We start from the raw sequence: 72089 nt of genomic DNA on the forward strand, positions 1-72089 counted from the left end.
GGGATGCTTGGCAGTGTACGTTTGACCGATGGATCGGTGCATGCGATAGCAGGTGCAGGAGATTTTAGACTGTCATTACCGAGTGGTGCATCTTACTTGTTACGACATGTGCGCTATGTACCAGATTTGACAGTGAGTTTGATCTCGATTGGTCAGCTAAGAGATTGTGGATGTCAAATTTCGCTACGAGAGCGAGATTTTGTGATGCATTTGGGTTCGCTAGTGATTGCGAGAGGTGCCAGGAGTGGTACACGTTACCCATTGCATGTGGATCACACGAGAGACGGTGTTGTCTCTGTGATCACGCAGCCAGGTAGAGAGCGAGAGAGCAGGCGAGTCTCTTTTGCTTGTGGGTTGCAGGATGCTTTGCATGGAGTGCAGAGCAGTGACCTTGTTGTGCAGGTTGCGTCTACGGATGCACAGGTAGAGCGGGACAGCTCTAGTGAGTCACAGCAGGATGAGTCATCAGAGGTGATGACAGAGATGACTCACATGGATGTTGAGATGTCGACTATTGTGGAGTCATTTCTTGATATGCTTATGCCAGAGCTTGATGCAGATTCAGGACATATGGATACACTTGGTACACATGTGATATGTGGTGGGCACGAGGAGTCACTCCAGAGCTCGGAGTCAGAGTGCCATGGTCTCTATGATAGGGGACAGGATTGCCATGTGTTGAGTTCTGAGTTGGAGGTGGCAGAGGTTGCCAGGGTTGCATCAACGTTCGGTGTCCTTATGTACGAGATGCTGATCTCGAGGCCCGACATAGCAGCTGCAGCGGGAGCATTTGCAGCAGGGTTGATCAGTCGTTCGATGACTGATCTCGGCATAGAGCATAGGGGAGGTTTGCAAGTATTGCGTACATACTTGCAGTACGTGTGCGGTACGTCTGGTGGTGTATGGACTTACATGGGAGCAGGACAGCCGGATGCACACGATCACAGCCAGCCAGTGGGCATCGGTTGAGAGCGGTTTTCTCTCACCTTTTTTAGTCTTTAGACTAGGTTCCCTTGCTTAAAGGCACAGTCGCCTTTAAGTGGGAGGTTGTTGGGGTATAGGCGTCTGTGCCTTGCCCGGCCGCCCAGAGTCTGGGCGCCCACTGACTTGTATACCTTATACATAGCATAAGTGTATAGGGGGCTGCTCACTCTTTGGAGTCTCCCCACCCACATCGTGTGTGTGTCTCCTTCTCTCTCTCTCTCACTCTCCGTCTGAGGTGCTCCCCGATCCCCTTCAAAGAGAACATGATGCTTTTATTCTCTTTGACCCTGGTTCTACTCACAATTTTATATCTATAGAGTTGGCCACCAAGCTAGGTATACAATCCTACGAGATGGGAGATGTCCTACCCACCCGCAGACAGTGCCTTCAAGGGGCAAGAAGCTTCAGTCACTCCCTTAATCGGAAAATTGAGGCTTCATGTCCAAGGCTATGTGGACAAAGATGACTTCTTTATCTCTCCTCTCAAGCATGAGGATGTAATCCTAGGGGCACCATGGTTTGACCGCCTGGCTGCCGATGTTAAATTTCTTGAAAGGAGAATCTCCTTTAAGTTCAGGGAAAAAGACATGTATATAGATGCTAAGGAAATGGGTAACACTATTCCCATTGTACATACACGAACTTTCAACAAGTCAATAAAGAGCTCTATTTCCGTGTACATGATTTTTGTTAAAGATTCTCAAATGAACCTAATGCTTTAGCAAAAGAAAATAAAAGCAACCAAAAGGAATTAGAGTTATCCAATTTTCTCAAGGGGTTTCAAGATGTTTTTATTGACGACATCCCTTGTGAGCTACCTGCTAAACGAGGTAATAATGACCATGCAATTGAACTTCTTCCAGGAAGTTCACCGCCTAACAAACCTCCTTATAGAGTTTCTCAAGCTCAACAAGAGGAGATTATGAGGCAAGTGCATGAGTTAGTTGAGAAGGGCATGGTTAGGCCTAGCTCATCTCCATTTTGCTCACCGGTGCTATTAGTTCAAAAGAAAGACGGCACATATCGTATGTGTGTCGACTATAGAGCACTAAATAGGATCACTATCAAGAATAGGTTTCCCGTTCCACGGGTAGAAAACCTATTTGATAAGCTACAAGGATCGACCTACTTCAGTAGGATTGACCTAAAAAGTGGCTATCATCAGATAAGGATAGTTGATCAAGATATTGTAAAGACCCCATTTCGAACCACATTTGGTCTTTACGAAAACATTATCATGTCTTTTGGCTTGACCAATGCACCAGCCACATTCAACCGCTTGATGGAGAAGCTGTTCCGGCCTCATCGACCCTTCACTGGAGTGTTCTTTGATGATATTATCATCTACTCTAATTCATTAGACGAACACAAGAAACACCTCCAGGTAATATTTCAAGTTTTGAGAGAGAATAAACTTTATGTTAATCGAAAGAAAAGTGAATTTTTCTTGCAAGAGATTTAGTATTTAGGTCACATTATCTCTCAAGATGGCATCCAAATGGATCCATCAAAGTTAGAGGTAATAAAAGGATGGCCTAAACCAAGGAATCTTCATGAACTAAGAAGCTTTATAGGTATGTGTGCATACTATAGACGCTTCATAGAAAAGTTCTCATAAATTGCGGGACCGTTACATGACCTAACAAAGAAAAGCGTTAGGTACACATGGTCTGCTAAGGAGAACAATGCTTTCGAAAAGCTTATCTCTCAACTTGTGCATACACTACCGGATCTCTCAAAACCATTTGAGGTCCAATGTGATGCTTGTGGTGATTGCCTTGGAGCTGTTTTACTCCAAGAAAGGCACGCCATAGGCTATGAGAGTCGAAGGCTCGACCCTGTTGAGCAAGCTCTAGGCATATATGAAAAGGAACTCCTTGCAGTTCTACATGCCTTAGACTCATGGAAGCACTATTTATTGGGGACTCCTTTCATTCTGTGAACGGATCACCAAAGTCTTAAGTACTTCATGACGCAGACCAAGCTCTCCGACAAACAAATGAGGTGGGAAAAGTTTCTTTCGCAATTTCATTTTCATATTGCTCACATTGTTGGCAAGCATAATCAAGCAGCTGATGCACTCTCAAGACGGCCGAGAGTGAATGCGGTTTCCATAGCAACTCACAATGATCTATCTTCAATGATAGATGAGTATGCTATTGATCCTGATTTTAGAGATGTGATTTCAGCCCTTGCATTAGGGAAGAAAGAAGAACCATTTACTTTACAAGATGGTTATCTTCTCTATGGCAATAGACTATGCATTACTAACTCACTACGTGAGAAAGTAATGTATGAATCTCATGCTCCACCGTATGCGGGGCATAGAGGGGTTCAGTCTACCTTAAAGGGAATTGAAACATATTTCTATTGGCCTACCATGAAATTGAACATACAAGAGTATGTTTCTAAATGTGTGGTATGCCAAAAGACAAAATTTGATAGAGGGAAGCAACTTGGATTGCTTCAACCGTTGCCAATCCCTAATTCACCATGGGAGAGCATATCCATGGATTTTATCTTTGGATTTCCTAAGTCTATCCATGGGAATATGGGAATATGGACGATAGTAGACATGTTCAGTAAACAAGCTCATTTTATACCTGTCAAAAAGACTATCAAAGCCCATCAAATGGCAACCATCTTCATTTCACAAATTTTCAAGTACCATGGCTTGCCAATGTCTATAGTGTCAGATAGAGATCCTAGAATGACCAGTAATTTCTGGAAGGGTCTCTTTGAGAATTTAGGAACAAGGCAAAACTTCCTTCGGCATATCATCCACAAATGGATGGCCAAAGTGAAATAGCTAACCTAACAATCCTCGATCTACTAAAAGCCTATGTAATGGAAGTAGATCAAAGATCCCAATGGGAGAAGTACTTACCCTTAGTGGAGTATGCTTACAATAACACTGTACATACTTCCACGGGAAAAGCACCTTTCGAGGTAATTGAAGGAAGACCAAAAAGTCCCTTGCTACTTAAGGTACATGGGAAGATCTTCGCTGCAGATGAGTATAGCTGAGACCTACAAGAATCTTTTCAAAAGATTAAGGATGCTATCTCTATCTCACAGCAAAGGCAAAAGGCTGCTGCTGACAAGCACAGAAGAGCCCAAGCCTTTAAAGAAAATGAATGGGTCTTGTTAAAGTTTCCCAAGGCTCGATTAAGGCACACGACGGGCAAGAATCCTACGGGCCACCAAAAGTACTATGCTAAACTAGCAAAAAGGTACTATGGTCTCTTCCATATTCTTAGGCCAATCAATGAGATGGCCTATCAACTCAAGTTGCCCAATCATTGGCTCATACACAATCCTTTCCATGTGAGCCTATTAAATCCTTACAAAGGAGAGCCACCACAAGAACCAACTATTGAAGACCCACCGGAGATCGAGGACCAAGAGGAGGTGCTGCAGTCCGAGTCCATTCTCCGACATGAAGACAAGGTATTAAGAGGCGGTAAGAATATCTGACGATATCTTATTAAGTTTAAGAATTATCCTTTTGAAGATGCTAGATGGATGCAACTCATACAATTAAAGGATAACCTAAACCTTGTCAATGCTTACAATGCAAGAGTAAGCAAATGTAAAAAATGTTAAAAATGAACAAAGTTTTTTTTGTCTTATAAGACTCTCTTTTTCTTTATTGTGCACGAAAATGAAGTAGTATGCATGCTTAGATCAAGTTTGCGGAGACGACGTCTCCCAAACACCAAGTAGAGCTTGTCACTCTACTATGGAAGACTGATAGGACTAATGTGCAGACATGCTTGCGGCAGCCTCAGGCTCTCAAGCGCCAAATGGACTAGTCATCCATTGTGGAATGATGTCGTAGGGTAACATAGGGATCCTCTACCCGCTAAGAAAAGGACTCATGAATATGCTTTATCTTCTCTACACCATAGTCGAGGACGACTATGATTTCAAGAGAGAGGTAATGTCATAATAATCAATATCTAATTCTCCTAAATGATTTTCTCATATTAAACTGATCATTTAATGTGGGGAAGTGCCAGGGGAGAAAAGGCTAGAATATTGGTTAGGCTAACAAACCGGCCACAATAGGGATCCAAAGGAGGGAAAATAGGGATTCAAAGGGGGGGCCATCTACAAAAGAGCCATGTGCAACAATGGGCTAAAAAGACCCTAAGGTTCAGCCCATTAAGACTTCCAAAATGCTAAGGTTCCAAAATTCAAAGGTTGTGTCCAAAGGTCAACCCTAGGGGAAATTGGATGCTTTGTGTGTAACTAAAAAGTCTTTGCATATCCCTACATGGGAGGGGGTGAGCCCTTCTTTTAGGGGATGAGAGAGAAAGTCACACACACACACACACACACACACACATGCTCCCTTTACACAAAGGGAATTAGGGACACATGTCAGCTCCCTAGCCCAGATGCCCACAACGTGTACCCAATTCCTATTGGATGGCCTTGGAGGTGGACCAATGAGAATTAGGCTAGAGTAAATCTAGTTTAATTAATTTAAAAACACTTAATAAAAGAACCAATGAGAATTAAGTCTCCTAGAAGACTATTGGACAGTCTCCCAAGGGGTCCAATGAGCATTCAGGAGCCCAATGGCTTGCCTGATTCCTATTGGCTAGGAGGCAAAGGGGTCCAATGAGAGTTTAGTTTAATTATTAAATTACCTAAAGCTCTCACAAAAGGGGAAAGGGGGACACATGTCAGAAGGCTATCACTTATGCTGCTTAATAGCCATTGGCTTGACTTGGGGAGGTCCAATGGGGAGCCTGCAAGAGCAATTAGCAAGAGGGCTCGCCCAAGAGAGAGAGGGGGCTGATTTTTGCAAGGCATTATCACACACACACACACACACACACACACACACACACACACACACACACACAATCTCATGTGTGAAGAAAGATAAGACTATCTCTTCCCAAGCTTTAATGGAGAGCTCATCACCTACTCCAAGCTTGTGAGATAGAAGCCTACATCGACACACTCTTGGCTTGTGGATGCAAATCCAACCAAGAGCCAAGCTTCAATGCATGCTCATCTCCTCTACCAAGCTAATTACTAAGCTAAAGCTATGCTAATATGAGTGATTATGTGAGGAGATGTACATCTTTCTCGTAAGATACTCCTTCTTCCTCTCAATCTACTCTCATACCCTGCTAGCTCTCACCATGTTCGAAGATGTGTGAGGTCTTGGGTCTGAGAACGGGGATAATTAAAGTTGTGTTTACTAAGTGTTTTTCTTAGTGCATGAAGCTTTCATCTTCATTGCACTAGCTAGTCTTGAAGGAACACAAAGAATTGTATTGTACATTGTCTCTCTTGATGGGAGAAACCATAATACAAAGCCTTTTGGAGGGGGACAACAGTTGAGGACCGGATTTGCAAGAGCTCTTTCTCTCTTCCTCTCTCATGGGAGCTCAAGAGGTAACCATAATGCTCAAGCACTTGGCTATGGAGGAAACGCCAAGGCTAGATCAGCCCTTCCCCATTTAGAAAGTTGACTCTAGTCCTTTTTACTATGTTTGGCTACACCACATGTCCAAAGTAACACCAACTTGCTTTATGTGAAGTTAGCAAGTGCGCGTGAGTGTGTGTGGCGTGTACACTTTCCACGATAATTCCTAGACGCGGGGTGGGGAGTTTTTAAAGTATAGTAAGCTTAGACAGGTGTATGAGCATGGACGTACTAGTTGCATTTTGAGTGTTCACTTCTCATTGGCCAAATGGTATGCATTCCATTTTAAGACTAGTTGTAAGTTTGCATGAATATATATGCAAGGGATCATTTAATTTTTACTCTCTTGCTCCGGATTCTTTTGCTTGAAAAATACTTCTTTCACTCTTATCTACCTCTTATCCCGCAGTTCATTCTCCTCGCTCGGGTGTTTGAAGCTTGGGAAGGAGGGTTATACCATAGAATCTTAAAGAACATCATCTTCTTAGTTCAAGGAAATCTCCAATTAAAGGAACTTTAAAAGAACTTTTAGACACTGTGAAGCACTTCAAAGTAATTTATGTACCCTTTTACCCATATAGAGCTAATACCTCTTGCTTCATTTGCAAAGTATCGTTGACAACAAAAATCATGGAGAATGTACCTTTCTAAAGTCAACTATCTTAGCCTCGAGCTTCACCATAGCTCATGGTCATCATGCACTTTCTTCAATTGTTTCAACTCAACTGCCAGCTCTGCAATGATTGAAGCACAAACCACATATATTGTGCCCTTGTTGCGCAACCACAAGTAGCGATTCTCTTGGAACAATGTTCTCAAGGAAGCCAACTTCTCCTTTGCATCTTGCACCTTCCACGAGACATCCTCTGCATTGGCAGGTAGAGGGGCTTGGTTATTGAATCCATGAGCTTGGCCTTTGATACTATAACGGTTGGAGTCAAAGGTACTGTAAATGTTTGCAAGCACGTTATTTTTGGGTACACCATAATCTTCTCCCAACTTATTGATGAGGTTTCGCTCTAGACCTCCCTATTGAGCCTTGAAATTGTTAAATACATTTCCACCCACCCCTACTCAAGCAATTGGATGTTTATACGGGTATTGTATATACGCCCATCATTCTAGGGATGTCCATCTTTCCATTGCACACGAAGTACAAGACTCTCTATTGTGTGCCTTAAGCTTCCTTCGTCTTCTCCAAACTGTGTGTGTTTTCCTGCAACCCTAATTCCAACAGGATGTGTTCCTAATGAAGTTAAAAATGAAACTAAAGAGGAGTTAAAATTCTCTAGTTCTCTAAATGAGTTTCAAGATGTATTTGTGGATGACATTCCGAGTAGCTAGCTCCAAAAGGGGACAAGATGATCATAGATCATTCCATAGACAAGATGATGCATTGGCAAGTAGAGGGGATGGGATATTGAATCCACTAGCTTGGCCTTTGATACTATAGTGGTTGGAGACAAAGGCACTGTAAATTTTTGTATGCACGCTATTTTTTGGCACACCATAATCTTCTCCCTACTTATTGAGCTTTCGCTCTAGACCTCCCCATTGAGCCTTGGTATTGTTAAATACATTTCCACCACCCCTACCTAAGCAATTCGATGTTTATTCGGGTCAACAACAAGAGCTCCATGATTCTCATTGCAAATTTTTTTTATCAGTTCATCTTTTGAGGAGGCAACTTAACATACCTTTTGATTGAGGAGCCGACCCTCTTCTAAAAACTCCTCTACCACCATGTGAGGTAGAGTTTGGACTTCTTCTTGTAGGGGACCTTGAAGATGCTTAGCCATTCGAGCATGGGTAGGTCAACATCGTCTGTAAGGTCTTTTGGTAGCCTCCCGTCAAGGCTTAGCCCGTACTGAGTGTGCAACTCCTCTCTTGAGAAGGAAAACTGCCTAAGCTGTGGGTAGTCCGCAACCCCTAAACATCAAAATAATGCCATATTGTAAGATTTATGCATCCAACTGCTATGATTAACAAGCCCAAACCAAGCTAGATAGAATACACGTTTGTGGCCGGACTTTGTTTGGCGTTGTTTGCGAAGACACATCCACTGTGTCCTACTATATAGGGGGCATGGGATTTTTCTTCATATTCTCCTCCTGAACGAGAAAATACCTGAGGGTGAATAAAACAAACGCTTTTGCTTTTGGACGTAGAAGCACGCGCTTGGAAATGCCTTTAAAGCGTGCTCAAGGGCTTCTCCAAAGCCTTCGAGTTGGAGCAATTCTGGACCACGCCGGGCCCTAATTAGCAGGGAGCTTTCAGCGCTGTGATCGTCGGCATCGTCGCTCTACCTTCGACAATACAATCAGAGAAGAGCTGCGTGGCGATGGCGATGGAGATGGAGGATTCTCGTGCTGCACCCATCGACAATGAGCAGCCTGCAACGTCGACTTTGAAGCTGCAGCAGGAGCAGAAAATCTATAGGGGTGCCATTAAAGGGCTGGAGATTGTGGGTGCCCCTCTCGGTGAGGGCAGCTTTGGTACCGTATTTCTTGTTAGGGAACTCGTTACAGATCATTCTAACAGTAATTGTTATTACATTCTGATCATGAGCAGCAGGATGTGGTGGATGCTTCACGGGAGCTTTGGCTATGCTCTTACAAGCCGATGAGGGCACCGATGGTAATTACATGGTGCTGCAAGATTGCAAAGATAGGGGAACTCCTGGCTATTGTGCGCCCGAGGTACGCACAGATGGTATCCTGAGCATGGCGGCCGACACATGGAGCCTTGGTGCCATGTTGTTGGAGATGCTAACGGGCGAAGTGCCACCGCAAAGCAGCATTGCGTTGTCGCAATGGTGGAGCGATCCCCAGGCAGAGCAGTTGGAAGACGATCTTCGGAGAGACGCGAAGGATTGGAAATGACTTGCTGTTGGCAATGCTCTGCCCCCATTTCTCCCACAGGCTCCCTCTCCAACTAGTGCTCAGCCATCCTTGGCTTGTCAGCAACCTCCCCAGATATACAAATACGAATTCAGAGATGTGATTAATTATTGTGTAGAGGACTCATGAACTCCAGTGAGCAGGGAAAAATCATGCCGCATAATGCTGATTATACTTTGGATTATGGGTTTTTATTAAATTTCGTTAAAGCTAATGATACCTTGGGCCAGTAGCAAATTAAAGCTACGTTTATGATTAAGTGAAAGATTTGGACAATTAATATTCAGAGTCAGATACGTGCTAATGTCTTGATCACTTAATTAAAAGAAAGTGTCGAGTTTACATTGCATATTAAATATCTCCCATGAGCTCTCTCTCTCCCCCTCTTGAATAACAGGTCTTGAGTTCAACTCCTCGTCGGCTAGATCTTTAAGGTCTCTTGGGATAGTTTCCTACGATGTTAAAACTCTCTTCTTCTTCTTCTTCTTCTTCTTCTCTCTCTCTCTCTCTCTCTCTCTCTCTCTCAACCTCTCAACTAAGGAAGTTATTCATAATATTGTAACGTCCCTTGAGTCCACGTCGTCCCAACTTGCCTCAGTACATTTGTAAAATCGGAAACTTTGTAAATTTGGGTCATTTGGACTCTGGATCCAGGTGGAAGCTTTCCAGCACACCTCTCGAGTCTGATCCAACATAGTAAGTTGCAACAAGCACCCTTGCTAAGGTAGAGGGAGCACTAAAAAATTATCATCAGGTGTTATAAAGATGTATAAACAAACAAGTGTATAATAGTGTTGTTTCAAGTCTATGCAAGTGTCTCTATGTACACTACCCATGGCGACCTCACGACCAGAGAGATTTAATTAATTATTGTGTACAAATCAATTATAGATGACTTAAAAACCAGGGAGCTAGCAACAACTAAATTGAAGGCAAAATATATCTTATTATAAATCATGCAACAATATGATACTACTGCTCTTTTGCTTGTTCTTATAAATACTTTGGATTATGAGTTTTTATTAAAGCTACATATATGAGTCGACCGCTAATTTGGACAATTAATTTTGAATAATTCAATGAGTGTGGCTTAAGGTTGTGTTGGGTGTTGCATGAGTGTCCGTAGGCATGAGCTCTCTCTCTCTCTCTCTCTCTCTCTCTCTCTCTCTCTCTCTCTCTCTCTCTCTCTCTCGTTCACAACCAACTCTCTATACATAGATTCTTTTGGTAGAGACACTTTGACAATTAGAACTTGCTTAAGTATTTAAGGCAAACAAGAGCCAAACGATTGAGATTTATGTTAGGCCCATGATGTTTACGTTGTAATTAGAAAATCCCCTCACACTTGCAAGCATCTTATCAACCTATGCAATATGGTTCATGCAAGGACTTGACCATTAAGGTCTAATACTGTTAAGAGAAATCGCCAAAACAAAGCACCCCAGTATTGTGTCTTGTTTTAGCAAGTTGTTTAAAAAATATAAAAAAAAACTTGCTGAAACAAGGCATGTTGTACCCTATTTAATTAGAAAATATTTTAGGAATTCAAAACTCGCAGTTGAAGTAGGGCACTCCACCAAGGAGTTGGCCAAGCCAGATCAGGGTTGCTGAAAAATTTGCAAATCATATATAGTGGGGAAGGAAAAGTTTAAAACCAGCTTTCTAGTGATGGACGTGCAAGGTGTATATGGTATGCTACTAGGCATACCTTGGCTCAGCCATTCAGGACTATGTGGGTCAGACGGTGACCATTCGAGGACCCAATTGGTGTATGCATGTGAAGATTGACAACATCGAGAGCTAGAAGAAAGCCATGAGATCAGAGGAGCTCTGCAAGAAGTATATGAAAAAGAAGATTGAGTGCATACTTACATTTATGAACATATTTCCCATAGTAGAGATTGATCTTGATGTATTTTGTAATAGATGTTGATCTTTTGCTCATTATTCTTATAAATTATACTTTGGATTATGTGTTTTTATTTAAAGTTTGTTCAACCTGATGGTACATTGGGCCAATAGCAAAGCTACATTTATGCATCAATATTCAGAGTCAGATATATCGTAACAATATTTCATTGTTTTAATGATCAGTGCGTCTTGATCACTTTTCAAGAAACTGTAATAGCAGGTATGTTGAGTTGAGTGTCCTCTTTGGGCTGCTGAAGGACCTAGTAAGGTAGCCAAAAAGATTTGTTCTAGATAGTCACCTCAATTTTGCTTGAATTTGAGAAGTTTTATGAGTATTTTTTGGATTGTAACATTTTCACTATCCTAGGAAGAACGGTTCCTATTGAGATTTTGTACGTTTTCATGTTTCTCTTGGGCTTTTATGCAAAAGGAAGGCCTTCCTCTAAATGAATTCACCATGCTTGCACCTTGCTCTTGGAGAAGGTCGATTGCAAATATGCCCAACTTGGCTATGTCGACTAATTAAACCCACAAGTTCTCATCCATATGAGAGAGACTTCTCTGATGATAGAGGCAGCATCAAAGATCCACTAAAGAAGCTTCAACATGAGGCTAAGTTGACAGAAGAGGAACAATACATATAGCGCAATGGTGATGCTAAACATGAGCGAGACACTCAACACGATGGAAAAGTCATAGAAGAGATGATGATGGAGATTGAAGTAGGCATGTCAGCAGAAGTGAACACAACAGTCTACACGATGGAAAAAGTTATAGAAGAGATCTCAGATGATGATGGACATTGGAGTAGACATAATCGACACGATGATGGAGACCGTGGTAGACATGATCGACGTCAGAGAAGGTATGAAAGACGAAGAGACCATGACAAAGAGGATGAATATAGAAGGCATCATAGATAGAAGGATGGTGATGGAAGGACTCATTTAGAGCATGATGATTGCAGGGATAGGTACAATGGATATGCTAGCAATGACATCTATGATAGAGCAGAGATTATTAATTCTTGGAGGGATCAAGATGATACATTAGGAAAAATATGGACTCTGCATGGGGCTTGCTAATTTTTAGGGATTAAGGCTAATGTTGGGTAGGGTTAAAGAGTCAAGGACATTCAAGAAGCTAGTTTTGAATAGGCTTTTCTAGCCTTTTTTTAAGGCACATGTAGGATGTGGACCTATTAGGTCCCTTTCTCTCTCTAGCTTTTTGAAAGTGAAGGGAGTAAAGGAGTGTGGCCACGTCAACAAAAACATGTATAACTAAAGGCCCAAAATTGATATTTTTCAAAAAAGTCATTTGTGAAAACAAGGCATGTTGTGCCCTATTTAATTAGCAAACATTTTAAGAATTTAAAACTCACAGCTAAAGTAGGGCACTTTAACGAGTTGTCTAAGCCACAAGGTAATTGGTGGAAAATTTGCAGATCATGGTGGGGAAGGAAAAGTTTAAAACCAGCTTTCTAGTGATGGACATGCAAGGTGTAAATGGTATGCAGAACAAGTGGAGAAAAGGATGCAACATGAGGGACATTGAGGCCGCCATTATGTATGTTGAGTTGAGTGTTTACATTGCATATTAAAAGCTACCTTGGGCCAGTAGCAAATTAAAAGCTACGTGCTAATGTTTCAAATACTGTAATGTCTTGATCACTTAATTAAAAGAAAGTGTCAAGTTTACATTGCATATTAAATATCTCCCATGAGCTCTCTCTCTCCCCCTCTTGATTAATAGGTCTTCAGTTCAACTGATCCTCGTCGGGTAGATCTTTAAGGTCTCTTGGAATAGTTTCCTACGACGTTAAAACTCTCTTCTTCTTCTTCTTCTTCTCCCTCTCTCTCTCTCTCTCTCTCTCTCTCTCTCTCTCTCTCTCTCTCTCGGGGGGTTCACTATGTGTACAACTACCATATCACGTGCGTTCAAGACATGTTTATAAAACCCCTTATCTGTGAATTTTTTAAGGAATATAATCTACCCTTTTCTCTTAAAATCTGTAAGTTTTTTTTAAATTTGAAAAAAAAAATTCCCTTTAAATACCCTTCTGTTGAACTCACGTGATAGGTTACATTTTTATAAGGTGACCTCCCCAGGCTCTCTCTCTCTCTCTCTCTCTCTCTCTCTCTCTCAAGCTCTCAACTAAGGAAATTATTCATAATATTGTAATGTCCCTTGAGTCCACGTACCAACTTACCTCAGTACATTTGTAAAATTGGAAACTTTGTAAATTTGGGTCATTTGGACTTTGGATCCAAGTGGAAGCTTTCCAGCACACCTCTCGAGTCTGATCCAACATGGTAAGTTGCAACAAGCACCCCTTGCCAAGGTAAAGGGAGCACTAAAAATTTATCATCAGCTGTTATAAAGATATATAAATAAACAAGTGTATAATAGTGTTGATTCAAGTCTATGCAAGTGTCTCTATGTATACTACCCATGGCGACCTCACGACCAGAGAGATTTAATTAATTATTGTGTACAAATCAATTATAGATGACTTAAAAACCAGGGAGCTAGCAACAACTAAATTGAAGGAAAAAAACATCTTGTTATAAATCATGCAACAATATGATACTACTGCTCTTTTGCTTGTTCTGATAAATGCTTTGGATTGTGAGTTTTATTTAAAGCTACATATATGAGTTGACCGCTAATTTGGACAATTAATTTTCAATAATTCAATGAGTGTTGCTTAAGGTTGTGTTGAGTGTTGCATGACTGTCCGTAGGCATGAGCTCTCTCTCTCTCTCTCTCTCTCTCTCTCTCTCTCTCTCCCCCCCCCCCCAAAGCCTTTTGTTCACAACCAACTCTCTATACACAGACTCTTTTGGTAGAGACACCTTGACAATTAGAACCTGCTTAAGTATTTGAGGCAAACAAGAGAAAAATGATTGAGAAGGTATGGATGCAAACTCGATGAGGGTATAGATTTATGCTAGGCCCATGATGTTTACGTTGTAATTAGAAAACCCCTCACGCTTGCAAGCATCTTATCAACCTACGCAATATGGTTCATGCAAGGACTTGACCATTAAGGTCTATTATTATTAAGAGAAATTGCCAAAACAAAGCACTCTAGTATTGTGTCTTGTTTTAGCAATTTGTGAAAAAAAATAAAAAAACACTTATTGAAACAAGGCATGTTGTGCCCTATTTAATTAGAAAAATTTTTAAGAATTCAAAACTCGTAGCTAAACTAGGGCACTCCATGAAGGAGTTGTCCAAGCGAGAGGGTTGGTGAAAAATTTGCAAATCATAGTGGGAAAGGAAAAGTTTAAAACCAGCTTTCTAGTGATGGACGTGCAAGGTGTATATGGTATGCTACTAGGCATACCTTGGCTCAGCCATTCAGGACTATGTGAGTCAGACAGTGACCATTCAAGGACCCAATTGGTGTATGCAGGTGAAGACTGACAACATCAGGAGCTAGAAGAAAGCCATGAGATCAGAGGAGCTCTGCAAGAAGTATGGGACAAAGAAGATTGAGTGCATCCTCGCATCTATGAACATGGTAAGTTGTAACAAGCACCCTTTGTCAAGATAGAGGGAGCACTCAAAATTTATCATCAGTTGTTATAAAGATGTAAACAAAGAAGTGTATAATAGTGTTGATTCAAGTCTATGCAAGTGTCTCTATGTATACTACCCACAACCAAAGAGATGTAATTAAACATTTTGTACATATCAATTATAGAGGACTCAAAACCAGGGAGCTGGCAATAGCTGAATTGAAGGAAAAATATATCTTGTATTAAATCATGCAGCAAAATGTGATAGTACCAATATTTTGCTTGATTTTATAACTAATTTGGATTGTGCATTTTTTTAGGCACGTACTTGAGTCAAGCGCTAATTTGGATCATTAATTTCAAAAATTCAATCAGTGTTGCTCAAGGTTACGTCAAGTGTTGCATAATTGTCCATAGGCATGAGCTCTCTCTCTCTCTCTCTCTCTCTCTCTCTCTCTCTCTCTCTCTCTCTCTCTCGGCATCCTCCTGCACGTCTCACTCAAAACCCTAGATCTACACCCTCTGTCCCTCCGAGGCTCAAGGACGGGCTTGTAGAGGGGTGTTAAGCCCTTAAGACCGCCCACTATCACAGAATGAGATCTGACATGGAGCCCGTCCGAACTCCCGACCTTATTTTGGATGGAGTTGTCACTTTGCATCGGGCACCAGCTGTTTAAACGGGAGCGCCTCTTGAAGATCCCAGAGCCTTCTAAAGGCTGGGTGCCAAGATAGGGTTGTGTGCAAGAAGCACGTAAACGTGTAGACAACACTATTTCCCAAGTATGCATAGTAAGGGCGTGCAAGAGCAGGCAAGAAACATCGTTGGAGCTGTCTCCTAGCTCTCTCTCGCTCTCAACCGGACAAACTGCACTCTTGGCCTTCCTTCAACAAAAGAGGACAACGTTTCCCATGCTTTGTAGGATCCAAAACTTCAATCTCCACCTTCAACACACAGATTTCTAGCCCACGCAAGAGTTTTCTTGTGGTGGCAGCTACACCCAAGACATACCCCACCTCTCGCCAAGATGCGAGGCTCACGGCCCTAGAGGCTCAGATCAAACAACTTCTTCTAGAGAATGCTCAACTCAAAGAACGATTGAGTATACTCGAGACAAAGGCAAAGGAGAGCAAAAGTTTACTTGCAAAAACACACGAAGTCAAAGCTTCTCTCACTCAGGCTGCCAAGACAGCTAAAACAGAAGACCACGAAGCAATACATAAGAAGATGGATAACGGAATACAAGCAGCCTTAGAAGAATGCCGGCTACAAGAAGCCCTCGGCCTCAAAATCCGGATTGGAGGACTTTGCAACAACTAAATTGAAGGCAAAAAACATCTTGTTATAAATCATGCAGCAATATGATACTACTGCTCTTTTGCTTGTTCTGATAAATACTTTGGATTGTGAGTCGACTTCTAATTTGGACAATTAATTTTCAATAATTCAATGAGTGTTGCTTAAGGTTGTGTTGAGTGTTGCATGAGTGTCCGTAGGCATGAGCTCTCTATCTCTCTCTCCCCTCTCTCTCTCTCTCTCTCTCTCTCTCTCTCTCTCTCTCTCCCCCCCCCCAAGCCTTTTGTTCACAACCAACTCTCCATACACATATTCTTTTGGTAGAGACACCTTGACACAATTAGAACCTGCTTAAGTATTTGAGGCAAACAAGAGCAAAATGATTGAGAGGGTATGGATGCAAACTCGATGAGGGTATAGATTTATGCTAGGCCCATGATGTTTACGTTGTAATTAGAAAATCCCCTCACACTTGCAAGCATCTTATCAACCTATGCAATATGGTTCATGCAAGGACTTCACCATTAAGGTCTAATATTATTAAGAGAAATTGCCAAAACAAAGCACTCTAGTATTGTGTCTTGTTTTAGCAATTTGTGAAAAAAATAGAAAAACACTTATTGAAACAACGCATGTTGTGCCCTATTTAATTAGAAAATTCTTTAAGAATTCAAAACTCGTAGCTAAAGTAGGGCACTCCACGAAGGAGTTGTCCAAGCGAGAGGGCTGGTGAAAAATTTGCAAATCATAGTGGGAAAGGAAAAGTTTAAAACCAGCTTTCTAGTGATGGACGTGCAAGGTGTATATGGTATGCTACTAGGCATACCTTGGCTTAGCCATTCAGGACTATGTGAGTAAGACGGTGACCATTCAAGGACCCAATTGGTGTATGCAGGTGAAGACTGACAACATCGAGAGCTAGAAGAAAGCCATGAGATCAGAGGAGCTCTGCAAGAAGTATGGGACAAAGAAGATTGAGTGCATGCTCGCATCTATGAACATGGTAAGTTGTAACAAGCACCCTTTGTCAAGATAGAGGGAGCACTCAAAATTTATCATCAGTTGTTATAAAGATGTAAACAAAGAAGTGTATAATAGTGTTGATTCAAGTCTATGCAAGTGTCTCTATGTATACTACCCACAACCAGAGAGATGTAATTAAACATTGTGTACATATCAATTATAGAGGACTCAAAACAGGGAGTTGGCAATAGCTGAATTGAAGGCAAAATATATCTTGTAATAAATCATGCGGCAAAATGTGATACTACCAATATTTTGCTCAGTTTTATAACTAATATGGATTGTGAGTTTTTTTAGGCACGTATATGAGTCAAGCGCTAATTTAGATCTTTAATTTCAAAAATTCAATGAGTGTTGCTCAAGGTTACGTCAAGTGTTGCATAATTGTCCATAGGCATGAGGTCTCTCTCTCTCTCTCTCTCTCTCTCTCTCTCTCTCTCTCTCTCTCTCTCTCTCTCTCTCTCTCTCTCTCTCTCTCTCTCTCTCTCTCTCTCGGCATCCTCCTGCACGTCTCATTCAAAACCCTAGATCTACACCCTCTGTCCGTCCCAGGCTAAAGGGCGGGCCTGTGAAGGGGCGTTAAGCCCTCAAGACCGCCCACTATCACAGAATGAGATCTGACATGGAGCCCGTCCGCAGTCCGACCTGCTTTTGGATGGAGTTGTCACGTTGCATCGGGCACGAACTGTTTAAACGGGAGCGCCTCTTGAAGATCCCAGAGCCTTCTACAGGCTGGGTGCCAAGATAGGGTTGTGTGCAAGCAGCACGTAAACGTGTAGACAACACTGTTTCTCAAGTATGCATAGTAAGGGCGTGCAAGAGCAGGCAAGCAACATCGTTGGAGCCGACTCCTAGCTCTCTCTCGCTCTCGACCGGACGAACTGCACGCTTGGCCTTCCTTCAACGATCAAGGCTGCTTTGTCTTGACGAGGCATAGGCTTGGCCTACTTCAAAGGTGCAGACCACTCAAACTCAAAAGACTCTGTTCCCACAGCTTTACGCCAAAAAACAAGAACAACCAACAAAAGAGGACAACGTTTCCCATGCTTTGTAGGATCCAAAACTTCAATCCCCACCTTCAACACACAGATTTCTAGCACACGCAAGAGTTTTCTTGTGGTGGCAGCTACACCCAAGATAGACCCCACCGCTCGCCAAGATGCAAGGCTCACGGCCCTAGAGGCTCAGATCAAACAACTTCTTCTAGAGAATGCTCAACTCAAAGAACATTTGAGTATACTCGAGACAAAGGAAAAGGAGAGCAAAATTTTACTTGCAAAAACACACGAAGTCGAAGCTTCTCTCACTAAGGCTGCCAAGACAGCTCAAAAAGAAGACCACGAAGCAATACATCAGAAGATCCATAATGGAATACAAGCAACCTTAGAAGAATGCCGGCTACAAGAAGCCCTCGTCCTCAAAATCCGGATTGGAGGGCTTTGCAACAACTAAATTGAAGGCAAAAAACATCTTGTTATAAATCATGCAACAATATGATACTACTGCTCTTTTGCTTGTTCTGATAAATACTTTGGTTGTGAGTTTTCATTAAAGCTACATATATGAGTCGACCGCTAATTTGGAAAATTAATTTTCAATAATTCAATGAGTGTTGCTTAAGGTTGTGTTGAGTGTTGCATGAGTGTTTGTAGGCATGAGCTCTCTCTCTCTCTCTCTCTCTCTCTCTCTCTCTCTCTCTCTCTCTCCCCCCCCCCAAAGCCTTTTGTTCACAACCAACTCTCTATACACAAATTCTTTTGGTAGAGACACCTTGACAATTAGAACCTGCTTAAGTATTTGAGGCAAACAAGAGCAAAATGATTGAGAAGGTATGGATGCAAACTCGATGAGGGTATAGATTTATGCTAGGCCCATGATGTTTACGTTGTAACTAGAAAATCCCCTCACACTTGCAAGCATCTCATCAACCTACGCAATATGGTTCATGCAAGGACTTGACCATTAAAGTCTAATATTATTAAGAGAAATTGCTAAAACAAAGCACTCTAGTATTGTGTCTTGTTTTAGCAATTTGTTAAAAAAATAAAAAAACACTTATTGAAACAAGGTATGTTGTGCCCTATTTGATCTATCCGCACTTTAAATGGTGCTGGCTTTAGATTCGTGATACCCATTCTCTGTTGGAGATGAACTCCCATTATATTGACTCCTGCTCCTCCATCCAAGATAACACTTGAAAGAGGTTCCCATTGCCTCCTAACCTTGTAGTCCACCTGATGAGTGGAACTTCATCATCTCGGACGGCTGTCAGGTCTACTATTCTGGCCTCCGCTTCAGCTTTCCTGCGCTGTCTGATGAAGTTTGCCACTTCAGGCAAGGTTTTTCTGATATCCTCCAGCTCTACAGTCAACTTCTGAATTCTATCACAAATTTTAACATGGATTTCTTCTCTCTCTTGGTCAGACTGGTTGTTAGAGCTCAAAGAACTGGTTGTATCTTCACACTGCCATTCCTCTTTTGCAGTGCTTCCAATCCTTCCATCAACTCCCAGCTCATCAGCCATTCCTTGTACCGCAGCCAGCATGGTCTCAGGTATGGCCGGTATTGACTAATCTTTATCAATTGATTGGGCTGGTATCTTCTAAATGACTCGAGCTTCAGAACTTTCTGGCTGCTCTGGCAGCTTCTTAGCTAAATCCTCCGTGATTTTAGCCGCTAGTTCTCTCTGCTCTTGCCATTCATCTACCAACTTCTCTTTACACTTGGCCTTCCAGATTTCCCTTTGTTGAGCCCACTTGGTGCTGTTAGTAGTGACTGGTGTTTATGAAGTATCTGGAATTTCTTCAATTACTACGCCCTTGCTTCTTGTGACTACGCGTACTGGGACTGGCTCTGGTGCCTTAGCCTCAGTAGCAGTAGTTGCAGGTGCGTTTGGGCATTGGGCTGCAAAATGGCCATACTTCCCACAAGTGTAGCAATTCATACTCCGACTCTAGAAGTTGCCACGCCCTCTGCCTCGGCCCATACCCGTTTGGAATCGGCCACGTCCTTGACCAGTACCACTAGTACCTGGTCTCTCCTCTTGAGATACTTTGGCGGTTCTACCTTCACTGGTTCAGTATAGGCTACCACTAACAGGTCTTTGCCCTTCTTAAAGTGATGAATCCTGATACCACAATTGTTCCATAAATGACCAAAAGCCTTACAGTAAGTACATTGTGGGCACTCGTTGGAGATATGGTCCTTGGATTTGCATTTCGAACACCAACTCTCCATCTTCCGAACTGGTTGTCTGGTGTGGCTAATCTCGGTAATCTGTCTAGCCATTTCTTCAATCTTCTTGGTCCAAGATCCCTTCTTTGACTTCTCCTTGGACCGTTCATTAGAGCTGCTTTCAGAGCTGCTGAACACCTCACTGGAATCAAAACTCTCAGTAGCAGAGCTACTGCTACTGGACCTTCTCTTTTTGTGGCTCTTTTCCTTCTTGGCCTGCTGTTCCAGCTTCAGTGCCCGTTGGACCAGATCATTGAATTTCTTGGTAGGAGTCGGTACCTCCTGCTCCCTAAGCTTTTTGCTTCTGAAACCATTCAGAAACCATGCCCTCAACCTCTTCTCAGATGGCGGTTCCTGTAACTGCCTGGTTAGCTCCTTGATTTTTTCCACATAACTTCGGACTAATAGATTCCGCTGCTTGATCTTATCCAGTTCACAGAGGATATCTTCATCACCTGTTTTGTCGGAATACTATAGTCTGAAGGCTTTAAGCAACTTGTTGTAGGATCTGAGCTGACAGGCGGGGTAATGGTAATACCATTTCCTCGCTGTCTCCTTCAAGGTTTGCTGGAAGTATTCCCCCCTATCATCTTCATCAATATTTTTTAGTTCAGCATACTGCTCAAAAGCCTGTATGTGAACGTCTGTATCATCCTTCTTACCTCCCTCGAATATTGGAAAAGAAACTTTCAGAGAAGATGAGTAATCATTCCGATTACCACTGATTCTGTCGCTTCTCTTCCTAGATTCAGAACGGTGCTTGGAAGTCTTCTTGCAATTGTCAGTGTGAGCATCCCACTCAATCTCGGTCTCTGTCTCTGTGTCAGTGTTCCCTTTGGCCTGTCGGCTAGAAGTGCGGTGACTGCCTTTACTTCCCTTGGTACCCTCATCCCCTTGCTGGGACCGAGAACTCTTGGCTTTCCGTGCTTCCCTTTCTGCCCGCTTGCGTCGAGAATGACTGGACTGCTGTGAGTCCTGCGTCTCATCAGCCTAACTATGCTCCTCCTGAGCCTCAGTTTCAGTCACCTTCTGTTGCTTAGGGTCAGACTCTCTTCCTCACTCCTCAGGAATAAAATCAACACGGATGGTGGATTTTCGGCCATGACTGGATTTGGGTGCCATTGCTGAAAACATCCAACTGGGAGAAGAGTCTTTCAGTCAACGAGCTTCAGCTCGAGCCACCGTGATCGCTAAAATGGAATTGGAGCTGATCTCTTGAGATAGCTAATTCCAGTGTTAGAAGATTTCGGCTACTGATGATGTGTTAGTTTAGACAGTCGACTAGACAGAGAATCAGAAACTGAACTGGAATTTATCTACTAGAATGAGAATCAGACTATGTACTGAGACTAATATTCAGATTCAGATTCAGAGTACTGGACATAGAGTAAGTGTGACTGGAATATCTGTCGTGATTGGAATTACAGATGAAAGATTATAGTAAGTATGATGTGATTTACAGATAGAGTACAGCCGACAACAACTGCCAATGATTGACAACTCAAGTACAAATGTCGTCGAAATGCTAACCCAAATGCCAACCCGATTACAATGTAATGGGCCCTATTTATACACCTTAGGTTTACCATAGTAATTACCGTAGTAATTACTAGCTAATTCGCTGCACGTCTCATAAGAGAACGTTCCCACTAAGTGAAGTTGTCTCAGCCGTCTACAAACATGGTAAGTTGTAACAAGCACCCCTTGCCAAGATAGAGGGAGCACTCAAAATTTATCATCAATTGTTATAAAGATGTAAACAAACAAGTGTATAATAGTGTTGATTCAAGTCTATGCAAGTGTCTCTATGTATACTACCCACAACCAAAGAGATGTAATTAAACATTGTGTACATATCAATTATAGAGGACTCAAAATCAGGGAGCTGGCAATAGCTGAATTGAAGGCAAAATATATCTTGTAATAAATCATACAGCAAAATGTGATACTACCGATATTTTGCTTGGTTTTATAACTAATTTGGATCGTGAGTTTGTTTTAGGCACGTATATGAGTCAAGCGCTAATTTGGATCATTAATTTCAAAAATTCAATGAGTGTTGCTCAAGGTTACGTCAAGTGTTGCATAATTGTCCTTAGGCATAAGCGCTCTCTCTCTCTCTCTCTCTCTCTCTCTCTCTCTCTCTCTCTCTCTCTCTCTCTCTCTCTCTCTCTCTCTCTCTCTCTCTCTCTCTCTCTCTCTCTCTCCATCCTCCTGCACGTCTCACTCAAAACCCTAGATCTACACCCTCTGTCCCTCCCAGGCTCAAGGGAGGGCGTGTGGAGGGGCGTAAAGCCCTCAAGACCGCCCACTATCAGAGAATGAGATGTGACATAGAGCCCGTCTGCACTCTTGACCTGCTTTTGGATGGAGTTGTCACGCTACATCGGGCACCGATTGTTAAAACGGGAGCACCTCTTGAAGATCCTAGAGCCTTCTACAGGCTGGGTGCCAAGATAGGGTTGTGTGCAAGCAGCACGTAAATGTGCAGACAACACTGTTTCTCAAGTATGCACAACAAGGAGGTGCAAGAGCAGGGCAAGCAACATCGTTGGAGTTGTCTCCTAGCTCTCTCTCGCTCTCGATTGGACGAACTGCACGCTTGGCCTTCCTTCATTGATCAAGGCTGCTTTGTCTTGACGAGCCATAGGCTTGGCCTGCTTCAAAGGTGCAGACCACTCAAACTCAAAAGACTCTGTTCCCACAATTTTACACCAAAAAACAAGCACAACCAACAAAAGAGGACAACGTTTCCCCTGCTTTGTGGAGGCTTCATAACAGAGATTTTGGATTCCTTGTAGGATCCAAAACGTCAATCTCCACCTTCAACACATAGATTTCTAGCGCACGCAAGAGTTTTCTTGTGGTGGCAGCTACACCCAAGAAAGACCCCACCGCTCGCCAAGATGCGAGGCTCACGGCCCTAGAGGCTCAGATCAAACAACTTCTTCTAGAGAATGCTCAACTCAAACAACGATTGAGTATACTCAAGAAAAAGGCAAAGGAGAGCAAAAGTTTACTTGCAAAAACACATGAAGTTGAAGCTTCTCTCACTGAGGCTGCCAAGACAGCTCAAAAAGAAGACCACGAAGCAATACATAAGAAGATTGATAGCGGAATACAAGCAGCCTTATAAGAATGCCGACTACAAGAAGCCCTCGGCCTCAAAATCCGGATTGGAGGGCTTTGCTCACCATGGTGCACTGAGGAGGGCACCCTTGAAGAAGCCATCACCAAGCTCAATGACATTCTTCAACCAATCAACATCAAGCCCGACACTATCTGTTGGATCAACGATACGCATAGCGGCGTGTGCCACTTGGTCAATGCATCCTGACTTTCAAAAACAAGGAAGAACAGACGAGGTTGCTACGTCAATCCTATCACCTCAAGGGGACTAAGCTTTGGATCACAAAAGAATCGACCACAAATCAACTCAAGCCTAAGGTAAACGAGCTTAAGAAGATGTATGAAGCCCGTAAACAAGGTAAATGGGCAGTCTACCGTGGCGGTAAAGCCATCATCCAGCAGTTCTGAACCCCCAAGCAAGCTCCACCTCCACCTGTACCTGACCCTCCTTAGGTTTTGTTTTTGTTCTTTTCCTTTCCCCTTTCACCCGTAAATGGACCCTTAGTCCTTAACTGATATGTATCTAATTCCTACACCCCGAAAAACCATTTGTAATGTTTGTTTCGATCCCATGGGTCATATCTAACCTCCGTGGATGACGATAATGAAATCTATCTATCTATCTATCTATCTCTGTCTATAAAGCCTTAAACTCGATGTGGGTATAGATTTATGTTAGGCCCATGATTTTTACACTTTAATTAGAAAACACCCTCACACTTGTAAGAATCTTATCAACATATGCATTATGGATCATGCAAGGACTTGAACATTAAGATCAAATGTTATTAAGAGCAACCGCCCAAAGCACTCCAGCACTCTATCTTGTTTTAGCAATTTGTTTCAAAAATAAAAAGCACTGGCTGAAACAAGGCATGTTGTGCCCTATCTAATTAGCAAGTGAAAGATTCTTCTTCTTCATCTCTACTACTCTATTACTCTAAGCTATGATAATATATTGTCCTTTAGTAAGCGTATACGAAATACAAATTCTCTTGTTTGAAAAACACTTCTTTCACCCTCATTTACCTCTTACCCCGCAGTTCTTTCTCCCTATTAGGGTGTTTAGGGCTTGGGAAGGAGGATTATACCATGAATTCTTGAAGAACACGTATGTTGTAATCAACGCTTTCTTCGAGAGAGAATTATAATACAAAGACCTTTTGCAGCCTGGGGGGGGGCTCCAAGCAAATTTGGTCCTCATCAATTGTGATATTCTTTTTGTGAATTTTAATTGTGATATTCTTTTTATATTATGTGCATGATTTAGAGGTATAATGTGTAATTGTGCAAAGAACTAAAACTATCTTGGCAGTCATACATAGCACTATGGTCACCTTGAGGATTCATTTCCAACAAGGTAGTAAGAAGGGCTTAAAGCCAATAGAAGCGAAGGAACTAGTTGAGCCAAAGGGCAAGAACAATGCAATGCAAAATTCTCCCAAGGCTAACAACAACAACAATACTAAAGGCTAACAACAACAAAACCAATAAAGGAAAGGCAAAGAAAAAAGGATACAAAGGTAAAAATTCTTACAAAGCTAACAACAACAACAATGTGAAGAAGAAGGGATACAAAGGTAAAAACAAACTTTCACCCTAAGAGATTGAGCTTTATCATAAAGATAACAAGTGTCTCAAGTGTGGGGCATGTCCCAAGAGAAGTGAGCATGTTGAGCCTCCTAGAGCCACCATGGTGGAAGCTTTAAAAGAGTAATTCCATTGCAAAGAATCATCACTCTCTTATGCTTGGGGAAAAGTAAGAGCGCATGATTCTTTCATATTGTTTAATTTTGGCTCTACCCACAACTTTATTTTTGTTGAGCTAGCTACTAAGATAGAAATTCATGACTTCGAGATGTGGAACATGGTAAAAGCTATTGGAGCTTTCAAAAGGAAAGAGGCCACAGTCACTCTCTTGATTGGAAAGCTAAGGTTCCATGTGCAAAGCTATGTTGACAAATAAAATTTCTTCATCTCTCCACTCAAGCATGAAGATGTTATCCTAGGGGCGCCATGATTTGATTTCATGGCTATCACATGCAATGGAGTTTCTTGATAGATATGTCCTCTTTTCCTATAGAGGCAAGGATGTTGCATTTGATGTAAATAGTGTGCGCAACACTATGCCACTTGTACAAACTTGGCCAAGTGTATAAGCATGCATTAGTTGCATTTTGAGTGTTCATTTCTCATTGGCCAAGCCGTATACATTCCATTTGAAGACTCGTTTTGAAAGTTTGCATGAACATGTATGCAAGGGATCATTGGATTTTTACTCTCTTCCTCCTGATACACACAATCTTGAGTGCCCAAGTTGGCAAAGCAAGAGCTCTTTCTCTCTCCCTCTCTCATGGGAGCTTAAGAGGTGACCATCATGCTCAAGCACTTGGCTATGGATGAAACTCCAAGGCTAGATCAGCCCTTCCCCATTTAGAAAGTTGACTCTAGTCCTTTTTACTATGTTTGGCTACACCACATGTCCAAAGTGGCACCAACTTGCTTTATGTGAAGTCAGCAAGTGCGTGTGAGTGTGTGTGGCGTGTACACTTTCCAAGACAAGTCCTAGACAAGGGGTGGGGAGGTTTTTAAGCATAGTAAGTTTGGATAGGTAATTTTGAGTGTTCCCTTCTCATTGGCCAAATGGTATACATTCCATTTGAAGACTCATTTGTAAGTTTGCATGAGCATATATGCAAGGGATCATTGAATTTTTACTCTCTTGCTCCTGATACACACAATCTTGAGTGCCCAAGTTGGCAAAGCAAGAGCTCTTTCTCTCTCCCTCTTTCATGGGAGCTCAAGAGGTGACCATCATGCTCAAGCACTTGGCTATGGATGAAACTCCAAGGCTAGATCAGCCCTTCCCCATTTAGAAAGTTGACTCTAGTCCTTTTTACTATGTTTGGCTACACCACATGTCCAAAGTAGCACCAACTTGCTTTACGTGAAGTTAGCAAGTGCCTGTGAGTGTGTCTGGCATGTACACTTTCTAAGATAAGTCCTAGACGCGGGGTGGGGAGTTTTTTAAAGTATAGTAAGCTTGGACAGGTGTATGAGCATGGATTAGTTGCATTTTGAGTGTTCACTTCTCATTCGCCAAATGGTATGCATTCCATTTTGAGACTAGTTGTTAGTTTACATGAATATATATGCAAGGGATCATTGATTTTTTACTCTCTTGCTCCTGATACACAAAATCTTGAGTGCCCAAGTTGGAAAATCAAGAGCTCTCTCTCTTTCCCTCTCTCATGGGAGCTCAAGAGGTTACCATTATGCTCAAGCACTTTGGCTATGGATGCAAATCCAAGGAAGTGAAAGTTTATTTTTTCTTTATCTCTACTACTCTATTATGTTAAGCTATGCTGAGAGCTTGCCCATGAGTAAGCGTATACAAAATAATAAAAAAATTGCTTGAAAAATACTTCTTTCACTCTCATCTACCTCTTATCCCGCAGTTCTTTCCCCCCGCTCGGGTGTTTGAAGCTTGGGAAGGAGGGTTATACCATAGAATCTTAAAGAACACCATCTTCTTGGTTCAAGGAAAGCTCCAATTAAAGGAACTTTAAAAGAACTTTTAGACACTGTGAAGAACTTCAAAGTAATTTATGTATCCTTTTACCCATATAGAGCTGATACCTCTTGCTTCATTTTCAAAGTATCGTTGACAACAAAAATCATGGAGAATGTACCTTTCTAAAGTCAATTATCTCAGCCTCGAGCTTCAGTCACTTTCTTCAATTGTTTCAACTCAACTGCCAGCTCTGCAATGATTGGAGCACAAACCATATACATTGTGCCCTTGTTGCGCAACCACAAGTAGCGATTCTCTTGGAACAATGTTCTCAAGGAAGCCAACTTCTCCTTTGCATCTTGCACCTTCCACGAGACATCCTCTGCATTGGCAGGTAGAGGGGCTTGGTTATTGAATCCATGAGCTTGGCCTTTGATACTATAACGGTTGGAGTCAAAGGCACTGTAAATGTTTGCAAGCACGCTATTTTTGGGTTCACCATAATCTTCTCCCAACTTATTGATGAGGTTTCGCTCTAGACCTCCCTATTGAGCCTTGAAATTGTTAAATACATTTCCACCCACCCCTACTCAAGCAATTGGATGTTTATACGGGTATTGTATATACGCCCATCATTCTAGGGATGTCCATCTTTCCATTGCACACTAAGTACAAGAGACTCTATTGTGTGCCTTAAGCTTTCTTCGTCTTCTCCAAGATGTGTGTGTTTTCCTGCAACCCTAATTCCAACAGGACGTGTTTCTAATGAAGTTAAAAATGAAACTAAAGAGGGGTTAAAATTCTCTAGTTCTCTAAATGAGTTTCAAGATGTATTTACGGATGACATTCCGAGGAGCTACCTCCAAAAGTGGGACAAGATGATCATAGATCATTCCATAGAAAAGATGATGCATTGGCAGGTAGAGGGGCTGGGATATTGAATCCACTAGGTTGGCCTTTGATACTATAATGGTTGGAGGCAAAGGCACTGTAAATGTTTGTAAGCACGCTATTTTTTGGCACACCATAATCTTCTCCCAACTTATTGAGCTTTCGCTCAAGACCTCCCCATTGAGCCTTGAAATTGTTAAATACATTTCCATCCACCCCTACCCAAACAATTCCATGATTCTCATAGGTGAATGACCTTGCAATTTTTTCTTATCAGTTCACCTTTTGAGGAGGCAACCTGGTATACCTTTTGATTGAGGAGCCGGCCCTCTTCTAAAAACTCCTCTACCACCATGTGAGGTAGAGTTTGGACTTCTTCTTGTAGGGGACCTTGAAGACGCTTAGCCATTCGACCATGGGTAGGTCAACATCGTCTATAAGGTCTTTCGGTAGCCTCCCGTCAAGGCTTAGCCCGTACTGAGTGTGCAACTCCTCTCTTGAGAAGCAAAACTGCCTAAGTTGTGGGTAGTCCGCAACCCCTCAACATCAAAATAATGCCATATTGTAAGATTTATGCATCCAACTGCTATGATTAACAAGCCCAAACCAAGCTAGAATACACCTTTCTGACCGGACTTTGTTTGACGTTGTTTGCAAAGACACATCCACTCTGTCCTACTATATAGGGGGCATGCGATTTTTCTTCATATTCTCCTCCTGTTTCCTCTTGTCCCTACTCGTTGTTGGGGCATGGCTAGCGAGAAAATACCTGAGGGTGAATAAAACACACGCTTTTGCTTTTGCTTTTAAAGCACGCGCTTGGAAATGCCTTTAAAGCATGCTGAAGGGCTTCTCAAAGCCTTCGAGTGGGAGCAGTTGCTAGCTGCGCCTAGGTCCCGCGTATTCTGGACCACGCCGGGCCCTAATTAGCAGGGAGCTTTCAGCGCTGTGATCGTCGGCATCGTCGCTCTACCTTCGACAATACAATCAGAGAAGAGCTGCGTGGCGATGGCGATGGCGATGGCGATGGAGGATTCACGTGCTGCACCCATCGACAATGAGCAGCCTGCAACGTCGACTTTGAAGCTGCAGCAGGAGCAGAAAATCTATAGGGGTGCCATTAAAGGGCTGGAGATTGTGGGTGCCCCTCTCGGTGAGGGCAGCTTTGGTACCGTATTTCTTGTTAGGGAACTCGTTACAGATCATTCTAACAGTAATTGTTATTACAGGTATATGGCATGTAAAATGCTTGTGAAGCATCCTGATCATGAGCAGCAGGATGTGGTAGATGCTTCACAGGAGCTTTGGCTCATGAAATTCCTCTCAGAGCGAGCATACCGCGACACGCCGATCGTGCGCATGTTGGGTGCCTACGAGAGCTTCGACGGCCGGCCTTGTGTTGCCATGGAGCTTTGCAAGGGAGGCAGCTTGCTGGATGTTATGCAGAACAAGTGGAGAAAGGGATGCAACATGAGGGACAGTGATGCCGCCCTTGCTGTGTACAATGTCTCCAAGGCTTTGCTCTTCTGCCACCAGCATGACATCTTGCACCTCGACATAAAGCCCGAGAACATCCTTCTCCGTGAAGCGGGGGCCATCTCCACAGCATGCTTAGCAGATTTTGGGCTGGCTATGCCCTTACAAGCCGATGAGGGCACCGATGGTAATTACATGGTGCTGCAAGATTGCAAAGAGAGGGGAACTCCTGGCTATTGTGCGCCCGAGGTACGCACAGATGGTATCCTGAGCATGGCGGCCGACACATGGAGCCTTGGTGCCATGTTGTTGGAGATGCTAACGGGCGAAGTGCCACCGCAAAGCAGCATTGCGTTGTCGCAATGGTGGAGCGATCCCCAGGCAGAGCAGTTGGAAGATGATCTTCGGAGAGACGCGAAGGATTGGAAATGGCTGGACCACATGGCCCAGGACTTGCTGTTGGCAATGCTCTGCCCCCATTTCTCCCACAGGCTCCCTCTCCAACTAGTGCTCAGCCATCCTTGGCTTGTCAGCAACCTCCCCAGATATACAAATACGAATTCAGAGATGTGATTAATTATTGTGTAGAGGACTAATGAACTCCACTGATTATACTTTGGATTATGGGTTTTTATTAAATTTCGTTAAAGCTAATGATACCTTGGGCCAGCAGCAAATTAAAGCTACGTTTATGATTAAGTGAAAGATTTGGACAATTAATATTCAGAGAGTCATATACGTGCTAATGTCTTGATCACTTAATCAAAAGAAAGTGTCGAGTTTACATTGCATATTAAATATCTCCCATGAGCTCTCTCTCTCCCCGTCTTGAATTCAGTTTACATTGAGTTCAGCTCCTCTCTCTCTCTCTCTCTCTCTCTCTCCCTCCATACATAGATTCTTTTGTTCACAACCAACTCTCCATACATAGATTCTTTTGGTAGAGACACTTTGACAATTAGAACTTGCTTAAGTATTTAAGGCAAACAAGAGCCAAACGATTGAGATTTATGTTAGGCCCATGATGTTTACGTTGTAATTAGAAAATCCCCTCACACTTGCAAGCATCTTATCAACCTATGCAATATGGTTCATGCAAGGACTTGACCATTAAGGTCTAATATTATTAAGAGAAATCGCCAAAACAAAGCACTCCAGTATTGTGTCTTGTTTTAGCAATTTGTTTTAAAAATAAAAAAACACTTGCTGAAACAAAGCATGTTGTGCCCTATTTAATTAGAAAATATTTTAAGAATTCAAAACTCGTAGCTGAAGTAGGGCACTCCACCAAGGAGTTGGCCAAGCCAGAGGGTTGGTGAAAAATTTGCAAATCATAGTGGGGACGAAAAAGTTTAAAACCAGCTTTCTAGTGATGGACGTGCAAGGTGTATATGGTATGCTACTAGGCATACCTTGGCTCAGCCATTCAGAACTATGTGGGTCAGACGGTGACCATTCAAGGACCCAATTGGTGTACGCATGTGAAGATTGATAACATCAGGAGCTAGAAGAAAGCCATGAGATCAGAGGAGCTGTGCAAGAAGTATAGGACAAAGAAGATTGAGTGCATACTTACATTTATGAACATATTTCCCATAGTAGAGATTGATCTTGATGTATTTTGTAATAAATGTTGATCTTTCGCTCGTTATTCTATAAATTATACTTTGGATTATGTGTTTTTATTAAAGTTTGTTCAAGCTGATGATACATTGGACCAGTAGCAAAGCTACATTTATCCATCAATATTCAAAGTCAGATATATCGTAACAATATTTCATTGTTTTAATGATCAGTGCGTCTTGATCACTTTTCAAGAAACTGTAATAGCATATACGTTGAGTTGAGTGTTCTCTTTGGGCTATTGAAGGACCTAGTAAGGTAGCCAAAAAGATTTGTTCTATATAGTCACCTCAATTTTGCTTGAAGTTGAGAAGTTGTATGATCGCGGCTTCTCCCCTTCATCTGGTATCAGAGCGGTTTCATTCTCAAAATTGTTTCCACACATACGTGCGCACTTTCAAGTGTGCAAATAGGATTCCGATTTCGGCATCAGGAAATTTAGCTTTTCAAAAGCGTTTCCCGCAGGTGTCCTGCAGTTTTACCCCCATTTTGAAGCCATTCGAGCTACGGTTCACAAGTTGCATTTTTCAGCTCTCTTTTGGTAGTTTGTACTGCAAAGCTTCCATACCCAGTTACAAGTATCATTGTTGCAATCTCTTCCATCTACGAGATCCCACGGCTTATTCGGGAGTATGTAGTGGCCTCATACACACACATAAAGTGGGAGTTTGACAGCATTGTCTTGTGCGACTACAGGTACAGGTACAGGTACATAGAGCGGCTTGGTTATCTTTCGCTTGCTTCTCGGCCTTGATCTTGGCTTCCGCTACAGAATTGGCATCAACTCACAGGCTACAGGTTTTAGTGCTTGCGATACTCTGGTTCTAGTAGGAGGAGTTGTTTAGGTATACATGTATATGTTGACACTTTTGACAATGTTTGAGCTCTTTTGAGAGCGGTTTGACTCCCCGCGGGGATGTTTATTTGCATGCACATGCTTTTGATGCATGTTTGAGCGCTGTGACAGACTTGTATGTCTTTGTGGATACTGCCATTGTACGCTTTTGTGGAGCCATCTTTTGGCTAGTACGGTAGTCTCGACCATTTTTGAGACTTGGTCCGGAAGAAGATAGCCATTTTTGAGACTTGGCTATACGTTTTGCTGCATAACGTACATTGTTGAGGGTCGATAGCGTGAGGTTTTCATTGAACTGGGATATTTTCAAATGTGGAGATACCTTCGGTGATACAGGTAGCTGGAGTATCCCTTACGAGGCCTCGCCATAGGACATGTATAGAGTGGTATAGGTGCTTTTGACGTCGAGTTGGCAGTCTATAGTCAGTTTCACAATTTATGCACCTCAGTTGGTCTCTATACAGTGTGCTTTTGAGAGGCATTGCCCTCTTTTATGCTTTGTGAGTGAGATACTTGGTCATTTTGTCTCGTATTTTGGTTGACATAGTCACAAATACAAAAGAGACTCTACTAAAATTTTTCTAGAATCTTTTGGTAGTTTTGTCATCATGTCTACTAGCAAAGACCATGACATTTATGACATAAAGAAGTTTGATGGCACTAATTTTCAGCTTTGGAAGAACCAAATGCATGATGTGCTTGTCCAAAAGAAGCAAAATTTGTCTTTGCCTATGCGGCTAGAATTGAAGATATGCACATGACTCAATTTCAATGGGAGGAGCTTAATGAACTATGCAGGTCTACGATTAGACTGCACCTTGGTGAGTCGGTGTACTTTTTAGTGTTAGAATGCGAGACTGCTCATGCTTTATGGCAAAAATTATGCGACACTTACGAAAAGGATACGGCTAGCAATAAGGTTTTCCTGATGCAAAAACTTTTCAACCTTCAAATGAAGAAGTCAGCTAGCATTGCTAGCCATATCAATTATATATTTTGATTCTCTTTTGTCCAAATTCGTGCACAGCACATGACCATTGATGATGAGATGAAAGCAATAATTTTGCTTTGTTCGTTGCCACCCTCTTGGGATATCTTTTGCACAGCTATTAGTAACTCTGCTCCTAATGGTACGCTAAAGTACGATGATGTTACTAGTGCACTTTTGTCAGAGGAGATGCATCAAAAGACCATGAGTAGCTTGCATCATGGCGAAGTTCAGTATGTGCAAAGGGATGATAAGCAATGTAAGGGTCGTTCTTCGCAACGTGAGTCCAAGAAAGAGGGCAATAAAGATGCATCAAAGGGTAGATCAAAGTCTCGTTTTGCTGCAATGTTCAATGTCATTATTGTGATAAATTTGGTCACATAAAGAAGGATTGTTATGCTTGGAAGCGTGACAAAGATAAGGGCAAAGGTGAAGGTAAAGATCATGATGATAAAGACAAGAAGCCAAAGAGTACGGTTAAGATTGAAGAACTGAACATACTTCAGGATGACAGTGATGCGCAAGACATTAATATGTTGACTAAAAATAATGATGTCTTTTATGATGCACAGGAAACTCTATCTTTGCAGAGTTCTATGCCAGCTGAACTCCTTGTTAGTGGTGAAGTATTCCATACATGGATTCTTGATTCGGGTGCTTTGTTGCATGTCACACCTCATAGGCATTGGTTTACTACATACGAAGAAACCATTGGCTCTGTTACACTTGGTGACAGTTACTCTTGTAACATTGTTGGCATAGGTGATATTGCCATGGTTATGGCAAATGGGGTGAATTTTATCATCCATAATGTGCGTCATGTTCCAGCCTTGACACGCAATCTAATTTTTGGTTGGACGTCTTGATGACTTGGGTTACAGAGTCACTTTTTATCAGCAGTCTTGGCGTGTTAGCCCATGGTTCTAAAGTTGGTTCACTTTATCCTCTTTATGTATCTGATAAAAATAGTGTTCTTTTTGTAATCGAGTTGCCAACCATTGCTTTGTGGCATAGCCGGTTAGGAAATATGTCAAAGAAGGGAATGGAAACCTCTCTCATTTGGGCTACTTACCATCTTTGTCATTTTTTTATTTTACCTTTTGTGAGCACTATCAATATGGAAAGCAAACACGGATACTTCGTACACATTCTTTTGACAAAGAAAGAAAACCCTTAGAGCTTGTGCACAGTGATTTATGTGGGCCTACGCCTTCTAAATCCCATGGTGGTGCATCCTACTATGTTACATTCATGGACGATGCAACACGGCATGTTTGGGTCTACACCATGAAATCTAAAGATGAGACCTTTTTTGCTTCAAGAAGTTCTTATTGAGTGTTGAAACTCAGTCTGAACATAAGTTGAAAGTTTTGCACTCAGACAATGGTGGAGAATATGTCTCCAAAGAGTTTACAGACTTCTAGTCAAGTAGGGAATTAAGCGTGAGTTTACAGCTCCTTATACCCTTGCACAATATGGTGTTGCGGAACGAATGAATAGGACCATCCAAGAGCGGATTATGTGTATGCTATCATCGGCTAATTTACCACAAGCATTTTGGGCTGAAGCATTATACACAGCCATGTACTTGATCATTATTTACCTCATACTTCATTATTTTTCGTGTACCTTTGGAGTTATGGTCAGGACATAAATTGTCTTATGAAAAACTCCACACATTTGGTTGTGAAGCTTATGCACATGTACCCAAGGAGTTGCGTGCTAAGCTAGATCCTAAGTCTAAGAAATACATCTTCATTGGCTATGGTGTAGATGGTCAATTTTTCTATCATTTATGGGATCCGAAAAGTCGATTAGTGATTCGTAGCACTGATGTTGTCTTTAATGAAACTAAGATGCATAGACAACCAGTGAAAGAGGTTGAATCCCAGAAAGTGACGTTTTCCGTTGTATCACCTCCTATCCAGACAGCTCCCGAGCCAATTACTACACAGGCTAGTACGAGTTCTGATTAGCTATGGAGATCTCAAAGAGTCTCACATCCTCCAGAACATTTTGTTCCAGGCGTGGATTTTGTTTTGCTGACAGATAGTGGTGAGCCTTCTTGTTACAAAGAGGCTATGCTAGCCAATGATAAGGTTCAATGGGAACATGCTATGAAGAGGGAGATGTCCAATATTGCAAAGAACAAAACATGGGAACTTGTTCCATTGCCAAAAGGTAGGAAAGCATTGCCTTGTAAATGGGTTTACAAGAAGAAGATTGACAATAACAAAGCTCGTTTAGTGGCCAAAGGTTTCAAGAAAAAATATGGTGTCGATTTCCAGGAAATCTTTTCTCTAGTGGTCAAGATGACCACACTGAGAATGTTGCTTGCTTTGGTTGCCACTAAAGATATGGAGCTTGATCAAATGGATGTCATTACAACTTTCTTACATGGTGATCTCGAGGAAGAGATTTATATACAGCAACCTGAAGGGTTTGTGCTACAAGGCAAGGAACATTTGGTCTATAAGCTTCTGAAAAGTCTCTATGGCTTGAAGCAATCATCCAGACAATGGTATCAAAAGTTTGATGCATTTATGCATTCCCTAGGCTATAAGCGCAATAATGAGGATCCACATCTTTACGTGAAAAGACAACCCAATGGACAGCTTATTATGCTTATCCTTTATATAGATGACATGCTTATTGCTGGTCATTCCAAAAAGGACATTGCTGACTTGAAAACCAAGCTGAAAAGTCAATTTGACATTAAAGATTTGGGTGAAGCCAATCACATTTTGGGTATGCGCATTACTCGTCACCGTAAGAAGAGGTTGTTGTACCTTTCTTAAAAAGAGTATGTGCACAAGGTTCTTGATCGTTTCAACATGCAGAAGGGGAAGGCTTTGAGTACTTCATTGCCTACATATTTGAAACTTAGCAAGAACAACTATCCAAAATCTGTGGAGGAAAAAGCTGCAATGGCTAAGGTTCCTTATGCTTCAGCTTGTGGTAGTCTCATGTATGCCATGGTGGCTACAAGACCTGACATTGCACATACAGTGGGAATTGTCAGCAGATTTATGTCTAACCTTGGTAAAAAGCATCGGGATATTGTCAAGTCGAAACTCAGATACTTGAGTGGCACTGCAGATAGACAGTTATGCTATGGTCGTGGAGAGTTATCCATTCAGGGATTTAAAGACAGTGATTATGCAGGCTGTGTTGACAGCCGTAAATCAACAACAGGTTGGATTTACACATTTGTTGGTTCTACTATTTTGTTCTTCAAGACTGTACATCCATACTCTTCAAGAGGCAGAGTATGGTGCATTAAGTGAGGCATGCAAAAAAGCTATTTGGCTTGCTCGCCTAGTAAAAGATCTTGGATTGGAGCAGTGTACACCAGTTCTTCATTGTGACAGTCAGAGTGCTATTGCCTTGGCTAACAATCCACTATTTCATTCCAGAACAAAACACATTGATGTGCATTATCACTTCAGTTGTGAATGCATGGCAAACAAGAGTCTTGATTTAGTGAAGATTCCTATATCAAAGAACACAACGAATGAACTCACTAAAAGTCTCTCCAGCCATCAGGTTCAACACTGTCGTGAGTTGATGGGCATTGTGTGAAGAGTGGTTCTCTTCCATTCTTGTGGTCTCCCACATTGGCCATCAAGTGGGAGAATGTTAGGTTTAATTAGCCATGTGGCCGACCGCCCATCACTAACTGCTACTAACCCTAAGTGTACAACTATACACTTGTGTGAGCCACTAACACTAAGTGCAATGTGTAGTGTGCCTTAGTGCATAAGATAGATAACAAAGAAAGGGGGCACACAGTATGTGTTGGCTCTCCCCCTCCAACCTGTGTGTGGCTATGCTGGTGAGTGTGTGAGTGTGTGAGTGCGTATTCCTCTTCCGCTGTGCTCCCGGCTCCTCCCCTTCACCATGCTCCAATATATGTTTATTGCACCTGGCAAGGTAAGGTTCTCATGTGGGATATTGGGGGTGCCACGTGGTACCCCCATGTTATTCCTCTTTCAAATCCTCCAAAAGACCTTCTTGAGGCTAAGGATACTTCGGGCATAAACTCTTCATTATGAGCCCAAATGGCGTGTTGTAAAGTCTAACTGGACCCCAAACTCAATTTTTGTCAATTAAACATTGATTTTGCCCACAATTTAGCAAAAGTACCAATCAATCTGACATGCATTCAAAGTTTTCTAAAACCCATTAAATCCACTTAAATGGAGCAAAGTGTGTCATATCAAGCCTTATCTGGATCCAATCGAAGCCTCAAAACATTTGATGCATTCCAAGACTCAAATTTTACATGGTCCACTTCAATTGACTCATCTCTTCTTTCACATCTAGCACAAATAAGATGCATCACAACAATTGCCAAATTAGCCAAAAACTTCTTTAATACATCCATCACCATTCATTTCAACAATGTCTTATCATCGTAGAGCCCTAGCATAAATAATATCCCAAACAAAAACTAAAAAATGCATCCTGAACTCACTTTTTCACACTGTTTCTAGAAAGTGTGAAATAAGATGCATCACAACAATTGCCAACTTAGCCAATGACTTCTTCAATACATCCATCGCCATTCATTTCAACAATTTCTTATCATCATAGAGCCCTAGCATAAACAATATCCCAAACAAAAACTAAAAAATGTATCTTGAACTCACTTTTTCACACTATGTCTAGAAAGTGGCACAACATTCACCCCCTTTGATCCTGCACATCCTTTGGCATGTGCCAACTTTAGAATTCATCTAAAGCAATATTCCCATTAAAAAAAAATCATCTTCATAACCCGCATTTTGATCTTCAAAAACTTCCAAGAATTCATATTCAATGTGAATATTTGCATCCAGCTTCTCATACAATCTAATACGCTTGCATGCAATTACAAGAATCTTCAACTCCATAACATCCAATTCAACATGTAAGTAGCATTTGGAAAAGCATGTTCAACCACAGAGGGGCCAATTAACCATATTTTGCATGGCTATGAAAAATGTTTTCATAGACTAAAACCCCCCTCTCTTGAATAGTACTTGGCCTCAAGCACTTTATTTCAAACAAGTGTTTCTTAACTTCATCTTTGTTGATTCATTGTCCTTGCCTCCCTTCCCTAACTGACAAATCCTCAAAGAAAGCAAATCTTCATTGCTCAACCCTACATCCCAAGGCAATAGATTCCATTATCTCCTTTTATAGGTATGACATTCTTCTATCCATCCATCAGCTCTATTTGCATAAAACATGTAATTGTGCTCTCTATATTGCGACCTTCCCATAGACCATAAGGCAATAATCAAGGCTAATCCCCAATATTGCCTTTGCATGCTTTAGCGAAAGCCTTCAAATGGGAGGAACACACCCAAACACCAATCTAAAGGAAAATCTTTCACCAATTATTGAAGATAAACATGATTTTTCTTGAGATTGACTTCGGAGGGTGTAGTTTCTTATAATAAATTCAATGACATGAAATGGGAAAAGAAATATTTTGGCAATGCTCAAGAAGCTTTTAAAAAATGTGAAGTGCTAGATGCAAATAAATCAATTCAGGGGTTTTCAAAGCATTTTCATTTGTGGTCACACTAGAAGAATCGGATGCAGCTGTGTCAAGTGGAGTTTAAAGAATAATTGGATGTGGAAAAAGTATAAGTTAATACAAAGTACAAAATAGTGGCAAAGAAGGTTAGACCTATAGTTGTACCTTTGCTAAAACAAAGTGATGTGATTATGGAGAAGTTTTCTCAACATCCTACTCTCAAGGGTCCAAGTAACATAGGGCATACGTTTAGTGAAGAAAAACTATAAGAATTGAAGATTGGTGATGAAGAATTCTTGAATCAAGAAGAGATAGAATGTTTTCAAGAGATGTTGCAAAGACATGGGAAACCTTTTTCTTTTTAGTTAGGTGAGATTGGTTTTGTTGATCTGAATGTTGTAGCTCTGATGGTTAAATTCATAATTCCTCATATGCCTTGGAATTTTTGGCCTTTTCATGTTCCAAAGGGTCATCCTCTAAATCAATAGACTTACTTAATAAACATATTAAGATGGCAAAACATTGAGGTTATCCATGATATGGTAGGCCATTTGGTTATTTTTGTAGGTTCATTTCTCTTATTACATCCATGTGGATTAATAAATGTCAATTAAACTAAGCCTTTTGCCATTCATAACTTGATTCAATGACACAGTAATAGCTCATAATTGTAAAACTGCTAAAACACAAATCATCTTTCAAGCGGAGCAAGAAGAAGGTAAGCTTGAAGGTGAGCCATTGAGTTTTAAAGTGTGTAGAAAGTTATGCAGCAACCACTTTGTGTAGGATAGCTTGTTTAGGATCAGTTGGTAACGCTAAAGAGACTGCAACGTTGAAGCTCTCTAACCTTCAACATGTGGGATTGGCAAGGGTGATGCTACAACAATTCATACGTCAGGAGCAATCTCTAACAAACAACAATCAAGTAGCCATCTACTTTGTTCAACATTGCTATGTCCAATACATCTTAAGAAGGTGAGTGAACTCGGACAATTGTCCATACACAAATTTGGCATTGATCGCAGTTGAATTATAAACAAAGTGGTTGCCAACATGGAGAACTCCCCCACCTCCCTGCAAACATCCAGTTATCTTAATTCTTGAAGAGCACACAATGATCAAGACCATGGAAACACAAGGGATAGAGCTTGCAAGCCAAGGTGAAATAGTGGCAGGCCTTCAAGCAACCATTGTAGACCTACAAAACAAGCTACAAATTTTAGAGAACAAGGTTGCTTGTTATTTTGCATCATACAAGGCTTTGCTAGAAGAGAACAACGTAGCTGCAGAGGCCTTTGAGGCATGCCCGAGTGGACCTATGCTCGAGATAGACAAATTCAAAGTCTCAGACATCATGGGAGATATTACTCAAAGCTTAAATTGAGACATCATGCTTTATGTTTGTTTCAAACTTGGAGTCCTACTTTGTATACCATTTTGAAACAAAAATGTACACTAGATTAGATCCTCGCTTGGTGTGAAGTCTGTTTTGTTTCTTTGTGTGTACAAAATCGAAAGCTAACTAGTGTCAGTCATATCTACCACTACTTATAGCAACTGATAGCACTCAAAATGCAATGTGTTGCAGTTCCAGATTCTCTTTACCATACTCCTTCCACAAAATTGGGGTGTTGACCACATTAATTGCATTAATGTGTCAAGGGTCCTGAAACATTCCCTCCCAGTGAGTGTATGCAACTCTTTGATGGAATGCAAGCTTTCCATTGTCTTCATCTAGAAGTTATTGACACACTTTTTAAAAATCTTTAACTGTGTCACTATTGTAGCTTGTTGGTGTAGCTGAAACTTTACGAACGTGGCACCATGCAATTCGTGTATGCATCTAACCCCACTGTTTTGTTGCACAAGAGTAATAATTTCAACCTTATCTCTTGGTGCAAATCCAGTTCCTACTGTGACCTTTCAAATGGATTTAGATATATACCAATATATTTTTCCAAACACAAATTCTTTGTCCACCAATCGCAAAAAATCCACAAAGGGCTTTGTGACATTCACAATCTTCTCCACATTTCTCCAGAAAATTGGAGAATGGATAAGCTGAGAGCATCCATGGGCACCATCTTGATAGTTAGAATACTTGATGAGCCATGCTTTCCAACATCTATTTAGCAATTTTTTTATACAAAGCAACCTTCAAATCTTGCAATGTTGATAGCACATAATAAGTTGTCGCAAATCTTGTTGCACCAAAGATTTGCAATGCCTTGTGGGAGACGTTGTCCTAAATAGAGCATACAAAAATTGATGCTCACGAATGACCTTCACTATGTGATTTGCATCTTATTTCACAAAATTTATTTTCTAATATCTTTTAGAAGCAGATTTAATGTGTGTGCTGCACATTGAACTCATGTAATCTCAAGATATTTGACATGAATTTGATGTTCATATCTTTATAATTCGACACATTGTCTGTAATAATAGCCATGAAATTTTTTGGACCACCATCTTTTGCTATCACACACTCATGAATTCTTGATAGAAAAGTACTAGTTTTCTCTTTCAAGGATGTGTCAATGCCCTCTAGAAAGATGGACCCTTTTGGACAAATCAATAATACATTGATGAGACATTGATCAATGGCTTCTTCTTACAATTTTTCCATCCATCAAGTGCTATTGTACAACCATATGTTGGTACAAAAGATGGTACCATGCGTTTGAGAATAGATTCAAAGCTATCTTTCACTTTGTCAAGGTATTTCGTGCATATTTTATTATAATCTGGCATGGTAAACCCTTTTTTGGCAGTGCTCATCAAGGCATCTTTAAAGATCATATTTTGCAATACATTAAGTGGAATCCCCCATGCAACAAACACTTGATTCCACCACTTGAGATGTAGCTCAAGCATCCACTGTTAACTCTTGGTGTAACATTTGTGCACCACCACTAGGTGCTGACACTCTTTTAGATCCATGTGGAAATGTTGATGTTGATGGAGATGCCTGGATAGATCTCAACGCTCCAACAGGGTGTATGTTATTTTGATTCACTAATTCTAGTGAAAATTGATTACCCATTGGTTGCCTCTCTTAATTTCTAAGAGAAGCCTCCACTTCCATGTCCATTGATGGAGACACACCCTTGGTGCACCCTTTATTTTACTGGCTATGATTGCCTTTTCCTTCTTGGCATATTCGAGAAATCTTTCAAAGATTTCTCTTAGTGGATACTTACAATATGCAACATTGCTAGGAACTTTAAATAGATGTTTTTTTATTCTACAGTCATTCCTGCTAAAAACATGTGCACAAGACCTACATCTCAAGTGTGATGTTGTTTTCCCCGCTACCACCTCATCTATGTAACTCCACTTAAGTCCTTTCACCATGATGGCCAAGAATAATAAATGGCATGTGATCATAAATAAAAATTCTTATCAGTCCTATTGACTAACGTAGCATGCATCTAAATATTGACCTAATATGTTTGCTCTACACTATGCACGTTCAATTTACTATCTCTACATGTTACGTTTTTTATGTTATTTACAACTTGGCATTTTGTAAAGCGAAGCTATTGAGCGTCCTTTGATTTAGGCAAACACTTTGGTCTAAGATTCACAATTTTAAACTCGAACAAGCTTCTTGTGTTTACCCAAATTAAGAGGTCGATAGCCTTGCTTTGTTGAAAATTGCCCTAAAATTTGTGACTATTGAGTTGAAGTGTGAGCTTGTAATAGAATAGATATGTCATTTCAATACGAAGTGTGAGCATATGCTCAAATACAACATATTGAAAATTATCTCTGAAGTATTAATATATCGCTTTGCACAATATTTCTTATGCAAAACAACATTCACCTCATTTGTAAATCTCTATCCAAGTGTAAATATGGCTCCAACACAAAGACGTAGAGAGGAACTCTATTTCTATGTTCAATTTGAATTGTGAGTCATAGACTCTATGCAACAAAATCTAATAAATAAATTACAAATGAAACTTTAAGTTACCTCTAAGTGTGAGTTAATAACTCTACACAATAGCAGGTAATAGTTAAATTTAAATTAAACCTAAACTATCTCCAAGTGTGAGTTTACACTCTACACAATGATAGATAGAAGCTAAATATTCCTAAACCATCTCCAATTGTGAGTTTTCACTCCACACAATTATAGACAAGATCTGTTTACTTCCTAATGTCTCTCTTTAAGTGTGAGACTATGCTCCGACACAAAATACAGAGACAACAATTTAACCGATTCAAAATCTAAAAACAAAACATAAATCATTTTAATAACTCTCTATTTTTTTTAATAGCTTCAGTGTGAATAATCACCTTCTAAACTCTTTAGCTTGGGATGAATTACAAACTTGAACTGATTGAGTTTATGAGAAGAGAGCTGCCACCGTGGTATACACAACATAAATTTTTGATCAAAAAATATTTTCGTCCAAAATGCTTTTTGATCGAACAACAAAGAAATTATACAAACGGTAAAATCACTAACATGGCAGCATTTAATACACCCTTTTAATACAATCCATCTTGTATTATTTGTTTTGTGTTTTAACGTATGATGGAACTTAGGTGGACAATTGATCATACCTTTTTCTCAAATTCCCTTAGCAACTTTGGTGCATATAGACCATTGCTCCGCTGTTGAATCAATTTCATAAGACTTTGCTTTGTTACTTACTCCTTATATTCAATAAAACACTCCTCTTTTAGAGATTTTTTGAAATCCATCCATGTATTTTCCCCCGCAATTCTAGTACCATGATCAAGGAAAAATTCTTGATCATAGCTTATTATTCTATCCCTTTTATATCCTCCATTACATTCTCATAATTTTTACAAAATTTAGACAAATCATGCCATCAATTTGACTTAACTTATTGGTTACCACTTGTCTTACTTCTTGAATTTGGGCCTCCACCTCTCGTATAATTCTCTTATTCATTATTTGCTAGATGCAAATGTTGGTGATGCATAAGCACACCAAATTGTTGCAACATTTGTTGCATCCCCTGCAAAAGTAGGCTTGCCTCAAGAAGAGGCTCAAGTAGTCATGGCTCATCCAACACCCAAGAACAGGCTCTCTGTTGGCCAATTGTCCTTTGTAGACTTGAGAGGCCTCTGTACTAAGACCTTTATTGGTGGTGTCGGATGCGCACATCAAACTCGATTGGGGGCTTATGGACCACCCCTAGCTTCCAAAGAGCATAGGTTCATCTATTGCTGGTGGCAGTTTAGTTGCTGGCGGTCGTAGTGTTGTCCAGAGACTCGTCAAATGAGGCAATGCCGCTATACTGTGCTTGAGGATTCACAAACATCAAGCATTGCAGGCAGTGTTGTAGGTAGATTCGCATGCGATGGTAGGGCTAACCGCCTAGCCAGGCCGCCTTGCACCTGGCGCACAGCGTTGTTGTGGCGACAGAGGGGGAAACCCTAACACTGGAGAGAGAGAGAGAGAGAGAGAGAGAGAGAGAGAGAGAGAGAGAGAGAGAGAGAGAGAGAGAGAGAGAGAGAGAGAGAGAGAGAGAGAGAGAGAGAGAGAGAGAGAGAGAGAGAGAGAGAGAGAGAGATTTACACATATATAAATCGGTTTATGGCCACATTGATTTAGTTGTTTTTGTTCATTTAGGGCCAGGCACTTAGGGTTAGCGGATTCTGGTTTGGCTGCTAACCCTTGGCTATGTTTTTTGGAAATAGGGTTGCATGGAAACACACACATCTTGGAGAAGATGAAGAAGCTCAAGGCACACAACAGAGAGTAGGATTACTTAATGTGCAATGGAAAGATAAGTTAGACCTAGAATGATGGGCTTATATACAATGCACCGAGGGAAAATCTCCTAGTGAGGGAAAAATGCCCCGACAATCCTAAGTGTGTTCACACACATCACTACCACATATGTATGGTAACAAATCCCCCCTCGAAGTGATGCGGTGAACAAGAGATGGCACATAATGTATAGGGAAGTGCCATGCCTTGAGTGCATGATCAATTCACAAAGGGAATAAGCCCAAAGCTTTGCAGAAAGCTTCAAACTTCTCCATGAGGCAATGCCTTTGTGAACAATTCTACAAGGTTATCATGTGTTGGCACATAAGCCAAGTTGATCTCTCCTCCTGAGAGTCTCTCCCTCACATAATGATATTGCACCTCAATGTGCTTTGTGCGAGCATGAAAAATTGGGTTCCTCGCAACAACAGCCAATGCACTCTGACTGTCAGTGTAGATGATGTTGGCAGTGTCATGTCCAACGCCTAAATCATCCATAAGGCATATGAGCCATACACACTCAATCGTAGCTGTGAAGACTCCCCTGACTCAGCCTCATAACTGGAAGTGGCCATAGTAGGTTGCTTCTTGCTCAACCATGATATGCATGAATTACTGAGTATGAAACAAAAACCACTTATGGACACTCGCCTGTCAAAAACATCATCCCAATCTGAGTCTGAAAAAGCATGTAAATTTGGCGGCAACATGATTCCCCCTTGGGATAAAACAAGCGAAGATGCAAAGTGCCACTCAAGTAGCAAAAAATCCTCTTGACATCTTGCCAATGCTTAGACCCTAGGCTATGCATAAATCTACTGACCTGCAAGACTGAAAATTGAATATCCAACCTCATATTGCATACATAAATAATGCATCCAACAACAGTTTAGTAAAGAGTGACATCGACAAGTCACCAGCATCATGATGAATCAATTTCAAACTTGTTTCCATGGGAGTAGCAATAGGTTTGCAGTCTTCAGGTCCAAACTTACATAGCAAAGTCTCTATGTAACTTGTTTGACACAAGGGAATACCACAATCACACTGCTTAAACTGTATGCCCAAGTAATGATGCAACATCCCCAAATATTTCATGTTGAAAGTAGCATTCAAATCAGCCTTAAATTCAGCAATATGTGTCTCATTCGGGCCAATGATCAGCAAATCATCTACATATAAAACAACAATGAGAAGCACATTGCCCTCATGCTTTACATACAAAATTCTTTCTATTGGTATGTTACAAAATCCTTGTTTGAGTGTCAGCTTTCTCATACCAAGCACAAAGAGACTACTTCAACCCATACAAAGCTTTCTTACATTTTCACATCAAGTACATCAGTAATAGGCTGATCTGTAATACTTTTAGAAATCAGCTTTCTCATACCAGGCACAAAGAGACTACTTCAACCCATACAAAGCTTTCTTACATTTTCACATCAAGTACATCAGTAATAGGCTGATCTGTAATATTTTTAGAAACCCCCATAGGCTGTACATTTGCCTCATTGCAATTTACATTCAAGTTTTCACCACTAAAAAGAGGCAAACAATTGTCATAAATGTCTTGTGAGCTTACATTACTGTCTCTAGTTCATGACAACAAGGACTGAACAAAATCTTCCACAAACACAACATCCCGTGAAACCAAGATACGCTTTGTTTGTTGATGGTACAACCTCATTAGCCTTACAATAATGGCAACACGTCTTCTTTTTTCCCTTTTCACCAAAATTTCTAGACAAGGTGTTTCCAGTAGAAGCATTGTAAACATGTGATTTTCCACTTGCAGAAGAACCATGAGAAGTGGCCACATTGCTGTTACCACTTGTTCTTTGAGCAGCAACAAAAGTCTATTCAATTGCATGTTGTTCAGTCATGTTCTTTCTTGAAAGTAACTCTTGCAACAACAATGTGCATAATGCATCAAACTTGACAACATCAAGATTTCCTTGGGTCATAAGCTCGTCATAGGTCTCCAAGTACTAGCAAAAGTCTGGTAAGAATCTGGCAAAGCATCAAGAATAGTCTACACAAGGAAACTGTCAAAAATGACTTTGCCTGTAAAAAATGAGTTGCTCATTAACATCCTTGATACCAGCAAGGAAAGTGTCCATGCTCGTGTCCATGTCATCTTTCTCATGCATAATCATCGATTCTAGCTCTTTACACAACAATGCAATTTTAGCCTCATTGCGGCTTGCATAAAGATTAGCCAAATATCAAAAGCCTGTTTTCTAGCTTTAGCTGAATGAATGTGAGGAGTAATAGGGTGTATGCATGATAGGGTGTACCCACTTTCAGTAGTGGCCTTAGCAGAATTACCAAAAAATAGTTGGTTTTTCCAGACTATTATGTATATTTGGCTTGCTTGCATGTACTTTTAAGCGGCAAGATTTGGTGGCCACACAAAATGCATAGTATTAAACACCATGGAAAGCTCCAATCTTCAATTTTTCAATCGAAAATAGAAATTTTAGTGTGCAAGAAGTACTTTGGTCCAGCCTGTCACAACACTGTAACCTTGATGATCAATTGTCTATATCTTTATATGAATTTATTCTCTTAACTTGTCCTTTTGCACATCAACTATTCACTTGACAAGCAATTTAACTTGATTTTTTTGATAATTTTTTGGGTCTCTATGTAATTATTGTTTTTTTTTGTTAGAATCGCTAATGATGTATAGACTATTTTCCAAGATCCAACTGTCATTTGACTATTTGCAACCTATATAATGTGGCGATGTAAAAAAGTAGAATCTTTAACAGTTCATTTTGTTTAGATCTAGCTCGGAAAATAGCAAAGATTGCTCAGAGGATCTTAAGGGAGTTTTTTTTTTAATATAATAAATAATTTATATTGCCACTCAAGTTGATTTTCATGTATCTTATAGATTTCATCATAAAGTACTCATAAAAAAACTTTTGAGTCAATTTGAGTTAGAGAAAGGTACTTTTCTATTGTTTTAATTTTTTCACTTCCACAAGTAACTTAAGATGTGGCTCCTTAGGTTTGGTAAAGTGTCAAGCCTACAAATTTTGACACTTGTCCATATCTCATGGTTTGGTCTCTTTCTCCCAATCCTACTTGTCTATTCCATGTCATACAAGGAGGCTGCCACATCACCAAAAGTCCATGTCATCACCCTATGTCACCTTCCACGTCACCATAGTCAGAAGTTTGACTTCACACTTGGTCTGCCATGTCATCCTAAACGCCACCTCATCCACCAACCTCAACTGCCACCTTGCATGCCACCTCACATTAGATGCCATGTCATCCACCACTCATGTGACACTTGTCCGTGGTGCCTGCATGGCTTGCCATATCACCCGCCACCTCACAATCCACTAATCATGACACATCATCAACTCTCCAACTCACCATCCACCTTTTTGCCACCTAAACATTTTATGTCACAATTTTGCCATGTCACATAATGACATGGCAGTTGAGGAGGATTTGACCGCCACATCATATTGCCACATAGATTGGCCATGTCATCCATGCATGGCAACTCATAGCCACATCATTTATTTATATCTTTAATAAATAATAGATTATATATTATAATATTAAAAGACAACATTAAGCAAATTAATTTTACTTTTTATGTATATTATTATATTAAAATATTACGACTATTATTAAATTTTTATTTATTTAAATTACTATTGGATGAAAACTTAAGGATTATGATTTTTTTATATAATTTTTTTTCAAAAATCGCTTAACATAAGTCAACTAACTTAAAAGATAATTATAATTTTATATAAACTATTGTTTTAAAATTTGATTGGTGTTATCTTATCCATATTTACACCTTTTTAGATTACATTAGGGAGACAATGTATACAAACCCTTTTCTTTTAGTGCACTTCATTTGAGAGTTTGAGCGTGAGTGAGTTTGTGAGTTTCGAGTATTTATGCTCTTTTTGTTCAATCACTAACTACTCTAACATTCATTTTTCTAAATAAACATGGGTTCACATCACGAAGGTCTCGAAAGCGAGATAGATAGCACAAAGACCCCGTCCACAAAGTTTGGGATGCGGAAGCAATTGCCCATGCGGAAGAAAATCGACGCAAAGCTCGAGAATGCAAGCAACTCTCTAGAGCAAGATTACGTGCGGATGTGCTGCAAGAGCCCACTACAGGCCCTACGATTGATGAATGTGGGGGTATTCACATGCATGTACCACATGAGGGTGATTCTTCTTCTCTCGCTCTATCGCCTAGCTTCTTGCCTTCTTCCCCTTGCTCCGATCCCTCTACCATTTTCCTCAACATCTAAAGTCCGACTAGGTGAGGGGTCACCCGCTGGCGAGCTCACACCCCCCACGGTGGGTGCCTTTGGGGAGTTTCACATGGTGTCACCAGTCTTGGAGCATTTAGGTAGTCCATCGATGCAACACAATCGCCTCATTTCTTCAAGTGGATCTCCCTTGCTTGCTCTTGGAGCACCCTCTGGAGTTGGCATAGAGGCATGTGTGGACCCTACATTAGCGTCAGAGCCCAGTCCTTCGGGGATGGTACGCTCACTTAGCACGTCTGGAGACAAATATCATGCAGGCATCATTGTGGAGACCTACTTCAATGACATTGATCTCTCCTCACGCACTTAGGTGCTTGAGAAGTTGTTGTGACACCCTTGTGTCGTTGAGGCCTGCACAGCTATCGAGATCCCTAGTTCGAGGATCCATCGCGCTACGACGGCAATTGTAGATAGTGTTAGATGCTCCTACATTGCACTATCTCGACAGGGATCGAGGGGTGCAGTTGTTGCTTGTCGCACACTCACTACAACAGTGGTGGCTACATCCATCATAGGTATTTCTCGGGCCACGTCTCGTGTGTTGTGCATTCGTTGGCCCACCTTGCGTGTCGGACGCCATAGGAGACAGTGACTTGATTTGGGACATGGTGATGAGCTATGGGTGAGCACTGGACGTGCTCCACATGCTCACGCATTCTAGATTCATGCATGAGAGAGCTCATAGCACAGTTTTGGGAGGAGAATTTCCCCGCCTTGCTAGACTTCAAAAAGGCAATTCGACATAGGATTGGTCGCAAGCAATACATAGAGCATGGTGCTATGATCCTAGAGATTACACAAAGTCATCTCTTTCATGAATTCCAGGATGCCCACCCTGAGATTAGCATTGGTCAGCGCTCCTTGAAGGCTTGCAAGCCTTGGTACGTGTGATTCATGCACGAGAGGGAGACATGTTCTTGCAGATACCATGTGTAGTTTCAAATTATGTATGATGTGTTTCGCGCTCTTTCGGGGCGTGTTGGAGAGGTCCCGACGGGGCCACAAGACTTCGTCCACTCTTTGTTATGTCAATGGGTAGACGGAGCCTCCTACCATCTGATGTTGTGTGTGGAGGGCAAGTGTGCCCAATGTGGGGATCTTGCACGACTTACATCTGTCATAGATGACGGTGATGCGGGTGGGATAGTTACATGGCAGCAGTACGACTACCAGACATACATAGGTCTTCGAGGTGGCACATCTCATAGGTTGTAGCTCAAAACTCATATTGTGTCACGTCCTTACTTCATGCACGCTTTTAGGTCCGCTGTGTATCCATATGTGCAGCATGCGCATCGCGTAAAGTGGCAGGATCATCAGTTTTGTGCTTGCCTTGCCGCCTTCCTGATTGGCATTGTGGTCTTTGTCGCGGATTTCACAGAGAACTACAACTTTGCTCCACAACAGGAGATCCGAATACTACTTCTCTAAGCATGTATAAATGATAATAGTTTGATAACTTTACATTTGCTTTGCATTTTTAGCCACATTATGTAATTGCATAATATTGTTTCATTCACTCTAACCTTTTTAAATTCTCTTGAAGGTGGCAATCCTCGTCCATATATCTTATTGTCATGCAGAGGCGGAAGTTGATGGAGTGGAGAGCTCTAAGGACTCACGAGTGATCATACATGAGTACCATTTCTACATCAGTGATGATGGCTCACACAATGCACAATTTGTGCAACATTGTTTCCAGCAGCATGATAGATTCCTTCATGAGCGCCACATCCCATTCTCTTCTCGTTATATTTGGCCGGATGGTTGTGGTGCGCAATTCAAAAGCGCACATCGGTTCTTTTGATTGTACAGATGGCACCATAGTAGTGGCATACCTTGCATTTGGAGCTTCTTTGAGTCAGGGCATGGAAAGGGAGAGCAGGACGATGCTATACAGGTTGTGGAATGGTGCTCACAGCACATGGCACATGACTCATCTTCAGGCGGTGGATGCTTAGTCAGGATGTTCTTTTGGTGTGTGGATAGCCAGGATATTGATCTCACTAGCTGGGATTGTGACACAGTAGCAGGTACGGTCCAGCTGCACAGCATTCAGAGCACCACATCTAGGGATCCCACTATCTTTACTAGGCACCACTCATGCTTTTGCAATGCTTGCGTACATGGTGACTAGGCAGATTGCACCATGATAGAGTGGGCTGATAGGTGGACACTACAACCTCTTTCACCATCACAGGGTATGACCACATCGAGTAGCTCCATTGAGAGCCACACCACATAGCTCTCAGATGATGCTGATACTCTCATAGATTACTTGGCAAAGGGAGATGATTTTGCAGTTATTGCTGAAGAGGGAAATGCAGAGGGAGTTGACTATTATATTCTTAGGTGCACCAAGGCAAAGTATGTGCTTTAGGAATCCACTGCGGATGATTATGGTGAGGCATATGATGCTCACAGTATGGTTGTTTCAGGGCACTATTTTCAGCAGGTCCATGGACGTGGGCACTACGTCCATTTTTTACAGTATGAGTGGCCAAGGGTGGCCATACACTACTCCCATCTTGTCCTTGCTATGAAGCTAAGGCTAGAGAGGATTGTCAGTAAGAAGAAAGGGAGCATGCCTCGTTGGCGTTTGGGTCCAGATGAGCACGAGAGCATCATGGAGACAGTCCGTAGTAGAGCAGGAGTTGTAGACCTTGTAGATGATATTGGATTTGCTTCTATAGATGATAGTTGTGATGATGAGTGTTAGCGATAACCCCTACATTCGTGTTATTTATCATTCCATCTTTTTGGCCCTTTCAATCATTTCTACTCATTGTATACTATGCTTCATTGATATTAGTGCGCTTCATAGATAAAACAATCAGTGCATGAGCCTGCACATCTTCAACATCCCAACGAGACTTTTCAGCCGTAGACAAAACAGCTCTTGCAGCAGCAACTCTACCATCAAAACCTGCAACATCCTCAACATCACCTGTATCCACATAACCAGAACATACATCAATGCCCTGCACAACATTCCAAATGCCTTTTCACACAAGAACATGTTGCATCATGTAAGCCCACATTGGATAATTGTCCCCATCCAATGCATCATCAACAACAAACATCTTGAATATGTTTGTGTTGTTGTCAACCATGGCAAGTCTTGCACTTGATGTGAAAATTTCTCAAAAAGAGGTCTTAACCACATGCATCTTGAACATGTCTATGTTATTGTCAATCATGGCGAGCGCCTGAACTTGATGTGAAAACTGCCGAAAAAGAGGAGAAATGAAGCAAGACCAACACGTGCTATATAGCAAACCCAAAGAAGACTGTAAGGGTCCTGTTATGTAGAAAATGGTAGTGACAAAATTTTGCACAAAAGTACAAAATTACATTCACAATACTACCTATAGTGGAAACGGAAGTCAAAATGTACCAGAATGGAAAATATGAGCAAACATGTGTTGGCGACTATGCCCAGGAGGATGCAACTTGCTCTGATATCAATTGTTGGAAATAGGGTTGCAAGGAAACACAAACAGCTTGGAGAAGACGAAGAAGCTCAAGGCACACAACAAAGAGTACTATTACTTAGTGTGCAATGGAAAGATAAGTTAGCCCTAGAATGATGGACATATATACAATGCACGGGGGGAAGAACCTCCTAGTGAGGGAAAAAATACCCCGACCGTCCTAAGTGTGTTTACATACATCACTACCACGTATGTATGGTAACAATGTTTAGCCTCTTAGGGTTTTCATGTAAAGCCACTTAGGTTTGGTTGATCTAGACTGGCTTAGGGTGCCGTTGGTTTGGCCATTTCAATTCGCTTAGGGATAGTCGCTTAGGGTTAATGGCTTTTGGTTTGGCCTCTAAGAGTTGGTTGGGTAAAACTACTTAGAGTTTTCTGTGTGAAGATGCTTATGATTGGCCACTCTAAACCGACTTAGGATCACATTGGTTTAACCATTTTAAGTTGCTTAGGGTTAGCCGCTTAGGGTTAGTAGCTTATGGTTTGATTACTAGGAGTTGGTTGTGTGAAGACACTTACAATTGGCCATATAAAGCCTCTTAAGGTTGGCCAGCCTAGAGCCACATTGGTTTGGCCATTTTAGTTGTCTTACAATTAGCCGCTTGGGGTTAGCAGCTCATAGTTTGGACGCTAGGAGTTGACATTGTAAATTCGCTTAGGTTTGGCCGCTCTAAATCGGGTTAGGGTGGCATTTGTTTGGCCATTTCAATCCGCTTAGGGCTAGATGCTTAGGGTTAGTTGCTTTCGGTTTGGTCACTAGGAGGTGGCCTTGTAAAGGCACTTAAGGTTGGCCGTGTAAAGGCTCTTGGGGTTGGCTTCTCTAAACCGGCTTAGGGTCGCATTGATTTGGCCATTTCAATCCTCTTAGGGCTAGCCACTTAGGGTTAGCAGCGTTTGGTTTTACCATTTCAGTACCTATCTGCTTAGGGCTAGCAGCTTTTGGTTTGGCCACTAGAAGTTGACCGGGTAAAGCCGCTTACGGTTGGCCACGTAAAGCTGCTCAAGGTTGGCGGCTTTTGGTTTGGCCACTAATAGTTGGTCGTGTTTGGCCTCTTAGGCTTAGCCGTGTATAGAATGAAGAAGATGCAAATGATCTGACTAAATTGTGCTAGCTCTTTGGTGTCCAAGTTGCTCCAAGGAGCAAACAAGTGTGTGAAGGATTGGAGGTTGAGAACAAAATGACACATGAGTAGCGTGCATGGACTGCGAATGATGTGGATGATGATATCAAGCTTGAAGTCAATTCTCTTGGTGAGCATATGCTTGAACCTAGAGATTGTTACCATATACATGAGGTAGTGATGTGTGTGAACACACTAGGACCGCCGGGGCATTTTTTCCCTCTTTAGGAGGTTTTTTCCCCCGTGCATTGTATATACGCCCATCACTCTAGGGCTATCTATCTTTCCATTGCACACTAAGTAATACACTCTCTATTGTGTGCCTTGAGCTTCCTTCATCTTCTCCAAGCTGTGTGCGTTTCTCTACAACCCTAATTCCAACAATTGGTATCAGAGCAGGTTGCGTCCTCCCGGGCTTAGTCGCCACCTGCTCTAGTACGCGCATGCTCACTTTATCCGATTTCAGTGAGCTTTGGCGAGTGTTCGCAGGTCGACAAATATTTCAGAAGAACTTGTAGAGCTTCGTCTGCTCAGATTTTTGATTTGGGCTCATTTCGGCCTCCGTTTCCACTACAGGCAATACTGCACAGGCTATTTCGTCATTTTGTGCAGAATTTTTGTCAGTGTCGTTTTTTGCATAACAGGTGCCTTATAGTCTTCTACGGTTTGTGCTATATAGCACGTGTTGTTCCCGCTCCGTTTCTCCTATTTTCGGGCAGTTTTCACATCAAGTGCAGCATTTACCATGGCTGACAACAACAACACAGATGTGTTCAAGATGTTTGCTGCTGAGGACAGGTTGGATGGGGACAACTACCCTATGTGGGCTTATATGATGCAACATGTTCTTGTGTCAAAGGGCGTCTGGAACATTGTGCAGTGCATTGATGTACGTCCTGGTTCTGAGGATGTAGGCGATGTTGGGATGTTGCAGGTGTTGCTGCAAGGATTGCTGCTGTTAACGTTGTTTTGCCTACGGCAGAACAAGCTCGTTGGGATGTAAAGGATGCGCACGCTCATGCATTGATTGCGTTGTCTGTGAAGCGCACCATTGTTCCTCACATCCGTTCAACAAAATCTGCAAAACAGGCTTGGGATATTCTAGCAGGTCTTTATCCAAGCTGCAATGAGGCTAAAATTGCTTTGCTGCGTAAAGAGCTGGAGTCAAAGATTATGCATGAGGAAGATGATACGGACACTTTCCTTGCTAGTGTCAAGGATATCAATGAGCAACTTATTTCTGCAGGTGAAGTCATTTCAGACAGTTCCCTTGTGCAGACTGTTCTTGATGCCTTACCAGATTCCTACCAGACTTTTGCTAGTACTTGGAGACTGATGAACCAAGGAAATCCTGAAGTTGTCAAGTTTGATGCATTATGCACATTGCTGTTGCAAGAGCCACTTTCTAGAAAAAAACAGGACTAGGCAGCGTGCAGTTAAACAGGCTTTTATTGCTTCTCAAAGAAAGGGTGGTAACAGTAATGCAGCCACTTCTTATGGTTCTACTGTGAGTGGCAAAAATTATGTTCCTAATGCTTCTGCTGGCAGCAATTCATCTGGAAATTTTTTGGTGATAAGGGCAAAAAGAAGATGCGTTGCCATTATTGTAAATCTAATGATCACTTGATCAAGTCGTGTCCTAAGTTGAAGGCCAAAGAGGCTAAGAAGAAAGAGGGTGGTTCCACTGCAAATGCTGGTTCCACTACAAATGCAGCCATTGTTGAGTCTTCTGTGAAAAGAGATTGTAATACTGATGTTGATGCAGAATGGTCTTTTAGCGCAGAGTGCACTTACAATCCTGTTGTCCATGATGCACGCTTGTCAGTTGCTACAGATTCACATGTGTGGTATTTCGACAGTGGTGCTACAAAGCACATTACCTCACATCGTGAATTGTTTACCTCTCTCGAGTCTGTCCCTCATGGGAATTCAGTCACTTGTGCCAACAATGCCTCTTATCCAGTTCAAGGAGTTGGAAATATTGTGCCTACTGCTACTAATGGCAGTTCTATCACACTTGTTGATGCACTTTATGTACCTGGGATCAAGAAGAATCTCTTGTCTGTATCCGCACTTGCTAGACTTGGACTTGTAGTCAAATTTGTGGATGACAGATGTACAGTTCATGATCTGAGTTTTGGTGATGAAATTGTTGCATCTGGCCTTTTGTGCCGTGGGCTGTATAAGCTCACTTTGTATGATAAGTATGGACAAAATTTTGCAAATGCTGTTGCAGATTCAAGGGCTATTTCAGATGCAAAACTTTGGCATGCACGTTTTGGTCATCTGAATTTTGCCAGTTTGCTGCGTTTGAAAAAATATGATATGGTTGCTTCTTTGCCGCCTCTTGAAGCACCTGTCAAACATGTTTGTGAAGGCTGTATTTTGGGTAAGCTGCAGCGTTCTAAGTTTCCAAAGGATGGTTCAATTTGGGCCACATGCAGGTTGCAGCTTGTGCATAGTGATGTTTGTGGGCCCATGCAAACTCCGTCCTTGGGCAATTACCTGTACTTCGTGACTTTCATTGATGATTACTCCAGGCATGCATGGGTATTTCTGCTTAAAGCGAAGTCCGAAGTTTTTATGCGCTTCAAACAATTTCTGGCTATGGCTGAAAATGTCTCAAAATGTACTATGGGCACCCTCCGTTCCGATCGAGGGGGGGAGTATATGTCTCATGAATTTAATGCATTTTTGGCTAGTTGTGGGATAAAACACCAATGTAGAGTGCCTTATACACCTCAGCAAAATGGTGTTGCTGAGAGGAAAAACAGGTCACTTACGGAAATGGCACGATGTATGGTCAAAAGTCAAGCTTTGCCGCATTCTTTTTGGCTTGAGGCCATCATGTGTGCCACTTATGTACTTAACAGGTGTCCTATGAAATCTTTGTAGTCTATTACTCCATATGAAGCATGGCATGATAGAAAGCCTTCTATTGAGCACATGTGTGTTTTTGGCTGTTTGGCATATGCTTTGGTGCCACAAACACAGCGCAAAAAATTGGATGATAAGGGTGTCAAATGCATTTTTGTTGGTTATAGTGCTGAAAGAAAAGGTTACAGGTTGTATCATCCACAAAAAAAACGTATTCTGGTTTCACGGGATGTAGTGTTTGTGGAAGATTCTGTTCAGCCCTTGCTGTCATGTACTAGAGATAGTAATGTAAGCTCACACGACATTTATGACACTTTGTTGCCTCTTTGCAGTGGTGGAAATACGAATGTAATTTCCAATGAGGCAAATATATAGCCTATGGGGGTTTCTAAAAATGTTACAGATCAGCCTATTACTGATGCAAATGTACATGATGTACTTGATGAGGAAAGGGCTGAAAATGAGCAGGCTAGAGGTATGCCAAAATGGTTGGTGCACACTTTGCGTGACAGTAAATTGGATGCACCTTTGTCTAGTCGTACTCGTTCAGGCTCTTGCCATGCATCTTATGCATCATATTGTTATGCTTTGGCTGTGTCTAGTTTACATGATGTTGAGGAGCCTCTGTCTTTTGATGAAGTACAGAATTCAAAAAATTGGATGGCTGCCATGCAATCAAAATATGATGCACTTATAGAAAATGACACATGGACTTTATGTGATTTGCCTCCTGGCAAAAAGGCCATTCGTACGAAGTGGGTTTACAAGTTGAAACGCAAGCCGGATGGTGAGATCGATTACCATAAGGCTCCACTTGTTGCAAAGGGTTATGCACAGCAAAAAGGCATAGATTATGAAGAGACTTTTGCTCCCACTTGTCGTATGACTACTGTGCGTTTTCTATGTGCATTGGCAGCTCATGTTGGTTGGGATGTACATCAATCAGACATTGTTACTGCTTTCTTGAATGGTGACAATTTGAGGAAGTTTATGTAACACAGCCTCGTGGTTTTGTCATAAAAGGACAAAGTGTGCTTGGTATGATAAAGCTAACACTCATTTGGTTAAACGAGGCTTTCGTAACAGTCCAACAGAAAGCACATTGTATGTAAAGCGTGAGGGTGATGTACTTCTCATTGTGGTTCTTTATGTTGATGATTTGCTCATCACTGGACCAAATGAGAGACGTATTGCTGAATTTAAGGTTGATTTGAATGCTACTTTCAAGATGAAAGATTTGGGGCTATTGCATCATTACTTGGGTATACAGTTTAAGCAGTGTGATAGTGGTATTGCCTTGTGTCAGAAAAGTTACATAGAGACATTGCTATGTAAGTTTGGACTTGAGGATTGAAAATCTATTGCCACTCCCATGGAAACAGGTTTGAAGTTGAGTCTACATGATGCTGGCGATCCTTCTGATGTCACTCTTTACCAAACTGTTGTTGGCTACCTCATTTATGTATGCAACACAAGGCCAGATATTTAGTTTGCAATCTCACAGGTCAGCAGATTCATGCATAGCCCAGGGTCTAAACATTGGCAGGCTGTCAAGAGGATTTTCCGCTACCTTAGTGGCACTTTACACCTTGGCTTGTTTTATCCCAAGGGGGGATCATTTCCGCCAGAATTACATGCTTTTTCGGACTCAGATTGGGCTGGTTGTTTTGACACGCGAGTGTCCACAAGTGGTTTTTGTTTCATGCTTGGCAGTTCATGTATATCATGGTTGAGCAAGAAGCAACCTATTGTGGCCACTTCGAGTTGTGAGGCTGAGTACAGGGCAGTCTTCACAGCTACGGTTGAGTGTGTATGGCTCAGACGCCTTATGGCTGATTTGGGTGTTGGGCAGGACACTGCCAACACTATCTACACTGACAGTCAGAGCGCATTGGCAGTTGCGAGAAACCCAGTTTTTCATGCTCGCACAAAGCACATTGAGGTGCATTACCACTATGTCAGGGAGAGGCTCTCAGCAAGAGAGATCAACTTGGCTTATGTGCCAACACAGGACAACCTTGCAGAACTTTTCACAAAGGCATTGTCTTGTGAGAAGCTTGAAGCTTTCCGCAAAGCTTTGGGCTTACTCCCCTTTGTGGACTGATCATGTCCTCAGGGCATGGCACTTCCCTTTACTCATGTGCTAGCTCTTGTTCACCGCATCACTCCAGGGGGGATTTGTTACCATATACATGTGGTAGTGATGTGTGTGAACACACTAGGACCGTCGGGGCATTTTTTCCCTCTTTAGGATGTTTTTTCCCCTGTGCATTGTATATACGCCCATCACTCTAGGGCTATCTATCTTTCCATTGCACACTAAGTAATACACTCTCTATTGTGTGCCTTGAGCTTCCTTCGTCTTCTCCAAGCTGTGTGCGTTTCTCTGCCCTAATTCCAACAGAGATGAGCAATCAGATACTGAGATAGATGCAGAGATGGGTGTAGAAGTGGAGTTTGAAGACAAAGACGCAGAAGTTCAGATTGAGATAGATGTTTTTGGTGCATTAGCTCTCACAGAAGGTGAGAGATTGACTAGTGATTTTTGTCAATAACTCTCTTGTAATGTCTACTTATGATTAATGGATTTTAATTATTGTCCAACAATGAATACATAGTGATTTGTGCTACATATTCTTTTGATAGTTATTTGCATTGCTTAAGTTGCTCATTTATGGTTAAGTGAATTAACGTATTGTATATGTGTTTTCATATTAGTTTTTGCAAACATGGACGATGACGAGGAGCCATACTCTCTTAGCTTCAATTTTCTTGTTACTCCAGCCGGCAAGTCACCTGAGTATATGGCCCCTTTGTTTTCATTGTTTTCCCTTGAGCAATGTGCATAAGCACATACATTCTGGAGAGCTGGTCCTTCCATACCAAATACAGCTACTCCAATATCTATAACGAGTATGCCAGTTACACCGACATGTGGTGTCACACCTACGACGAGTGTTTCAGTTACACCAACAAGTCATGCTACACTGGAGATTGCCTTGTCTTGTTCTTCTTTGAGATGACACAAGACTCATCCATGTGGGAATCTGGCGGTGGTTGTTACGGTAGTGGTGCTACCAATGCATCCACGCTACCAAGAGAGCATCCACCTCTCTTGTCAGTAGAGAGCAAACCACTTAGCACACCACGTACACCTTGGGGATCACATGAGCATGATCGTAGCAAGGTGTACAAGACCGGATTGGGCTATTATTATGGATAGGGCCGAAAAGGCCATACGACAAATGATTCAACAATTTTGTACCATGCAATTTGGTCACTCTATGATGGAGCATTGGCATGCTTCCCCCGCGGCCGCAAGCATGTCTGCGCATTACTCATATCAATCTTCCATAGTAGAGTGACAATCTCTACTTGGTGTTTGGAAGACGTCATCTCCACAAACTTGATCCTAAGCATGCATACTTCTTAACATTTGTGCACAATAAAGAAAAAGAGAGTCTTATAAGACAAAAACTTTGTTCATTTTAAACATTTTTACATTTTCTTACTCTAGGGAAGCATTGTAAGCATTGACAAGGTTTAGGTTATCCTTTAATTGTATGCCTTGCATCCATCTAGCATCTTCAAAGGGATAGTTCTTAAACTTAATAAGATACCGTCGGATAATCTAACCGCCTCTCAATACCTTGTCTTCATGTTGGAGAATGGACTCGGGTTGCGACACTTCTTCTTGGTCCTCGATCTTCGGTGGGTCTTCAGTAGTTGGTTCTTGAGGTGGCTCTCCTTTGTAAGGCTTTAGTAGGCTCACATAAAAGCGTTGTGTATGAGCCAATGACTGGGTAACTTGAGTTGATAGGCCATCCCATTGATTGGTCAAAGAATCTGGAAGGGACCACAGTACCTTTTTGCTAACTTAGCATAGTACTTTTGGTGTCCCATAGGATTCTTGCCTGTCGTGTGCCTTAATCAAGCCTTGGGAACTTTGAGCAGGACCCAATCATTTTCTTTAAAGGCTTGGGCTCTTATGTGCTTATCAGCCAACAACCTTTTGCCTTTGCTATGAGATAGAGAAAGCATCCTTAATCTTTTGGAAAGATTCTTGTAGGTCTCGGCTATACTCATCTGCAACGAAGATCTTCCCGTGTACCTTAAGTAGTAGGGACTTTTGGATCTTACCTCAATTACTTCGAAAGGTGCCTTTCCCATGGAGGTATGTACAATATTATTGTAGGCATACTCCATTAAGGGTAAGTACTTCTCCCATTGGGATCTTTGATCTACTTCCGTTACATAGGCTTTTAGTAGATCAAGAATTGCTAGGTTAGCTATTTCACTTTGGCCATCCATTTGCGAGTGATAGGCCAAAGAGAAGTTTAGCCTTGTCCCTAAATTCTCAAAGAGACCCTTCCAAAAATTACTGGTCATTCTAGGATCTCTATCCGACACTATGGACATCGTCAAGCCATGGTACTTGAAGATGTGTGATATGAAGAGGGTTGTCATTTGATGGGCTTTGATAGTCTTTTTGACATGTATAAAATGAGCTTGTTTGCTGAACCTGTCTACTATCATCCATATTCCCGTATTCCCATGGATAGACTTGGGCAATCCAAAGATAAAATCCATGGATATGCTCTCCCATGGTGAATTTGGGATTGGCAAAGGTTGAAGCAATCCATGTTGCTTCCCTCTATCAAACTTCGTCTTTTGGCATACCACATATTTAGAAACATACTCTTGTATGTTTGCTTTCATGGCAGGCCAATAGAAATACGTTTCTATCCCTTTTAGGGTAGACTGAATCCCTCTATGCCCTGCATAAGGAGGAGCATAGGATTCATACATTACTTTCTCACGTAGTGAGCTAGTAACACATAGTCTATTGCCATAGAGAAGATAACCATCTTGTAAGGTAAATGGTTCCTCTTTCTTCCCTAGCGCAAGGGTTGAAATCACATCTCTAAAATCGGGATCAATAGCGTACTCATCTATCATAGAAGATAGATCGTTGTGAGTTGCTATGGAAACCGCATTCACTCTCGGCCGTCTTGAGAGTGCATCGCCTACTTGATTATGCTTGCCAGCAATGTGAGCAATATGAAAATGAAATTGGGAAAGGAAATTTTCCCACCTCATTTGTTTGTCAGAGAGCTTGGTTTGTGTCATGAAGTACTTAAGGCTTTGGTGATCCGTCCGTAGAATGAAATAAATAGTGCTTCCACAAGTCTAAGGCATGTAGAAGTGCGAGGAGTTCCTTTTCATATATGCCTAAAGCTTGCTCAACAGGGTCGAGCCTTCAACTTTCATAGGCTATGGCGTGCCCTTCTTGGAGCAAAACAACTCCAAGGCAATCACCACAAGCGTCACATTGGACCTCAAATGGCTTTGAGAGATCCGGCAGTGTAAGCATAGGTTGAGAGATAAGTTTTTTCGAAAGCATTGTTGTCCTTGGCAAACCATATATACCTAACGTTTTTCTTTGTTAGGTCATCTAATGGTCTCGCCATTTGTGAGAACTTTTCTATGAAGCATCCATACTACGCACACATACCTATAAAGCTTCTTAGTTCATGTAGATTCCTTGGAGTAGGCCATCCTTTTATTACCTCTAGCTTTGATGGATCCATTTGGATGCCATCTTGACAGATAATTTGACCTAAATACTGAATCTCTTGTAAGAAAAACTCACTTTTCTTTCGATTAACATAGAGTTTATTGTCTTGTAAGACTTGAAATATTACCTGCAGGTGTTGTTTGTGTTTGTCTAGTGAATTAGAGTAGATGGCTATATCATCAAAGAACACTCCAGTAAAGGTTCGATGAGGCCTGAACAACTTCTCCATCAAGCGGTTGAAGGTGGCTGGTGCATTGGTCAAGCCGAAAGGCATGAAAATGTATTCGTAAAGACCAAACATAGTGCAAAATGCGGTCTTTACAATGTCTTGATCAACTATCCTAATTTGATGGTAGCCACTTTTTAGGTCAATCCTACTGAAGTAGGTCGACCTTGCAGCTTATCAAATAGGTCTTCTACCTGTGGAACGGGAAACCTATTCTTGATATTGATCCTATTTAGTGCTCTATACCCTTCTCAACTAACTCATGCACTTGCTGCATAATCTCCTTGAGAAACTCTATAAGGAGGTTTATTAGGCGGTGAACTTCCTAGAAGAAGTTCAATTGCATGGTCATCATTGCCTCGTTTAGGAGGTAGTTCACAAGGGATGTCGTCCATAAAAACATCTTGAAATCCCTTGAGAAAATTGGATAACTCTAATTCCTTATGATTGTTTATATTTTCTTTTGCTAAAGCACTAGTTTCATTTTGAGAATCTTTAACAAAAATCATGTACACGGAAATAGAGCTCTTTATTGACTTATTGAAAGCTTGTGTATGTACAATGCGTATGGTGTTTCCCAACTCCTTAGCATCTACATACATATCTTTTTCCCTGAACCTAAAGTAGATTTTCCTTTCAGGGAATTTAACATTGGCAGCCATGCGATCAAACCATGGTGCCCCTAGGATTACATCCTCATGCTTAACACTAGGTTGGTAACCTAACAGGACATAAAAGTGTCCTTTCAGGGTTTTGAAAAAAACCTCCAAAACCATAGTAGATCCACTCATTTTGTAAAATCCTTTCATGAGGTTATAGTTCAAGGTCTACTACACATGGAAAAAATAAGAAACTTGTAAAATTTCTCATCGTTTGGTCACACTAAGCCTCCAAAGTTGATGGACCAGTACATTTTCATCAAAACAATCATTTCTTAAGTTTTGTTGCATAAAAATAAGATTAGGGATTTTTGTAGGACTTGAGATAAATTCCCTAGTTAACTTCAATGGGTTGGTGATCAGAACATATGATTGCTTCTCACTCACTATTTTTTGTTTTGCCAAAAGAAATAGGTACAAAAAAGTTGAATTTTTACCATTCTGCAAAACTATCATCAAAGTTTCTATAGCCACGCTCAATACAAATAATATATGCATGTTTTATTAGTTCCCTATTGTCCTTTAGGTTCATAAGGAGCCATGGAGCATGTCAAAAGAATAATACATCTCTTACCAAGGGGAATCTTGGGGACAAAGATGAAGTGCTAAATACAGCAAACATGAAAAAACTGGGTTCAACATTATGAGTTGTAGAATCCCATAAAAACTATTCAATATCTAGCCAAATTTGATCCTTATGACTAGATATGGTTACTACCTACAAAATGCATGTATTTGTCACAAGAAACTAACAATATTGAAAAAGCTATACTTGATATACTAGAATGTTTCGTTTTCTTCTATAATTGAAAAAATCAACCATCGTTGTCTATTATGAAAAATAGGGTATTAGGTGCCCCAAAAATCAAGGAATATTACCTTTATGTTACAATATGTGACATAGAAAATCAAAACTGCATTTGGATATCATGAAAGCCACCAAAAAAATCATAGAAGAGCTAAAATTGGCTAAAAAACAGGATTTGACAATTTTTGTAATTTGGTCATAATGTACAACTTTAACATTTATTTCTCCCTAGAAGCATCAGGACATGTTGAGGACTACTAAAGATAGTTCTCTAGCATTATAGACCTCACAAACATGAATTCTAGAGTGGTATAGTTGCAAAAAGTTGAAAAAAGCCAAAAACAGGACCCGTTTTTTCACACAGTTTAGGTTGTGAAATGTTGTGCAAGGACAAGGTTAAAGATGGAATTGATATTCCAAAAAAATGTCAAGTTTTTTTCAGCTCATGAGACAACTTTCTAGAAAGATAGCACCTCAAAATCCATTTTGAAACTCTTGACATGATTCAAGGAAAATGGTCACTTAACAGGACATAAAAGTGTCCCAGGACATAAAAGTGTCCCATTACCAACCTAGTGTTAAGAGGAGAGATAAAGAAGTCCTCCTTGTCCACATAGCTTTGGACATAGAGCCTCAATTTCCCAATTAAGGGAGTGACTGAGGCTTCTTGCCCCTTGAAAGCACCATCGACGGGTAGGACATCTCCCATCTCATAGGCTTGGATGCCTAGCTTGGTGGCCAACTCTGTGGATATGAAATTGTGAGTAGAACCAGGGTGAAAGACAATAAAAGCATCATGTTCTCTTACCTTTCCCCAAGTATGGCATAGAGGAGATCCTTTGTGGTGAGCATCCTCTTATTGGATTTTGACCAAGGTAGCTCTAGAAGGCTCATTTCGTGTATTCTTGTGGGGGCAAGCACGATAGGCATGCCCTTGCTCCCCGCACTTGAAACAACGGTTATCTTTACAATAACACTGAAGCTCTTCAGGATAGAGTTTATTTTCCTTTCTCCTTAGCTTTGTTGTTGGTGGTGTTGCCTTTAGGAGACTTTTGGACAGTGTCCTTCCCCTTAGGCTCGTTATTACGGTCCTTGTTCGCCGTGGGCTTAAGATTTCTCTTAGCCCCTTGTTGGAAATTGATTTGTGAAGCCACAATGGTATAGTGTATGATCGCAGATATGTTGTGTGGCCTTTGGGAGTTAACATACTCCGCCATATCTTCAGTTACACCCGCACAAAATTATTGTTTTTTCTCTCCAAAATCCATCTTTTTGAAGATAGTGGCTTTGAGATGTGAGTCCCAAACTTGTCTACATATTTCTGAATAGATTCGTAGGGAGAGAGCTTCAAGCTTCACCATTTGGTGAGTACTTTGTCTTTGGCATCGATAGACAAAAACAGCTTCATGATGGAAGCTCTTAAAGCTTTCCATGTTCGTGGAGCATCACCGTTTGCCCGTAGGCTAGACCACCATTGCCTGGCGGACTTTTGAAAATGCATAGCTACATGGCGTAGCTTAGAGGACTCCGTGAAGCCCTCATCTCCAAACGCTGCATCAAATTGTTGAATGAAGGCCAAGACTTTGTCCATAGCACCAAAGGTGCCATCGTAGGTAAGGAAACAGATGTTCTTTCCTCCCTTTTTGAACTTTTTGAGCTTGGACGACCTCTTCCATGCGGCATAGGATTTTCTATGGCCTCTTCTTTTTTGTGGTTCAAAAGATGCACCATCACTTTCTTTAGAAGAGGAAGAATTTGAGGAGGATGGAGAAGAGGGTGACCTCTTTCTCGCCTTTTTCTTCCCTTGTTCCTCCTTGTCTGCACCATCACTTTCTTCATAAGAGGAATAGGATGAAGAAGATTGAGAAGAGGGTGACCTCTTTCTTGCCTTTTCTCTCTCTTGTATTTTGTCATTCCTCTTTGAATTATGGTGTGGGGAAGTGTGCGGTGGTCTTCTCCATTTAGGGGGTGTTGGAGAGCGTTTTGCCTGCCGTCTTCGTGAAGCCATCTCCGCCGAGGTGGCAAGAGACTCACTTCTTTCTCGTTCTTTTGGTGGGGGCTCTACCATTGAAAGTTGAGTTCTCCTTTGGGAAGGAGATGCGTTGTCAAGTAGTAGAATTTTGAGCCCTTCGTATGGATCCTCTTCCTCTTCCCTTATCGGAGAGAGGCCTCTTTTGGAAGTCTCACAAGGAGGCTTCCTAGGTACTCTCTCGTCTTGGTGGGGAGTTTGGAGAATCCCATGAGCACGTAGTTGCCGTTGCACTTCATTTTGGAGGGATGGATTGCCCATGGCTTGTTGAAGCCTAGAAACAAAGTAGTTAACAAGCATACGGGCATCATTAATAGCATGTTCATTAGCAAAATCAAAGCTATCAACATTAATTTCACTCTTTTTACTATTGTCAGCCATTCTAACAACTTTTAGGTGTAAAATATTTTAGGTGTACTTTGGCACTTCAAGCCCTAGTTGCTACTCCTCTTAACCCCTTTAGAAAAGCACTCAAGCTCCTGTATTCGTGGCTCGAATATTATTAATTGCAAGGAATAGAAGAGAGGGTCTTTCAACACCAAAACAGTACCGGCTCCTGTCAAGCTCCTAATAGCTCAATAGTGGTTAAACCGTAGGCAAGCCCCGTAGGACTCCACTATTAAGACCATAGCTCTCGACGGTAATGTCCTTCTATCTCCACGAAGCAGGTGCACTGCAAGGCTGAAAAATCCCTATTCTACTTACTCAATTGCAATTAATAATACCAACCATTTATAGTTAGCTTGAGGACCTCTCCTCTTGAGCAAGAAAAGAGAAACCTTGTGCTCGATACCAATGCAACATTTAATGGTCTAGTAACTTGTGTGGAGCGGAAAATAGCATAGACATAGTGAGCATTTCATTTAAATGAATTAAACTAAATGTACTCTAGCCTAATTCTCATTGGTCCACCACTATATCCATCCAATAGGATTTGAAAGCACCTTGGGGGCAACTGGGCTAGGGGGCTAACATGTGTCCCTTATTCCCTTTGTGTAAAGGGAGCTTGCTAGTGTGTGTGTGTGTATTTCTGTCTCATCCCCTACTAAAAGGGCGCATCCCCTCCAAGATAGGGATGTGGGAAGACTTTTGAGTCTTCCCACAAGCATCCAATTTACCTAGAGTTTTACCATTGAACATAACCTTTGAATTTTGGAACCTTAGCATTTTGGAAGTCTTAATGGGCTGAACCTTAGGGTCTTTGAAGCCCATTGTTACACATTGCTCTTTTGTAGATGGCCCCCCCTTTGGATCCCTATTTTCCCTCCTTTGGATTCCTACTATGACCGGTCTGCCAACTTAACCAATATTCTAGCTTTTTTCTCCCCTGGTACTTCCCCACATTAAATGATCAATTTAACATGAAAATCATTTAGGAGGATTAGATATTAGTTATTATGACAAGAATGAGAAACTCAAGCAATGCTTGATTAAGGTAGAAGAGACGAAGGAAGTAGAGAGCCAAGCTCTACTTGCAAAAGCCCATGATCTTGAAGACTCCCCCAACGAGACCATCAACGCAGTTCAAAAGGAAGCCCATGAGGCGACACACAGGAAGGCTGACAGCACGATATAGGTAGTTTTATAAGAATCCCTTGGCCTTAAGGTCAAGGTTGAGGGAAGAAGCAATCGCCAAATTCAATGTCATTCTTCAACATGTCACCATCAAGCCTGAAACCGTTTCTTGGATCAATGACGCACATATGCATGTGCCACCCGAGCATTATATCCTCACCTTCAAGGACAAAGGAGAATTGGATGAAGCTACTATGCCAATCCCTCCTCCTTAGGGGAAAAATGTTTTGGATCGTCAAAGAATTGACCCATGACCACAAATCAACTCAAGGTTAAAATAAGCGAGCTCAAGAAGGTGCACAAAGCCTGCAAACAAAGTTTATGGGCAGTCTACCGAGGTGGTAAAGCCATCATCTAGGAGTTTCGAAATCCCAAACCGGCTCTTCCCGCAACTGACCCCCCTAGGTGTTGTTTTCTCCTTTTCTTTTACCCTCCCGACATCAGTCCTTAATGTATTTTTTTGGACCCATGGGCCATATCTGACCTCCGTAAATGATAATTCAATCTATCTCTCTCTCTCTCTCTGGCCAATTGAGACTAGGGACATGAGATAACTGGCGACGTGTTCATTGAAAATCCAACTTCTTTCGGGATGCATTCAAACTGTCCTCTCCAGCCAGAGAGGTCAAGCATTTTCTTGGCTACTTCGATTCACACCTCCATGCCCACATAATACCAAGCAAAAGTGCAACACTACTCACAACAAATCAAAACGAGTGTAGTGCTTAACTCTTGGGCAATTATTTGCTGTGTGCAGGACCCCCCCCCCCCCCCCCCCCCCCCAATAGGGGAGGAGAATACACTCAAGAGAACACAACCTGTGAGCCTTGAACCCCAACCTTGGGATTACATATTGAATGCCTCACCAACTGAGCTATGCCTCTTGGGTAGTCGTCAATGCTCCTTGAACCGTGGTGTGTGAAACGGCCCTTAAAGTGCTTGGTAGTCCTGAGAGTGATGAGTCACATAGAGATCGGTTACTTATGGTAATGAGGATTGGATGAGATTGGCCGCCCAATAGAAAGTAGCTGTTAGAATGTGGGGCGCACTTAAATGGCAGCGTTGGATCCTTGCCATTCAAAGCCCCTCTCTCTCTCTCTCTCTCTCTCTCTCTAGCCGGGCCCACAAGCGCAGCCAAGAGCCGGCACGGCACGATTTGATAGCGCCGAAATGCCCAATTGGATCACACACGCGCTCTCACAGCATTTTCACACACGGCAACATCAAATCTCCCCCGATTGTTGGCCCCTTTGATACACACAGTTGCAGTCTTCCGCTCTCCCTGAATGGTTTGCGCATCAATGGCGAGCTTGGGACACCGCGGCGAACATGACTCAGAACTGCAAAAACTTGTCCACCGAATGAATCCTCCAAGGTGTGCATGCATTTCCCTCTTCTTGTCTCACAGGAACGTTGGCCTCTTCTTCGATAAAGGCGTAATGCTTGAATTCTAAATTTCTGCAGAGTTGTACTCGACAATGCGTCTTGCGAGACTGCAACTGTGTTGAAGGTGAGCTACTCATTGAAGCAGACACTTTCGTGGGTTTTGATTAGTATGTATATTTGTAGAGACTTTTGCTTCTCTGTGTGAGTTTTTGGCTCGTGTGTGTGTATGTGTGTGTGTGTGTAGTAACAGTGTGTATAGTTTTTTTCTGCTTGTGTGTGTGTGTGCGCGCACGCCCGTTTTATAGAGAATCTTGGGTGCTGGAATGACTGTGAGCCCAATGAGAATGGGCCTTACAATGTGTGTTGCTGTGAATGCATTCATTTCCTTAGCAATTCTTAAACTGCAGGTTGACAGTGTAAACAAGCGTGGTCTCCTTCTTGAGGTGGTACAAATTCTTACAGATTTGGAGCTGAATATCCATAAGGCTTACTTCTCTTCTGATGGGGGCTGGTTTATGGACGGTACGTTCTCTTGATTGTTGTTACTTATGCTTGTCCGCTTTGAGTTGATTCATGCATGCAGTGACCTCATTTTCACTGAGTATATGTCTCTTGGTTTTCATGTCCAATATGTTCTGTTTGATGTTGCAGTATTCCATGTAACTAATGCAGAGGGTGGCAAACTAGAGAGCAAAGAGCTATCAGAACTTATCCAGAAGGTAATCGAAAAGAGTTTTTCTGACTGGTTATGGGTGATATGATCTATTGGAGTTGTATTGTGTAGCCTTTACAATTTTAATGACTTGTAGCTGAGTCTGTCTTGTACATCTATTGTGTGCGGTTTTTGCTCAAAAGTGAACGAAGGCATACATGTGTAAGGCGTCTGCATATATAGAAGGTAGTCCGTAAACCGTCAAAGAAAACCCTATTGACAAGGTATATGTATGTATTGAATTGGAAAAAATGGTACGAGTCAAAAAAAATTTATTCCAAAGGTTTTCTTGCTCAGCATCAACAGTTGATACATCAATTTATTCTTAGGAAAGTACAGTTGATACATCAATTTATTCTTAGGAAAGTACAGAGTGAGAATGTGATAAGGGTATTTGGTTTGTGAATTTGAATTGTTATTTGTGGATTGCAGAGAGTACTTGATTGTTTCAATGAACACAACTCCAGAGTGGTGGGGGTACATTCTGCCTCTGAGAGCACTTCCATTGAATTTACTGCCATGGACCGGCCTGGTTTGATGTCAGAGATATTTGCGCTCCTCACTCGCCTGCAGTGCAATGTGGTTGCAGCCGAGCTATGGACACATAACATGCGTGTCGCTTGCCTTGTATGTGTGACGGATCAATTATCAGGTGGCCCAATTCAAGATAGTGACAGGCTTGCAAGCATCAAAGAGTCGATCTGCCGAGTGTTGAGAGGTGTTTCTTGGAGCAGCACACGGGCAGGTACGATGGATTTCAGCACAGGGATTACCCACACAGAGCGGCGTCTGCATCAGATGATGTTTGCTGGTCGTGACTATGAGGCAGCGGATGGGGCTGTGACAAGCCAGACAATGGTGGCATCTCCGAGTACATCATCTTCGTGTGAAGGAACAGCGGAAGAGTCAAAAATTTCAGTAGAAAATTGCAGGGAGAGGGGGTACTCTGTTGTAAGCGTTGAATGTCAAAATCGCACCAAGCTATTATTTGACACGGTTTGCACATTGACAGACATGGACTATGTTGTCTTTCATGCCACCATAGATTCTAATGACGATAGAGCTTACCAGGTACATTATACTGAAATGGTTCCCTTAGCTTTCAAGATTCTATTGCCATCTGTTATATGCATTCCATTGTGTGCTTCTTTTGTAAAGGAGCTCCACTGGTGTTGGTTTATAGCAAAAGGGGTTTAGCACAGTTTCTTCATAGTACAAGCATCAAACGTTAGCCCTTTAGGCTCTAAAGATGGGGGCACAGTAAGTTAATTCTCAAATGCAAAACAGATATTTCCTCACGTGCATGTGTATGCATAATCTTGTGCATGTGCATGTGCATGTGTATGCATGATCATTTGCATACATTTACATCATGCACAATCATCCGTTTCAATGTATTCTATATGTGCTTTTCTCAGGAGTACTACATCCGTCATGCCGATGGGTGCACATTAAATTCTGACGCTGAAAGGCAGCGAGTCATACAATGCCTGAGAGCGGCTATCCGGCGGCGCGTCTCCAAGGTTATATATTCTTAATCACAATTCTTTCTCCTAAGCTTTTTGTCTATACAACAAACGCGCGTCTCCAAGGTTATATATTCTTAATCACAATTCTTTCTCCTAAGCTTTTTGTCTATACAACAAACTTACCTGAAATGTCTCACATGCCAGGGAGTACGACTTGAGCTGTGCACAAATGATCGCATTGGTCTACTCTCAGATGTCACACGGATTTTCCGAGAGCATGGCCTTTCTGTTACTCGAGCCGATGTGTCTACAAAAGGCAACATGGCCCGGAATGTGTTTTATGTGACTGATGTGGCCGGGAACCGTGTAGATGACAAATGCATAGAGGCTGTTAGGCGAGAGATTGGGCAAGCTGTGTTGCGTGTGGCGCCGACCCAGAGCCTGCCTCTTCCATGTAAGTCTGCATCAGGCAAGGCAAGGTTTTCCCTTGCAAACTTTCTTGGTAAGCCCTCTCAGATACTCTCCAGCCTTGGCCTCATCAAATCATGCTCATAAGATACTTGGGTTTCAATTTATACAAGCGGAAAGAGGGGGGGGGGGGGGGGAGGATAAGCAGTATGACGAGACGGCCACCTTTGAATCAATGACCGGACCCATGAGCCCATAGCAAAGAGCTTGAACCTTAACAGTTGAAGGTTAACATCATTAATCAAGGGTTAGCTGCTAACTTGGTCTTGTTCTCAACTTCGCATCTAACCCTCTGTTCAGTCTAGTATGCATTTGACATTGCCTATTGAGACCCTTCCCTTCAGCTTTGTACAGATTCTTAGTGGACATGGTAGAACGAAGCTGTCTCCTACTGCACACTCTCTCACAATTTTTCTCAGCTCATCCCATTTCAAGTCATGAGCTACTGACCTTTTGCAAGTGTTTCTAACTTTTTCTATTGATGTTTCTTGTTTGTCATTTGTGAGTGCATTGGCAGAGATTGTTGTTATGTTTATGATCATATTTGCGATTATAAGCCTCATTTTTGGAATTGTAATGTTTGCTGGTTGTGACTCAATCCTCACTTATACCTCTCCCTCTTGCAATTGTGACATAAAACTGGTTTGCTATGTATTCAAGTCTTACTGCTGACTGCTAGGAAATGAGAGCCAATGCCCAAGAGGTAGCCAATTTTCTGAGGCTTGGGTGGGTGGAAGTTACAATTCCAAAAGTAGACTTATATCTTTTGCCGAAATGGGTTTGGTGTCTCGGAGTGAGATTGACTTCGAACTCAATTTCAATCTATCTTGATCTTTTTCACTCAAATGTGCACTTTTAGTTTCCTTTTTTAACAACTCTAGATTAAAAGCTATGCGCTTCACTCTATTTAAGAAAACTCTCTCGTTACGCTTAAATGGGTTAGGTAGAGGGGTCTTTTAAAAAAATAACCTTGCATTTTAGAATCTATCATGATCAAGAACTATCCTCATCAATTGGACCCGTAAGATTGCAATTGATGATTGAAATCATTGACTTCATAAGCTGAAGGAGAAATGAAGAGACCTCAAATTAAATTTTACATGACTTTTTCACAATTGTGCAATGGATAATTGCAAGTTTTATGTGCAAAACAATTTACTTGAGAGTAAAGTAAGTAGTGGAAAGTTTTGCATGTTTGAGATGTCATTCAAGTATATCATTGTTTACATACAGAAATATATTTTTTATGTATTTGTGAGTTTTAGAAAGTGTTACATTGCTTATCCTT

General features: G+C 41.5%; 3 protein-coding genes and 1 pseudogene across 3 annotated transcripts; all 4 read left to right on the forward strand.

The window, feature by feature from the left end:
- Positions 1 to 8687: 8687 nt before the first annotated feature.
- LOC147460864 (uncharacterized) lies at positions 8688 to 9851 on the forward strand. Its single transcript, XM_086499721.1, has 2 exons — positions 8688 to 8913; positions 9005 to 9851. Exons 1-2 carry the CDS (start codon positions 8775 to 8777, stop codon positions 9313 to 9315), a joined length of 450 nt encoding a protein of 149 aa, XP_086355847.1. The 5' UTR covers positions 8688 to 8774; the 3' UTR covers positions 9316 to 9851.
- An 18851-nt stretch (positions 9852 to 28702) lies between these two features.
- On the forward strand, positions 28703 to 30060 carry LOC147460865 (calcium-dependent protein kinase 23-like). Its single transcript, XM_086499731.1, has one exon. It carries the CDS (start codon positions 28862 to 28864, stop codon positions 29900 to 29902), a length of 1041 nt encoding a protein of 346 aa, XP_086355857.1. The 5' UTR covers positions 28703 to 28861; the 3' UTR covers positions 29903 to 30060.
- A 20263-nt stretch (positions 30061 to 50323) lies between these two features.
- On the forward strand, positions 50324 to 51118 carry LOC147460866 (uncharacterized; annotated as a pseudogene).
- A 16736-nt stretch (positions 51119 to 67854) lies between these two features.
- Positions 67855 to 71301, forward strand: LOC147460867 (ACT domain-containing protein ACR4-like). The gene is made up of 7 exons (XM_086508552.1): positions 67855 to 68141; positions 68231 to 68276; positions 68560 to 68674; positions 68804 to 68871; positions 69297 to 69935; positions 70283 to 70387; positions 70538 to 71301. Exons 1-7 carry the CDS (start codon positions 68053 to 68055, stop codon positions 70886 to 70888), a joined length of 1413 nt encoding a protein of 470 aa, XP_086364678.1. The 5' UTR covers positions 67855 to 68052; the 3' UTR covers positions 70889 to 71301.
- Positions 71302 to 72089: the final 788 nt, after the last annotated feature.

The sequence above is a fragment of the Adiantum capillus-veneris genome, chromosome 3 (genome assembly GCF_014529385.1).
Source record: "Adiantum capillus-veneris isolate H3 chromosome 3, ASM1452938v2, whole genome shotgun sequence".
NCBI lineage: Eukaryota > Viridiplantae > Streptophyta > Polypodiopsida > Polypodiales > Pteridaceae > Adiantum > Adiantum capillus-veneris.

What these genes read in the sequence shown, in the direction of transcription:
- LOC147460865 (XM_086499731.1), top strand. Translation starts at nt 28,862, where the DNA reads ATGGCGATGGCGATGGCGATGGAGGATTCACGTGCTGCACCCATCGAC.
- LOC147460867 (XM_086508552.1), top strand. Translation starts at nt 68,053, where the DNA reads ATGGTTTGCGCATCAATGGCGAGCTTGGGACACCGCGGCGAACATGAC. An exon ending in CACCGAATGAATCCTCCAAG is followed by an intron (nt 68,142 to 68,230) that starts GTGTGCATGCAT and finishes AAATTTCTGCAG; the next exon opens with AGTTGTACTCGACAATGCGT. An exon ending in TCCGGCGGCGCGTCTCCAAG is followed by an intron (nt 70,388 to 70,537) that starts GTTATATATTCT and finishes CTCACATGCCAG; the next exon opens with GGAGTACGACTTGAGCTGTG.
- LOC147460864 (XM_086499721.1), top strand. Translation starts at nt 8,775, where the DNA reads ATGGCGATGGAGATGGAGGATTCTCGTGCTGCACCCATCGACAATGAG. An exon ending in GATTGTGGGTGCCCCTCTCG is followed by an intron (nt 8,914 to 9,004) that starts GTGAGGGCAGCT and finishes GATCATGAGCAG; the next exon opens with CAGGATGTGGTGGATGCTTC.